Source organism: Miscanthus floridulus, chromosome 6 (assembly GCF_019320115.1).
Source record: "Miscanthus floridulus cultivar M001 chromosome 6, ASM1932011v1, whole genome shotgun sequence".
Lineage (NCBI taxonomy): Eukaryota > Viridiplantae > Streptophyta > Magnoliopsida > Poales > Poaceae > Miscanthus > Miscanthus floridulus.
Window position 1 is genome coordinate 26814369 of NC_089585.1, and position 72089 is coordinate 26886457.

The 72089-nt window shown below is 44.8% G+C and overlaps 3 protein-coding genes across 3 annotated transcripts in view; 1 reads left to right on the top strand and 2 right to left on the bottom strand.

The window, feature by feature from the left end:
- The window catches only part of LOC136461914 (uncharacterized), a 6659-nt gene extending 582 nt beyond the window's left edge, over positions 1-6077 (bottom strand). The window contains exons 1-3 of the mRNA XM_066461278.1: positions 5912-6077; positions 5024-5079; positions 1-3257 (exon numbers count right to left, since the gene is read on the bottom strand). The exon at positions 1-3257 is cut by the window's left edge and continues 582 nt beyond it. Of these exons, the coding sequence (XP_066317375.1) occupies positions 40-3099 (3060 nt within the window). The 5' untranslated portion in view covers positions 3100-3257; positions 5024-5079; positions 5912-6077 and the 3' untranslated portion in view covers positions 1-39. The remainder of the gene's footprint in view (positions 3258-5023; positions 5080-5911) is intronic.
- A 27987-nt stretch (positions 6078-34064) lies between these two features.
- LOC136460385 (anther-specific proline-rich protein APG-like) lies at positions 34065-34565 on the top strand. The gene has a single exon (XM_066460102.1). The coding sequence runs from the start codon at positions 34065-34067 to the stop codon at positions 34563-34565; it is 501 nt and encodes a 166-aa protein (XP_066316199.1).
- Positions 34566-37884: 3319 nt separating this feature from the next.
- LOC136457921 (uncharacterized) lies at positions 37885-46195 on the bottom strand. The gene is made up of 19 exons (XM_066457933.1): positions 45747-46195; positions 44084-44121; positions 43965-43987; positions 43355-43461; positions 43213-43264; positions 43059-43143; positions 42513-42603; positions 42239-42277; positions 42077-42144; positions 41911-41973; positions 41020-41075; positions 40842-40915; positions 40419-40511; positions 40249-40350; positions 39345-39425; positions 39155-39246; positions 39028-39043; positions 38400-38510; positions 37885-38320 (listed from the first exon to the last, which is right to left on the bottom strand). The coding sequence occupies exons 1-19, from the start codon at positions 45915-45917 to the stop codon at positions 38216-38218; spliced, it is 1467 nt and encodes a 488-aa protein (XP_066314030.1). The 5' UTR covers positions 45918-46195; the 3' UTR covers positions 37885-38215.
- Between the last annotated feature and the right edge of the window lie 25894 nt (positions 46196-72089).

The following is a 72089-nucleotide window of genomic DNA, read 5'->3' on the forward strand; positions in this document are numbered from 1 at the left end:
CTCCAGATTCGATGTTGATAAGGTTTATCTCAGATCGAATCAGTAGAGAAATCCCTCTGGAAGTGATAGGGGATCGAGCTCGAAATAGCCTTGAAGCTGGCCACCTTTTTCATGTGTCAAATGAAAGCAGGGAATCTGGTGAGAGAACTTGGGGTACTCATCCTTCCTTATTGTCTTCACAGAACCCTCAGCTCTGTGTGACATAAATACCATCTTATAACCATCCACCTTCCTCAGAAGCTGAACTTGTATGGAGGAATCCGTATGGCCAAGTATCTCCACCAGTTCATATTCACATTTTTCAAAATCCTGTGCAGTCCATCCAGCTCCCCAGTTTTTGTAAACCGCCCATATCTCACCAAGACGAGGAAGTATTTCATATTCGCCTTTTCTGCCAGTATATCTGGCCGCAACACGATGAGAAAAGGCATCTGTGCCAGTGTAAGTCATAATCTCGTGGACATTGGAAATCCTAAAGGTTCCAATGCCAATGGTCCGTTCTTCTTGGGACAATCTTTTCTCCACTTCTCCTTGAGGACAGACATCCAGCCATCTAACTTGTACTTTATCATTCCTGAGATCAACTTTCTGTATGAATGCATAGTAATTGGGAAATTTATCTACATCACTATAGAGAGCCCAGATCTGCCCAGGTGAAAACCTTTGGAGCAATCTTATTTCTGAAAAATCATAGAATTCTGATTCAGCGCATACATACTCTGTTTGGCAAATGTTATCATCATCGTCATCGACATCTGTAACTTCAGGCAGATGAGTGTTATGCTTGATTTTCTCTTCCTTTCGTGTCTTTGTAGGGATCCCTGCATTCACGGATTTTGTACGTTGCCCCTGCCCCACATTCATGGATCCTTTGCGATCTCTACTGGAAAAACCAGCATGTTTGGAGTCACGGTCCTGACTTCTTACAGAACTGCATTCTGCGTTAGCAGAAGGAAAAGCCTCTTCCAAGTTGAAGGGAAGCGCTGCAGGATCAAGTTCAAGAGATCCTTCTGGAATGCCTTGTTTTTCAGTTCCGCTCATCAAATGATGCAGGACACAATGAGAGAACCTTAGTGTGTCACCCTGAGGTATCACATATGGAGCTGCCTCTCCAGACTGCATAAATAAGCTAACATAGCCTTTTATCTTCACAAGCGGCATGACAATAATGCTAGTGCTCGTGGTGAGATCAGAGAGGACTTGAACAACATCATACTGATGGTTCAACTTTTTGTGATTGCCAGCGTCTGAGCTCCAACCAATATCCCATCCCTTAAAAAGGGCCCAAACTTCACCTTTTCTTGGATATATTTCATAGAAGTTGTTTGTCTTGCTTCTCCCAAATGATATAGTCCGGGAGAACATACCAGTTTCTTCCGTTGTCTCTGACTGTCCATGCTTAAAGTGTCCACAGGCAACAGGCAGACCCCTGTAAGACCATGCCTCCTCCGCTTTATTTGCAGGATTGAACTCCAGCCAAACAAAATGCAGCATAAACTTTGGAATCTTTTTTACCCTTGTGATTCGAGCATAAAATCTAGGCATACAACCTTGATCATCATAGACAGCCCAGACCTGGTTGTCTCTAAATTGACTTGCGTCTCGAAGTTTGTCAAAATCAAAAAATTCAGGATCTGGGAAAGTGAATTTATTGTCATGTGAAGCATCATCATTGTTTAGACCAAGACCATTGTTGCTGACAGAATGAAATAGCTCTTCTTTGCCATCACTATTTTCTCGAGCATGCATTGTTTCTCTCTTCATCTGCTCAACTCCATTAGAAGTTTTCTCTTCACATGGTGTACCACTATTCTTTGTATCTTTTATGTTACTGCAGTTACTCAGACCATTATGGCCAGCGGTGTCTTCATTCAGCTTTGCTGTTTTAGTACTGTGATCACCATGGAACAGGCCATTTCTTCTTAACCTCTTCAAAGCAGGAGAGCCAACAAAATCATCCTCAACCGTGTTATCATCATCTTCAACATCGTCATCATCACTATCCTCATTATACCTAACTTCTTGCTTCTGCCTGCTAGATCTGCGAGTTTGTTGAGCTGGCTCTGCACTATTTTCAGAAGGACCATGTTTTAGAACCTCTTCCTCACTGTCGCTGCTGGTTTCTGATATGCTAGACTCACTAGATTCAAATGCCGCCCTCCTGCCCCTTTTCAATCCAGCAGTTGAAGCTTTTGAAGGATTCCTGGTGGCCCGGGCAGATTTCATTTTGTTTTTCAGCCCACCTGCATTACCATCAGTTTCCCTCTTTGTATTTACATTAGCATGATGAGAACCGATATTAACATGAACTCCTGGAGTGGCAGACCAACCTTTCTGACCAGTGACATTTGATTGAGGGCCTGTAAAATTCTGTGGTGCGCCTGCATTTTTCCAAACCCCAGCAGATCGCTTATTTGCCCCAGAAGGAATAGCTTGGTCCTTCAAATCATGTGCGATAAATGGCTTCAAACAATTCTGACAGCGCAAAGCCTTCTTCAAGAGCGAGAGGTAGTACTGATATCTCATGCCACAAGCTGGACAAATAGTCCAAAATGTTGTTTGCGGCCCTGTAGGATTTGAGGCTTGATGCAGATGTTGCTGATGCATATTATGGAGATTCACAGGAGTAGAACTAGATCTAGCAGGTGCAGGTCTTTTTGGTGGCTGATGATTGGGTCTTGCTGTAACGCTCCTGAAGGTGTTTCTTTTCATGTCATGCACAGAACGTTTTGACCGGTCTGTAAGAGTTATGTTTGCTTCTCCAACTAATTTGAATGCTGCCTCCGCGCCTCCAAACTTGTTCTTGTCAGGGTGTAGCAATAGGGCAAGCTTACGATACTGCTTCTTTATCAGTGCGTCATCAGCATTTACAGGTACTTGCAGTATTCCATACCAATCAATCTCAGTATTCACCTTAGCTCCAGCAGCACAATGAACATCACAAACAGTTAACATTTTTGGAATGTCAACGTCATCCACTTCTTTGAGGAGTTGCTGCGCCTTGATAATCATCTTTTTTGCACCAACAAAATCCTTGTTCAGCATTTTTCTTTCTGCAAGTGCTTTCGCTCTAGCAGCCTCATCTCTGTTGCACTCCATGTAAACAAGAAGAGAAATTGGTATCGTTGCAGAAATGTTATACTATGTAGTGGCTAGCACAGTATATTAGTAACCACTGCAGTAGAGATGTGCAATGCAGGTTGCAGAGATCTTTGATTGCCCATGGTCATATGTGAACAAAATCCAACAGCACATTTCTGCAACAAAATAAACAATGCAATCAATAAAACAAACATGCCAGCATAACTTCTACCAGGTCAATTAAACTCCCTGGAAAAGAAAGGAGGGATATCGCCATTGTGATATTGTACCAAGCAATGAAAGACAACAGGCACAACGGCAAGCTATATTCTAAATCTAAACTGTAAAAGGGCAGTATAAAATGCCATTGGTGTAATGGTGTTCACTTGATTCAAATTGATAGTACCTAGATGCATTTGGCATTGGTGATCCAACGACAAAGGAGTAGATGTACATGAATTAAGGAGAAAGAATCATATATTCACCACTTGACATACTCCAATACCCTTTGTTTCAAACTAAAATGCATGACAGCATCTGTCCGTTAGCACTAACTTTAGTTTCAACAAGAGCATGAGGAAAGGTTTAAGAAATTGAATATTGTTATCTGACCAAAAGCATCATGCATAAAAGAAACCACCAATGGATTTAAGCATTAGATACAACGCAGAAAAGCAACACAATGACAAGCATAGCTTGCAATCAAGGTTCTTAAGGCAGTAAGGCAAGATGAGGCAAGCCACCCCCTTCCAATCGCCTAGGCGGTGATAAGGTGAGGAAATACGACGCCATAATAACTTTGCTTGCAATACACATTACAGTATTAGTTGCATCCAAAGCCAGGGGTGGATCAATATAGATCGTTGCGGGTGCAGCCACACCAAGGCCCAATCCAAAAATCAACTATAACTCTCAATTTTTCACCATATATTTCAAGTACCATCTATAGAGTTACATAGTGTCACCCCCCCACCCCCTCTATTTTGCTGTAGCTCCGCCCCTGTCAAAGTGATAACAATCTACAAATGTGCATCCAACAATTCAAACATGCAATCCCATACGACAATCCCCTGCTCTAGTCAAAGGCCCAAATGCACCTTTGTCATCTAGCATGAAGTGGAAAAAAACTCATGCAGCAACGCCAAATAAGCACATATAAAAGTCCATATTACGCTCCTCAAGTTTCCCAGTTTCTCTAATTTTGACCCTAACTCTAATAAGTTTAGTTTGAGTATCCCAACTTTTAATTCTGTTTAGCTTTGGCCCCTAAGCCTAGTAAAAGTAGTTTTGGGCTGACGCGGCAGTGGTTTTTGAATTCAAGTGAGGTAAACAAATACTCAAACACCTCCATTTTTTTTGGAAAAAACACTCTGAGATGTTTTGAGACACAAGGAACCCCACAAAAATAACTGGAGCTTAAGAAACATGTTATAGAAGCTCCAAATAAAACACAAGGAAGGTTAAAAACACAGAGTAGCTTTCAATAGGCCTACAAATTGGGGGGGGGGGGGGGGGGGGGGGGGGGGGGGGGGGGTTGTAGAAAATTCAAAAAAAAAAATTTGTCACCAATGATGAGAAATATCATCATCCGTGATGCCTATCCAGAAATTCACATTGTAGCTGAGGTGTGCATGCAACAGAAATCTCTTTTTTATTTTCGAGATTTTTGGATCATTTATTTAAAGTTTGTAGAACTTGTTTCCATATTTTTTGTGGGTTCCTTGCATCCCAAAACACCTCATTTTTTCCCCAGTTTTTTTTAGGCTTCTGATTACTTTTTCCCCCTCATTTAAATCTGAAAATCACTGCCTCATCAGTCATAAACAATTTTGAGCAGGTCCTGGTGCTAAAGTTTAACAGGATGGAAAGCAAAGTTGAGGTTCACAGACTACAAGATCATGCAAGCTTACTATAGCTGTAACATGGCAAAAAGAATACTTACCTGTTACCAACAATAATCATCAGTTCATAATTGCATGCAGAGCAGCAGAAGCTTGCCTGCATAAAAGTGCTCGTCAATATGTGTTCAAATTTCACTACATGGTAACAAAGTTTTTTCTACAACAAAAGAAATGCAAAACAATTCCAGATAGCCAGCATAATGTAAACATCAGATTCATTACTAAAAATTGATAGTGAAAAGATAGCAAAATTGTTGCCCTTTTGGGCCAAATATATGTAGCTCTTAGTACAATCGTTTTTTTTAATTTATCCAACTAAGTCTACGGTGGCAAGAGAGGAGGAAGGTTAAAAACACAGAGTAGCTTTCACTCAGTTGATATATATGGAGAGGACTTTAGGTCTTGACTAATGACTAGAAAGACTTCTTTCTGTCTGCATCAAAGGCGAAACATGTACAACAGCGGAAAAAAGCAATCCTTAGTTATCAAATATACATGGACATTCTTGCAATCAGCCACTAACAGTCTAACACACACAACTATTCAGCTACGAAATCACACAATAACGTCTGTGGCGCCAGAAGCACAGGCACCCTCCCATCTCCGAAGAGATGCATGTCTCCAGAAGGAGACCAGCACATATCTCAAAGCTTTATTGATTGAGTCCTGAAGGGTCTTAGAGAAACCTAACCAAACCAGAAATGGACTCGTGGCTACTAATTGGCAGCGCCATGGAGCAAAATGAAATCGAGGTTTGGAAGCACCCAAACACCTTCAACAACCAAAAGACCAGACATTGGTGACCAAACCCGCCCAAAATACACATGCAAACAAAATCACTCGCTACCATAGCCAAATAAATAGCTGTAGGTTAGGGTTTAATGCTCGGCTTCGCACAGCAGGAAGGGAATAGAGAAGGATGGGAATACCTGGTGGGTGCTCGTCACCGGCGAATAGGCCGACGAAAGCCTCGGCACCTGGCGTAGGGTGGCGCCGGCGCCGGCGGCTCACCAGTCGTCGCCTCGTCGGAGAGCGAGAGGGGCGAGGCACCAGTCGTCGGAGAGAGAGCGAAAGGAGTGCAAGAGCCGAGGGAGACAAACGCACGCTGGGTGAACGGAAGGGGAATGAGGCTTTTATGTGCGAGTCATTATAAAAGTTAGCAATTACGCAATTATGCGCAGGCTATTAAAAAAATTGAATTGTCATTGCGCTTAACTATTTTACTCCGCAGGCCACTTTTGTCAGATTTAGGTTGTGAAAGTTAAAAATACCCTCAGATTATTAATTTTTTTACCATCTTAACGATCTTAAATGAAAAAAAAACTCAAAACTAGAAAGTTATAGATCCTATCGAGATCTACGATATTTATATAAAAATTATCCTCAATTGATTTTGTAAAAAAAATGATTTTTCTAAGATATAATCATATCAAATCATATTTTTTTACAAATTAAATGAAAATAATTTTTATATAAAAATTATAGATATTGTCGAGATCTATAACTTTATAGATTTGAGTTTTTTTATTTGAGGTCACTAAGATGCTTAAAAAATAATTGCATATTCAGATATGAGGGTATTTTCGATTTTTCACACTACGGTTTGACACCGTTATGGCCAAATTTGACGAAAGTGACGTGAAGAGTAAAAGAGTTCAGAACAGTGGTAAATGTGAGATCTCAACTTTTTTAATAACTTATGTGTAATTATTGGCTTTTATAATGACACACGTAAAAGTCCGAGAGGAATGCGGTGGACGGCCGGCCCAGTCTAGGGATTTTCGGCCCGGGAAGAGCGTACACGGGCTTCTTCTGGGTTGTTACTTTTCACACGTTTCTTTTGCAATTTCTTGTTTTTTCTTTTCTTTTTTTTATTTTATATTCCTTAATTCAGCAAACATAGTCCAAAAGTCATCTTACACTGATAAGGTTAACCCAACCATATCATATTAGTAGGAGTAGCTAGAATTTATGTCATCTAATATCTAATAATAAGAAAAGAAAAATGACACATGAGTGAGTGGACAAAACTCATAAGAATTTACATGCTTTTGGAGCACTTGAATCGATTCACAGGTTCAAAAGTAGCGGCACCGTACAAAATAGCGCATGGTTTAGTCGGTTCTGTTAATCATTAGACTCCTCGCAGTCACGCGAGGCGGCTAGCTGAACCTCTGGCTCCTCATATGAAACTCCGGCCGTGTTTAGTTGGCTGAATTTAGAAATTTAGCTACTGTAGCATTTTTGTTTTTATTTAGCAATTAGTATTCAATCATGGACTAATTAGGTTCAAAACGTTCGTCTCACAATTTCCAATCAAACTGTGCAGTTAGTTTTTTTCATCTATATTTAATGCTCCATGCACGTATCACAAGATTCGATGTGATAACTACTGTAGCACTTTTTGATAAAACTTTTTGGAACTAAACAAGAACACCATATAGCTCATAGAATCCGCGCGCTCACGGACATCATGCCTACTGTTTAGGTACGGCTTTCCAATCCGCGTCTGCCACGTTGCCATGCCGTGCTCCTGGTTGCCGGTCTTCCCGTCGTGTGTGTGACCGGCTTCAGGAACGAGATCGTCTAACTTCACGTGAAATGACTGCATTCTGCAGTCACGCCATCTGTGCCGTCAACTCAGGATCGGACGTTTGCGCGCATTGGCCACCAATCTATGTGCTCACGCCCTGCTGGTCCGGCCCAACTACAGCCCACGCTCTCCATAGCTCGTCGAGTCCCGACCTTAGGTTCACTCGCCTGCTGCGCCGCCGGCGTCTAGCACCGCGCCACCGACGCGAGCATCCGTACGCCGCGGCACCACTTGTTACTGAGTGCTCGCTTCCGTGGTCCGCGCTGTTCTTCGCCTCCGACTGCTCGCGTGGAGGTACAAGATGCAGCACCACCAGCGCTACATCCTTCTCCACGTGCTTCTGGATTTCAAGGGAAGGGCAGCCGTGGTTCTACAGTTCTGCTCGTCAGGCTGTTCAGATGTTCAGACACAACAATGTAAATAGCAGAGCTGAAACTTTAGAACAGAGTTGTTAGATAGGATTGTGAGACTATAAAGTGATACTGTGACTAGAAATTTGAGAATGTGATCACTGAATTGCCCAAGTGAATGACTGAATGTACATATTGTTGGCATAATGATCATGTCTTGTTTGCAAAAGAGTTTCGATGCTGTCATTTCAGTTGGCCGCGCCGCCGACCATTCTCTGCACAGCCTGTTTGTAATCTCTAGAGCTATGCGAATGAGGATGAGGACTGCACGGCAAGGTCATCAAGAGCGTCGAAAGGTGCTGCAGCTCCCCCCGACGTCGTTGCTACATGTTAGGGGCATCAACTGTGGACTCGGCTGCAGCAGTTGCGACAGCGGCGAGCCAGACCAGCGTGTGGACGACGGGCAGCATCAGAGAACCAACATTGGAGGCGAACATGGCGGTCCTGATGCTCCTGCCCTGCCCCTGCCCGCCACCGCCCCATCCATCCTGCTGGACCTATGGCCCTATACGAACTCGGGGAGGCAGTGGAAGAGCAGCAGCACGAGCGCGGCGTCCGCTCCGAACATGAAGGCGACGGAGCTCGCGTCGCTCGACGTCGTCGACGAGGAAGGCGGCAGCTCAGGGTCGCTCGACGAGGATGACGGCGGCGGAGGGAAAGCAACCTGACTGAGTTTAGACGGGTGAAAGCTCTAGTTTGGTTTTGGTTAATTGATGAAACCCTAAGTGCTAACCAAGTTTATCAAGATGATTATGAGATAGGTAGCACTACTCCAAGTGATGAAGCAATGGCGAAGATCATGACAATGGTGATGGCATGTTGATGGTCAAATGCTTAAACTTGGAAAAGAAGAAAGAGAAAAACAAAAGGCTCAAGGCAAAGGTATAAAATATAGGAGCCATTTTATTTTAGTGATCAAGACACTTAGTGAGTGTGATCACATTTAGGATAGATAGCCGTACTATTAAGAGGAGTGAAACTCGTATCGGAATGCGGTTATCAAAGTGCCACTAGATGCTCTAACTCATTGCATATGCATTTAGGATCTAGTGGAGTGCTAACACCCTTGATAATATTTGTGAAAATATGCTAACACATGTGCACAAGGTGTTTGCAGGGTTGAGATGGGTTTCTATTGCGGGAAAATGAAATGTCTATTTTCTATTGCGCTGGATGCAAAATTCTTGGTAGTTGGCACATTTGAGTAAGGGTGAAGAAGTTAGAGTTGAAATGGAGTTAGTCAAAATGATGCTGGTGTCGGTCTACTGACCGGACGCTGGGTCACTCAGCGACCGGACGCTGAAAGGCTGCGTCCGGTCGAGCTGGCAGAGAGGTCGCCAGTTTCGGTGTTGCACCGGACGTTGGACCTGAGATGCACCAGACGTTGGTTTCTGCGTCCGGTCAAACTGATGGGTCTGCACAGTGGCTAAGGGTTGAGCACCGGACGCTGGCTGTGTCCGGTCAAGGTGGACCGGACGCGTCCGGTCGAAAAAACATGCCTCGGGGAGCTTACTGAAAACGACCGGACGCTGGGGCTTTAGCGTCCGGTCAGTTTTGACCGGAGCGTCCGGTCAGCTTCGTAGCCGTGGAAATCTGACGAACAGCGTTTGAAGCCAGTGACGCGTGGCGTCCATCGGGCGATCGGACGCTGAGGGCCAGCGTCCGGTCAGTATGACCGGAGCGTCCGGTCAGAGCGCGTTTTGCCCAGTGAAGGAGTATAACGGCTCTATTTGATGGGGGCTCTATTTATAGCCCCATGGCCGGCTCAAAGGACAACTCTTGCACATTTTCATTGACATAACAACCTTGTGAGCTTAGCCAAAGCCCTCCCACTCATCTCCATCATTGATCCATCATCATTGTGAGATTGGGAGAGAATCCAAGTGCATTGCTTGAGTGATTGCATCTAGAGGCACTTGGTATTCGTGTTGCACTGCGGATTTCGCTTGTTTCTCTTGGTGGTTGCCACCACCTAGACGGTTGGAGCAGCGGTGAAGGATCGGCACGAGTTGGTGATTGTTCGTGGCCGCCTTCGGTGATTGTGAGGGGAGTTGTACCTTCCCCGACGGAGCGCCGAAAGGTAACTCTAGTAAATTGCTCGTGTCATTGAGTTACCTCACTTGTGGGTCGGTTCTTGCGGTGTCCAATCGTGTGGACGAGGTTTGTGAAACACCTCTTAGCCGCCGAACCACCAAGTGTTGGTCGACACAACGGGGACGTAGCGTGTTGGCAAGCACGTGAACCTCGGGAGAAAATTGATTGTCTCTTGTCTTTGGCATTCTCCCGGTGATTGGCTATATATTCATCTTGTGATTGGTTCATCCCCTACACGTCGGTATAATCACTCTACTCACTTATTTACATTCTTGCAAACTAGTTGACACAAGCTCTTTAGTGTAATTAGAATTGAGAGCTTGCTTTATTATTTATATTCATCTAGTTGAGCTCTTTAGAGTAGCAAGGTTGAGAGCTCTTAGTGAGTAATTACATAGCATGTTTGTGTGCCTAAGTAATCATTGCAACTAGAATTGTTGGATAGGTGGCTTGCAACCCTTGTAGAGCTAGAGCAAGTTTGCATTACGCTATTTGTCATACTAATCAAATTGCTCTAGTTGATTTGTAGATTTTTAAATAGGCTATTCACCCCCCCTCTAGCTATATTAGGACCTTTCAACGGGTCGTTGGGCTAGATATCGTGTGGCCTACTACCTGAGTTTAGAAGCCATTGGATGCGAGCGGACGGTGGGATGCGCTGACTGGCGACTGCAGTTGATGAGGCCAACTGCAGGGGATCTGAATCCCTTCGACGGCCGTGGGCTAGCTCACCGTTTAAAAGCTCAGCTCCTTTTGGCCTTTTCTGGTTCTGCCCAATCGCGTGTAGGCGACGCGGTTGGCTGCCTCTCTCCATCCATCCTCGCCTCCTCCATCGCCTCGCCTCCTCCGCTCTCGGACTGCGCCACCCGCTAGCACCGTGCCCATATCGACCCGCTTCTACTGAAGACCTGGCGGCGGTCGGCTTCAGAGGCCCACGGCGGCAAAGTGGCTCGAACGACGAGGAGGCGGGCGCGTGTGCGTCACGGACCTCGAGGCCGAGGTCCACAACGATGAGGCATGCGTGGATGGCGCGCTCGGCCGCAGGCGCTCGTACCACGCGCTGGAGAGGTCACGGCGTCACGCACACCTGCTCTCAGCATTACGCCTCCTTATCTACACAGTAGCTGGCCTTCGAATTCCCGGCGACAAATTCTATAGTAGTGCTGATGGCCTCCAGTTAAACAAGTAAGCGACTTGCTCATGATGCACATCAACTGTTGTTTTTAGGGAACAGGAGGGGCCGCACCAACTGTTTGTTAAAATGCCTTTCCGAAATCTGTCATTGCTATCCCTATTTTTTAAGGGTCTCATAGATTTCGGCAGGGGCCATGTCAGTGCCATCAGGAATGTAGTATTCAGATTTTGTTAGGGCTATAGTCCTACTGAAGAATTTTGAAAACCAGACATGGCTCTTCCAATTCTGCATTTTAGGATGTCAGAAATTCGAAGAGGTTGAAAGGTCCTAAATGACTAAAGAGGAGATGAATAACTTATAAAATTTTCTACAAACACACTAGAGTAAGTGGTTACTAATCTAAAAGGCAAAATACAATTTTGTTCTAACTCTGCAAGGGTTACAAGCCACCTATTCAATAATTCTAGTTACTATTATCCCTATGCACAAACAATGGCTATATCACTAGTCACTAAGAGCTCTCAAACACGCTACACTAAAGAGCTCCACTAGGTGATACTAAGCTAGCAAGTAAAACAAGCTCTCAAAACTAATTACACTAAAGAGCTTATTACAACTACTTTGCAAGTAAATAAAGGAGTGAGTGGGACGCTTATACCACCGTGTAGAGGGATAAACCAATCACAATAAGATCACCAATACAATCACCGGGAGAATACCAATGGCAAGAGACAAGTGATTTTTCTTCCGAGGTTCACGTGCTTGCCGGCACGCTAGTCCCCGTTGTGTCGACCAACACTTGGTGGTTCGGTGGCTAAGAGGTGTTGCATGAACCTCGTCCACACAATTGGACACCACAAGAACCTACCCACAAGTGAGGTAGCTCAATGACATGAGTAATTTACTAGAGTTTCCTTTGGCGCTCTGGCAGGAAGGCACAAGACCCCTCACAAGCAACCGATCGAGGCCGGAGACAATCACCAACTCCGCTCGACGATCCTTCAATCACTGGGCCATCTAGGTGTCGGCAAACACCAAGAGTAACAAGCTCACAACCAGCCCAAATCACCCAACTAGTGCCACACGATGATGCAACTCAATGTAATGGACTAGAGGCTCTCCAATCTCACTCAAGATGATGAAATCAAGTGAACAAGTGAGTGGAGTGTGTTACTCAGCTTCCAAAGGGTGTGCACAAGTGTATGCGATGCCAAGAGAGTGGCCAAGGTCGGCCACACCCTCTATTTATAGCCACACAAGCAAATATAGCCGTTATACCCCTTGGAGCTGTTTCTGCGAGGTCACCGAACAGGGCGGTGCCTGGCACCGGACATAGCGGTGACCTACCCAACGGTCGAATTTTAATGGTCATAAACTAGCCATTGGGGCACCGGATAGGGTGGCGGTGGCACCGCCTTAGGGGTGGCGGTGACCATCTAGTCGTGCCCCAGAAACCCGAGTCTCTCTGGGAAAATAGGGCGGTGCACCGCCATCTCCATGGCGGTGACCTTGGCGGTGACCTCCCTCGCTTACGCCCATCTCTGGAGGAAAACAGCGGTGGCACCGGACAGCCCATGGCGGTGAACAGGCGGTGCACCGCCGCGTCCATGGCGGTGTACACCGGCGTGTCCGATGACCACCCCAAACCAACCGCTCTCGGCCCTTCTCTGTCGAGCCTCGGTGGGCACCGCCCTAGGGGTGGTAGTGCCACTGGATAGGGGGTGGCGGTGCCACCCAGGCACCTCCACTAGCTCACCGAGTTGCAAATTCTTTTGCGATTTGATCCACGTCAACTCGAGCTACTCCCCACAAGCGATGCTAACTCTCAAAGTGTTTTCCTAAAACATATTAGAGTCAAGTTATCATTTCTCAAAACATTTTCCATAAATATTTTTGCTTTATTCTTAAACTTGCTCAATTTTGTGCCTTTCTTCAATATGTAGCATTTACAACCAAAAACCCGAAAGTATGTAATGTTGGGTTTTCTTCTGTAGGATCTCTGGAACGCCTAGAGGGGGGTGAATAGGCCTATAAAAATTCAACTTAAATCGAAGTCAAATTCACCCACGGCACTGCCGCGCCTACAGGATAGTAGATCACAAATAGACAGCTGAAAGTGGTAGGAACACCACACACAAGTAGATCAGCCTCAAACTCTAGAAATCACCTCAATCAATAATATGTCATGCAAGTAATATAAATCAAGCACAAGTGACACAATGATTTATCCCATGGTTCGGCTCACCACCAAGGCTTACCAACCTCCACATTGTTGAGGTTAGCCACTAAGGCTTAGAACTTTCCAGCCCTTCCTCGTTCTCAAGTCAAGAGACAACTTCTGAGATGATGGGTGAGTTTACTAGCTTCAAGAGATGGTTACAAATCTCGCAGGGCTGCCACACAAGTTGGCAAGCTCCACGGACGATGCTCTAGCCGGCTAGGAGCCAAGCACCAAGAGTAACAAACACAACCGTTGGCTAAAACATAAATCAAGTGCTCTTTAAAGTTTGGGAATCAATAGAGCTGCTCTCTAATCAAATTTTGGACCCTTATCCCTCAAGGATTGATAGGGAAATCAATGGATTTGCTTAGGGGTTTGAGGTCAACAATGGAGTGAGAGAGAGCTCCTACTCTGTTTTGGGCGTGCTGAAGTGAGGAAGAAGAGAGCAGATTCGTTACCGTTGGGAAGGAAGGGAAAGGTATATATACCCCCCACCCTCCAATGGTCACTTGAATCATAGATAGCTATTGGGAAGGAAAGGAAAAGGTATATATACCCCTAGCCCACAACGGACACTGTACCCAAAAGTTCGGGCAAGACGAGGCCCGTGGCCTTGAGGTCGGACGAGACGAGGCCGCGACCAAAGGGTCGGGCAAGACGAAGCCTACGACCTTGGGGTCGAGCAAGATGGAGCCCGCGACCAAAGTGTTGGGCGAGCCAGAGCCCACAACCTTAGGGTCGGGCAAGTCAAAGCTCGCACCCAAGGGGACGAGCGAGTCGGACCTCGCACCCCACAAGACAGCAAGGGTAATAATGAAGTATAGACTATCTTGGCAGTGAACCTGATGATGCTTGTGGTTGTTTGAGCACTTGGTAGCACATATTAGCTTAAACATTGTGCCCCCTTTATAGTATGGCTTTTCCTATACTCAAATTCAATATATAAAAGAATTTAAACCTCCTTTGAGTTTGAAGCCATCTACATTTATAATTGGGGGTTTCTCCATTTCGTGTAGCATCCTTGAATATTAATTTCCTGCTTGTCATCTCGATAAATCTCATTAGTTCTCTAATTGTGTGGTCATTATCACCAAAACCCACAATTAAGGCTTGATTGCACTTTCATCTTCCATTCAAGAGCTCATATGGTGTCTTCTCCATCATGGGGTGACAATAGAGTCTGTTGCTATAGTAGCAAGCTGTGTTGATTGCGTCGGCCCAAAATGAATGACTAACATTGTTCTCACTTAGCATTGATCTTGCCATGTCAATCAAAGTTCTATTTTTCCTCTCAACAAGGCTATTTGATTGTGGAGTGTACTTGGCCGAGACTTGATGTATAATCCTAAACTAATCACACAAATCATCAACTCTTGTGTTCTTGAATTCACTTTCATTGTCACTTCTTACTTTTTTGATGGTTGTTTCAAACTCATTGTGAATTCTCTTGATAAATATCTTGAAGGTTGCAAACATATCATTCTTGTCAACAAGAAAGAACACCCATGTGTATCTAGTGAAATCATCCACAATTATAAATTCATATTTATTTCCACCAATGCTAATGTATGTGGTTGGTCCAAACAAGTCTATGTGCAAAAACTCAAATGCCTTAGATGTGCTCATCATGCTCTTCTTAGGATGTGTGTTACCAACTTGCTTTCTGGCTTGACATGCACTATAGAGTTTATCCTTCTCAAATGTGACATATTTCAAGCCTCTAACAAGATCATGCTTAATCAACTTGTTCAATTATTTTATTCCAATATGATCAAGCCTTCTATGCCATAACCAACACATGCTAGACTTAGTAAGGAAACATGTTGACAATTAAGCTTCTCTAGCATTGAAATCAATTAAGTATAGATTCTCGTATCTAAATCCTTTGAATATCAAGTTAGATCCATCTACACTTATGATCTCTACATCATCCACACCAAATATGCACTTCAAAACCAAGATCACAGAATTGGGCTACCGATAATAGGTTGAAGTTTAAGCTCTCTACTAGTAGCATATTAGAAATGCTCAAGTCATTGGATATTGCAATCTTACCAAAACCTTTGACCTTGCCTTTGTCATTGTCACCAAATGTGATACTATCAATCCCATTGCTCTCATTCTCATTGATTGAATTGAACAGTCTTAAGTCACCTGTCATGTGTTGTGTGCATCCATTATCAAGCACTCAATGTTTTTCTCTGGCTTTATAGTTTACCTACAAAAGAAAATTAATTCTTTTTAGGTACCCAAACTTGCTTGGGTCCTTAAAGGTTAGTTACTAAGGTCTTTGGTACCCAAATGACTTTCTTCTTTAAGCCCACAATTGGTATACCAATGAACTTAGCCTTCACACCATTCACACTATTGGTAAGCATGTAACAAGAATCAAAACAAATTGAGGATACATTAGCATTATTCTTGTTCTTGTTCTTCATGCAAGATTGCTCTAAGTGTTTTACTTGCTTGCATCTATTGCAAAACTGACCATTGCTCTTCACAAAGCTAGCTTTAGGAGTAGCAAAGGCCGCCTTGCCTTTCTTGGGGGTATAGCATAATCCCTCTTCGTTAAGAGGGAACCTTTGATTACCCAAGCACTTTAGCAAGCGGGCCTCACTGTCATAGGCCTTGCCTAGGGCGTGAGTGAGCTCATCCACCTCTCTCTTGAGAGTCTCATTCTCAACTATTAGTGAGGCATCACAAGTGAAACCATCACTAGTAGTAGAGGTAGAAGTGGTAGCAGTGGTGGATGATGAGCTACAAGAAAGGTTAGTGGAAGCAACAACAATAGGTTCATAAAATGATTCTTCAATAATGTCACATGTTATGCCCATATCACATGATACTATAACCCTTTCCTTTTCTTGTTCAAGAAGCAAGGAGTGAGCCTTTTCAAGCTTAGTGTGAGCTTTGCCAAGCTTTCCATTGGCTTCCACCAGCCTCTCATGAGTAGCATTGAACTCATCAAAGGATTGCTCAAGAGCATTAAGCATCTTTTGCATTTCTTTGCACTTCTTGCTTTTCTTGTTAATTATTGAGTCAGCTTGTTCTAGCATGTCCATTAGTTGTTCATTTGAGAATTCACCATCATCACTATCATTTTCACTTTCACTGTCGTTTTTTTCACTTTCATCATATTTTACCTTGGAGCCCTTGGCCATGAAGCATGATGGAGTGTTAAATAGTGAAGGCTTGTTGTTGATAGCAATGCTTGCTAGAGCTTTCTTCTTGGATGCCTTGTCATCATCACTTGAATCATCATCGATGGATGCATCACTATCCCATGTGACAACATATGATCAACCCTTCTTCTTCTTGAAGGTCATCATCTTCTTCTCCTCCTTTTATTTCTTGATCTTCTTCTCATTGTCCTCATTGTCACTATTGTATGGACATTCTGCTACAACATGATCAGGACTCTTGCACTTGTAGCACAATCTCACATACTCCTTGTTTTTGAAGTGATCTCTTCTCTTTCTTGCATCATAGCACTTCTTCTTCATCTTGCCAAACTTGCACAAAAAGAGAGCTAGTGCTTCATCATCACAATCATCATTGGAGCATTCTTCATCACATGATTCTTTCTTCTTAGCCTTGCCCTTGCTCTTGTTCTTGGAAGATGAAGTGTCGGCCTTGAATGCCACACTCTTCTTCTTCTTGTCTTCATCCTTCACAAGCTCTTCACCATCACTATTGTATTGGTCATCGGTCATCAAATCACCAAGCACCTCATTTGGAGTGACATCCTTCAATTCAACTCTAAAGATGATAGTTCTTAATGTCTTGAATCTCTTTGGCAAACACATCAAGAACTTGTGAGAGAAGTCCTCATCCTTCACCTTCTCACCCAAACTCTTGAAATCATTGATGATGACTTGTAGCCTATAGAACATCTCCAGAATGGACTCATCATCCTTCATCTTGAAGTTTGATAGCTTGTCTTTGAGCATGTAGAGCTTGGCACTTTTTACCGTTGAAGTGCCCTCTTATGTTTCTTTTAGTCTCACCCAAACTTCACTTGCCTTTTCAAGATCTTTGATTTATTTAAACACCTTTGAATCAATACCATTGTATATTATGTTGAGTGCCATGGTATTGCATTGTTTGTTGATCTTGTCATTGTCGGTGAGATTGGTAGGTGAAAGGATCAAGATGCCCAAGAGGGGGGGGGGTGAATTGGGCTAATTCTAAATTCTCTTGCAATAATCAAATCCTACGGATAGCCCAATTAACCCCTTGTGCCTAGAAAAGTGTTTATATCAAACTAATGCACAACAACCTCACAACCTAAGTTCCAAACTTACTCTAGCAAGCAATTCTATGGATGTAAAAACAAGTATTGAATTGCTCAAAGTAAATGCTCAAAGTAAGTGCTCAAAGTAAATAGAGAGAGAAAGGAACGCGGCGATGTTTTGCCGAGGTATTGGAGAGTCACCACTCCCCACTAGTCCTCGTTGGAGCACCCGCGCAAGGGTGTAGCTCCCCCTTGATCCGCGCAAGGATCAAGTGCTCTCTACGGGTTGATTCTTCGACACTCCATCGCGGCGAATCACCCAAAGCCGCTCACAACTTGAGTTGGGTCACCCACAAGCTCTGCCGGGTGAACACCAAACTCCCAATCACCACCAAGCCGTCTAGGTGATGGCGATCACCAAGAGTAACAAGCACAAACTCTCACTTGACCACGCGAAGCCTAATGAGAAGATGGATGCACACTTTGCTACTCTTGATTTGCTAGTGAGGCTACTCTCTTGGATTCTCAAATCACAAACACCTCACTAGGACTTTGCTCTTCTTGGCACTCACAAACGTGTTTCTCAGCTGTTGGAATGAGCAAAAGATACTCCACTCACGAGTGGAGCTTCTATTTATAAGCCAGCCTGAAAAATGAACCGTTATGAGCCTCTACGGGATGACCGGACGCTCCGATCGCTATGACCGGACGCTCCGGCCAGTTCAACCCGCGAACAGTTTTCAAGTGATGACCGGACGCTGTCAGGGTCCGGTCAGTACCGACCGGACGCGTCCGGTCGCTCTTGGATGCTTACTGTAAACGACTAGACGCTGGATACTCAGGGTCCGGTCACACTGACCAGACGCGTCCGGTCACTCTTTCCCAAATCTGGACCCTTACTGGAGTCGACCGGACGCTGGCCCTCAGCGTCCGGTCACATGACCTCCCAGCGTCCGGTCACACCAGACTTGATCCCCTTGGTCAAATGAACTGACCGGACCCTGCGGCCAGCGTCCGGTCGCACCGGAGCCAGCGTCCGATCAGTGTTTGACCCTCCATTCACTTCCAACTTCTGAACATATGTGAATGAAGTCTGCTCCAAAAGATCTTAGGCATTCATAGGAGCTACCTAGAGCTAGTTTTAACAAGTGTGCACCACACCTAACTCACTAGACTTAACTAGGTCAAGCTACCCGTTCATACCCTCCTTCATAGTACGGCCAAAGGAAAAACAAAGTCCTAAACTACTCTAAGTGTCTCTCCAACTCCAATTGACACTTAGAACTAGTTATCCTTAACCTTGTCGTCCATCCTTTGAAAACCAAAACGATTTCCATCGTAGGGGCATGACAACCTCGATTGCCCAATCGATCTCCATTACCATGACCTAACTTAATTGTCTCTGCAAAACACACGTTAGTCATAGTAATCTTGTATTGACATTAATCACCGAAATCCAACTAGGGGCCTAGATGCTTTCAATCTCCCCCTTTTTGGTGATTGATGACAATACCACCTCGAGTATGTTATGGAGTGAGGTTTTTGACGGGCTTGGTTCATATAAGCTTTTGTCAATAAGAACAAAAGAGTTAGTCACGCTTATATGACCCAAGCCAACACAATGTACTCAAAGAATATGAATTAAGCATGAGTACAAATAAATAAAGCTCATTTGCTTCGAAGTGTAAACGCGGAAGCAAAAATAAATGAGCATTACACAGGTGATATGACATATAGATAAAGTAAAGTAGAAGTCACACATGTCAAATATCACAACCACGTAGATAGCACTATCACATATATATAAAAGTATGCATGAAAGTAAACACATGAATGCATAAGTAATAGTGTATCACACAAATAAAACTCTAAATGTATATAATAAGCTAATACTAGATAACTAGCTCCCCCTAAAACTCGCTCCCCCTAAGTCTACATACTCAAACCCTCTCCCCCTTTGGCGTCAAACACCAAAACCTAGGGGTCAGACGGCGGGGCTGCAGCGGACGAGTCGGGCGCTGAAGTACGTGGAGCAAGATGGAACTAGGCGCCATCATCATCTGACCCTGAGCTCTGAACTGACTGACCCTCTGAAGCAGGAAGTGTTGCTGAAGCGGTCTGGGTCTGAGCTGGAGCTGGTGCTGCCTGTGAAGCCGCAAGTATGTCTGTCGTAGGATCTGACAAGGCGACAGATGAGGGGAGCCTCTGAGTAGTCATGATAGCTGGAGCTGCTGTAGACGGACCGGCAGAATGCATGTGAGGCGGAGTAGGCATGCCGGTCAACTCGCTGAATGATGCTCCAAGACTCCTGGAGACTGACGACTTAGGCACGAATAGTGAGGAAGTCTGCTCTAGTGAGAAACCCGTGTGATAAGGAGTGAACTACGGGGCTACACCAGGTGAGGCTAACCACTGGGACACCTATACAGGAGGTGAAGGAAACTGAGCTGGAGGCTGTCCCTGACTCTGAAGCCCGATGGGCTGTACTGCTAGAGTCGTCGAAGTGGTAGGAGGCTGTGCAAGCCGGGGCAAAGTTTGTGGCAGTGGAATCCCAATGGCTGTCACTATATGCTGCATGAATCCCATGAGCTGCTGCTGCATAAGTAACTGCTGGTGCTGAAGAAGCTGCTGCTGCCGCTGAAACTCGTCCTGACGAGCCTGAAACTGTGCGAAGTTGGCAGCTGTCTCCTGTGCCTGACGTGTCTGATCCTGCTGCATCTGCTCAAGAATAGCAATGAGAGCGGGGTCTGTCTATGGAGCAGGTGGAGCAAAACTGGAGCTACCTGCCTCTGCATCGTGTCTGCGTGGAGGCATCTGAGGTATAGGCTGGTAGTCGTCGTCGGAGCTGTCACTATACTCGCTCACCTCCTGCTGTGCCTCTAGCTCCTCCTCCTCAGTGGCTGCAATCCCTCTGATGATCTCATCCTGCTGAGCTGCAGACTCTGGCACTGTCGGGGCGACGGCTAGGCTGACTGGGTGCCTGAGGAGTGGCGTGTCTGATCCTCTGTGATAGGTTGTAAGCTGGGAACTCTATAGTGGCACCTGTATACTCATCCATCATGCCAGGGGGCTTATCAATCACAACTCTGCGGATGAGGAACATGATCCAGTGAGCATAGGGAAGCTACCTACGACCCTTGAATCCCTCAGCTATAGTATCCTCCATCTCAGAAAGAAGGAGGTCCCAGATGTCAAACACTGTCATCTGCATGATGGCATTGAGAAGCCAGAGCTGTAAGCGAGTCAGGCCCTCCCTGTATCCCAGCCTGGGAAGTAGTGTCCTCCTGATGATGGCCTCTAGTATCCTCGCTATAGGAGTCAAGTCACTGGGGTTCCTGCTCGACCCCTCACCAAAAGGCTCCTTGAAGCAATGCCGCACTAAATCTGTAGGGGGCACTTGCCCTCCATGAGGACGCCTGGGAGGCTCCTGATGTCCATAGCAAACCTCATGCATCTTTAAAGGCTACTCCTGTAGTCTTAGTATCTCTCTGACCCTGCTACTCATCACTCTATAGTCTTTGCCATTGAAAGCAAAGTGAATGAATCTGTGATGTGGATCGATGAAGAGTGAGGCATAAAACTGACGGACCCAAGAAGGTACATATATCCCTGTCTGTCCAATCAGATCTGACAGTCCTGGCAAATATGACAAGTATTGTCGAATGCCCTCTCCGGCTGCTGCCATAATGGACTCTACCTGACAGACCCTCTGTAATCTGAACACTGCCCCACTGTTAAGATATGCATTGTAGAAATCCTCCTACAGTGGCGTGTAGAACCCCTCAGCTGCTCTCTCATCCCTCCTCGGAGGAAACCAAACCTCAAACTCAACAAACCGCAGCTGCTGAACCTGCCTGGCTGTAGCGGCCCTCAAGTCGAGGTGAACCACTAGAGGCGGACCATGTGGTCGGGGCGGAGGGCGTGAACCCCTGCGCTGTGAAACTGGCCTCGGTGGAACTGCAGCACTGGTACGACTCGAGCGGCGTAGCTGAGGTGTCGGCTCGGTCTCCTGACTCTCCTGAGTCTCCTGGGCTGGCTGAGGCTCTGCTGGTGGGGGTTGCTGCTGTGCTGACAGACCCTCCTCAATGGCAACCCGTCGTCCTGCAAGCGTGGCAGTCCCGGCTGGACTACTGTGACGATGCTCAACCTCCTCAATTGTAGCTCTGACTGCGGGTGAAACTGGCTGATCTGCAATGACAACTCCGCTGCGGGTACCACCTCTCTTGGCACGCTCTGTGGCCTCTGCAACAGCTGCTGCTCTCGCTGTCTCTGCGTCAGGGTACTTCCGCTTCTTGGATGTTACCTGCTTAGTTGACTTGCCTTTAGATCCGGCTGGCTGGCGAGGCGGGGGCCTCCGATCATCATCACCTGGGCCACCACCAACATTCTTGGTGTGAGCCATCTGAACTGACAAGATGGTGAACTATCGCTGATGAAGATCAACTGTCAAACTGTCGCTTTCGAGGCTTGGCCTCGATCCTTACTCGCGAGCTTGGCTCTGAGTTGACTGCCAACTGCCAGACGAAACACAACGGAACCGACACACTGCACGATAGAATAGATGGATATACAAATAAATACCATATGTCTAATAGATGCGAAACCTTAATAGAGAAAGCAATGTAGATGCGAATGTGAATCGAGTGGCTTTCTACCTGACGATCAGCGATCCGAGAAGAGAAAAGATATCACGCGGGGGATCCTCAGAATCGGGCTAGGGTTAGGTCAAACGCCCTGAATGCAATGGGGAATCAGTGCGTTTAGAATTTGATCTAGGTCACAATTTGAGATCAAGAGTGAAGCACAAGACTTGCCTTACCAATCAATGGGAGGGTAGGGCAAGAGCACTTTGTCGTGAAGACCGGCAGCCTGGCAACGGCGGAGCGGCGAGCTGGGGCGCGACGAGGCTGGAGCACGACGCCGCTGTAGAGGCGCGGCAGGCGAGGGAGCCGAGCGCGGTGGCTTGTGAGACGGCGACGCGTGGCTGCGACTGGCCGGTGGTGGCGCAGGGTAGGGGCACAGAGGCGCGCGGTTGGGCAGGCGTGGGACTGCGGCTCGAGGCTGGCACGGGGGCCGAGCGCGGTGGCGCGAGGGACGGCGCGACGGACGGCGGCGACTCGGCTGGCGAGCGAGGCTACGGCGGCGCGGCGAGGCAGGAGGTGGCGGCTTGGCTGCGGGCTCACGACGGCGCTGGTTAGGTCAAGGCAGAGGACGTGGGTTAAGTAATCCCCCAAATCGTGACAGAAAAGAAAACGGGGAAAAGAGTCCTTAGGACGTGCGAGATCCACTGACCGGACGCTCCGGTGGTAGCGACCGGACGCTACCACCCAGCGTCCGGTCGATTCCAGAGAGGTCCAAATCCTCTGGAATCAGGATCGGACGCGTCCGGTGGTCCATGACCGGACGTAGGCAGGGTCCGGTCAGTACAACTTGATCTTCCTCCGATCGACCAGATGCTGAACCCTTTCTGACCGGATGCACAGACGCAGCGTCCGGTCACTCCTTCAACAGCAGTTCACCTCCTGTGAACTGACCGGACGCTGAACAGCAGCGTCCGGTGCAGCGTCTGGTGCACCTTTTCCAGCAAATCTTCAAACTTCCTTCGCGCTGCCTATTCCCAATCAAGTCCCAACTTGAATAAGATCCAAATAAACACCAATTGGGACTGATGTGAGTGACATCTCTCAAACCCTTATATTTTTCAAAATATTTTGCCTTAGGCTATAATTCTTTTTAAGAAAATAGGCAACAAGAGGGCAAATGGAACAAAACGACAAAAACAACATTCATGCACATGTAATACTTGTAAGTAAATCTAGTTGCTTGTCAAGTTTGATCCAAGGTTAAGCTTTTTCACACGCTTTTCGGCGGTTATCTTAACCATGTTAGATAAGCCCTATATGCATTGCCACAAATTAAACATGTTGTATATTACAATGAATGCAAGGGACAACACAAGCTCAATTTTTTGTGAAGTTACAAAAATCAAGTACATTGAGCTCGTTCCGCAATCTACAAAATGTAGCCTCATCTAGCGGTTTAGTGAAGATATCCGCTAATTGATCTTCGGATCTTACACCTTCTAGTGATATATCATTTTTAGCTACATGATCTCTTAGAAAGTGATGGCGGATATCTATATGCTTGGTGCGAGAGTGTTGAACCGGATTATTTGCAAGTTTTACCGCACTTTCATTGTCGCACAAGAGAGGTACTATCTCTAGAATTACTCCATAGTCTAGTAAAGTTTGTTTCATGTATAATATTTGTGCACAACAAGCACCCACGGTAATGTATTCCGCTTCGGCGGTGGACAAAGCCACACTATTTTGTTTCTTGGAGGACCAAGACACAAGTGATCTACCAAGCAAATGGCACCCTCCGGATGTGCTCTTTCTATCAACTTTGCATCCGGCGTAATCCGAATCGGAATAGCCAATTAATTCAAATAAAGCTCCTTTGGGATACCAAAGGCCAATGCTTGGTGTGTGCTTAAGATACCTAAGGATTCTTTTTACGGCAATTAAATGTGTTTCCTTAGGACTAGCTTGAAATCTAGCACACATACACACACTAAACATGATGTCGGGCCTAGATGCGGTTAAATATAACAAGCTACCAATCATAGAATGGTAGAGAGTTTGATCAACCGAGTTACCTCCCTCATCTAGGTCGAGATGTCCATTGGTAGGCATTGGGGTCTTGATTGGCTTACATTCATCCATCTTGAATCTCTTGAGAAGATCTTTTGTGTATTTCTCTTGAGAGATGAAGATCCCTTCTTTCATTTGCTTGACTTGAAAACCAAGAAAGAATGTAAGCTCACCAATCATTGACATCTCGAACTCCTTAGACATCAATTCACCAAATTCTTTGCATGAGTCTTTATTTGATGATCCAAAGATAATATCATCAACATATACTTGACAAATGAAGATATGCCCATCAAGCTTCTTGGTGAATAGTGTGGTGTCGACCTTCCCAATGGTAAAGCCCTTCTCAATAAGGAAATCCCGAAGGCGCTCATACCAAGCTCTTGGAGCTTGCTTAAGCCCATATAGTGCCTTGGACAACCTATAAACATGATTAGGATATCTAGGGTCTTCAAACCCGGGAGGTTGATCAACATAGACTAGTTCATTAATAAAGCCATTTAAGAATGCACTTTTCACATCCATTTGATATAGTTTTATTTTATGATGTGATGCATATGCAAGAAGGATACGGATGGCTTCTAATCTTGCAACCGGTGCAAAGGTTTCTCCAAAATCTAAACCTTCAACTTGAGAGAACCCCTTTGCAACTAGTCTTGCCTTGTTCCTCACAACAACACCTTGATCATCTTGCTTGTTGCGGAACATCCACTTTGTTCCAATGACTCTTGCACCTTTTGGTCGCTCTTCAAGATTCCAAACTTCATTGCGAGTGAAGTTGTTCAACTCTTCATGCATGGCATTGATCCAATCCGGATCTTTAAGAGCTTCTTCTACCTTGGTAGGCTCATAGCAAGAGACAAAAGAGTGATGAGCAATAAATGAGGTAAGTTTTTGAGATCGAGTCATCACCCCCTTTGTTGGACTCCCTATGATGAGGTCTTGTGGATGATCTTGTAGAAGAGGTGTATTTCTTCTATTGACCACTTGAGGAGGAGGTTGTGGAGCATCAACATCTTGTGCTTGTACCACCATTTGCTCATGGGAGATATGAGTATCTTCATTTTCTACTCTCCCAACTTTTTCACCATCTTATGGTACATTTGATGAAGAAGGTTGGTTAATGACTTGTGCATCATCTTCATCATCTTTTGGCTTGATGTCTCCCACCGGAATATTCTTCATAGCCTCCCTCAATGGTTCATCACCTACATCATCAAGATTCTCATGTGCTCCTTGGGAGCCGTTAGATTCATCAAATTCCACATCATATGTTTCTTCAACCAAGCCGGTGGCATGATTAAATACTCTATATGCTTTGGACTTCAATGAGTAACCAACAAGAAAACCTATATCACAACGCCTTTGAAACTTCCCTAGGTGTTGCCGCTTCTTGTAGATGTAGCACTTGCAACCAAACACCCTAAAGAAGGAGACATCCGACTTCTTCCCATTGAGCAACTCATATGGTGTCTTGACAAGGAACTTTTGAAGAAATAGGCGGTTGGATGCATAACATGCGGTGTTGATTGCTTCCGCCCATAGAGCTTCGGGGGTGTTGTACTCATCTAGCATTGTCCTTGCAAGAGTGATCAAAGTCCGGTTCTTCCTCTCAACTACACCATTTTGTTGAGGAGTATAGGTTGCGGAGACTTCATGTTTGATTCCAACTTCATCACAATAAGCTTCTATGTTTGTGTTGTCAAACTCTTTGCCATTGTCACTTCTTATCTTCTTGAGCTTCACTTCAAATTCATTTTGAGCTCTCTTGGCAAACTTCTTGAAACAAGATGCAACTTCGGATTTGTCATGAAGGAAGAACACCCATGTATATCTTGAATAGTCATCCACAATCATAAGACAATAGAGATTTCCTCCGAAACTCTTGTATGTTGTTGGTCCAAATAAATCCATGTGTAGGAGTTCTAGCACTCTTGTGGTTGACATGAAAGCTTTGGTTGGATGAGTGTTTGCAACTTGCTTGCCGGCTTGACATGCACTACAAAGCTTGTCCTTCTCAAACTTCACATCCTTCAATCCTCTCACCAAATCATTCTTCATAAGCTTCTTGAGTGAGCTCATCCCAACATGAGCAAGCCTTCTATGCCATAGCCACCCAAGTGTTGTTTTGGTGAATAGGCAAGTCTTCAAGTTTGCATCTTCGGAGGTAAAGTCAACTAGATATAAATTGTTGTATCTAAATCCATTAAATATCACTTGATTGTCATCTACCTTAGATACAACCACCTCCTTCTTGGTGAACAAGCATTGGAAGCCAAGATCGCACAATTGTCCAACGGATAGCAAGTTGAAACTCAATGAAGCAACATAGAGCACATTGGAGATGGAATGATCATTTGATATTGCCACTTTGCCCAATCCTTTGACCTTGCCCTTTGAATTATCTCCAAATGTTATTTTCTCTTGTCCATCTACCTCTTCATCTAGTGAGGTGAACATACGAGGATCACCGGTCATATGTTGAGTGCAACCACTATCAATAACCCAATGACTTCCACCGGTCTTGTAGTTCACCTACACATAAGAGATTCAAGCTTTAGGGATCCAAGCTTGTTGAGGGCCCTTCACCTTCTCAACAAGTGACTTAGCCACCCAAATTTTCTTAGGCCTACTCTTGTTGGGGGGCCTAAGAACATGACTTTCATTTTTCCACTCGAATCTTTTCTAAGCATGTAGTGAGCATTGAAAGCAAAGGGTCTAGCATGCTTGGGCAAGGGTTGTGGTGGTGGAGTTTGACACTCATGAGCAAAATGGCCTTCTTGTCCACATTCAAAACATTTCTTTGGCTTTGGCTTTGGCTTTGATTGTTGGTGTTGAGCTTGAGCCTTCTTCTTCTCTACACTTGCCATATATCCAATACCACTTCTATCCATCTTCATGATGGTATTCATGAGTAGCTCACTTTGGAGATGCTTGCCTCTAGCAAACTTGCTCAATCCCACCTTGAGATGCTCTTTCTCCATCTTGAGCTTCTTGTTCTCTTCCTTGAGAATATCATTGTTCTTCTCCTCCTTGAGTTTCTTGATTTCTTCTTTTAACTTCTCATTCTCAAGGATCACCTCTTTGTCATGATCAAGAGTTTCTAGCACAATGGTGTTGTGACTTTTCATCTCTTCAAGATCTTTCATGAGCTTCTCATTGTTACTCTTGAGCTTGACATACTCATTATAGTCATTGCATTCAACCACTTGCTTGCCCTTGCTACTAGATCCATGCTCAATGCTTTCATCAATTAAATCATCACATGAGGTAGCTATATCAATCTTAACAACATGGTTAGTAGCATCATGTGGCTCATTTGGTAAGAATTCTTGTGCAATAATAAGGGTATCATAATTGATCTTTAGAGTTGCATATTCATCTTTTAGCTTATTGTGACTAGTGATAAGCTCATTGTGTACCCACTCAAGTTTATCATTTTTATCTTTAAGCTCTTTCTTAGAAGATTTGAGCTCCTTGAGTTTGGATGATATAGAATCATTTGTTTCCTTTAGCTCATCATTAGCCTTTTCTAATGTATCACACTTAGCTAAGAGTGAATCATTTTTAGCATCAAGTTTTTCATTTGTAGCTCTACTTTTTCTAATGATCTTAGTATATTTTCTTAGTATTTTGACAAGATCATCATATGTAGGTGAGTCATCATCATCGCTATCACTATCATCATCACTAGCATGTTCATCATCACTACTATCATCACTCTTAGTTACCTTGCGTTCACCTTTGGCCATAAGGCATAGGTGTGTAGAGGATGATGGCGATGGTGGTGATGAAGATGCAAGATCAATAGCAATGGCGGCCACCTTTTCATCGTCACTATCATCATTGGATGATCCACTTGATGAATCAATGTTCGTGAGCCAATCACCGACAATATAGGCCTTGCCACTCTTCTTCTTCTTGTAGAACTCCCTCTTTTTGCCATCTCTCTTCTTGTATGGCTTGTTCTTCTTCTTTTCATCTTCATCACTTGAATTATCTTTCTTGCCCTTGTTCTTGAACTTGTCTTTCTTGGGCTTTGTGCATTGATGAGCTAGATGACCAAGTTTGCCACAATTGTAGCAATCCATCTCAAAGATTGGCTTTCTTCTTGAGCTAGTGAAGAACTTCTTCTTCTTGCCATCAAACTTGATGCCACTCTTGTTTAGCCTTTTTAGCATCTTGGTGGTCTTTTTCACCATGAGGGCAAGGCTTTCTTCATCATCTTCATCACTTGAGCTCTCATACTCAAGTCTTGCTTTGCCCTTGTCTTGGCTAGCTTTGAATGCTAAGTCCTTCTCTTTCTTCTTTGTAGAGGATGAGCCATCTTGTGGTGTGATGTGCATGTACATCTCATGAGCATTGATCTTTCCCAAGATTTTGTGTCGGTGTAGTGGCGGAAAGATCACCTTGATGTAGCACGGTCATAATGTGCCCATATTTGTCAATGGGGAGGACACTCAAGATTTTTCTCACAACGTCGGATGGTGACATTTGAGTGAGTCCAAGCCCATTGACTTCCTCTACAAGAACATTTAATCGAGAATACATCTCATTAGCACTTTCTTTGGGAAACATCTCAAAAGAATTTAGCTTTTTAATCACAAGATGATAGCGTTCCTCACGCTCACTCTTGGTTCCCTCATGGAGTGCACAAACGTCCAACCATAGTGCATGGGCGTCTTTGTGGTTCCTTACACGATTAAACACATCTTTGCAAAGGCCTCTAAAGATGGTGTTGCGAGCCTTTGCATTCCATTTTTCATAATTCACTTCATCGCCTTGAAGTTGTGCGGCATTCCTAGGTGCTGGGAACCCTTGAGAGGCGGCTTTAAGAATTCCAACATCTAGAGCTTCTAAGTAAGCCTCCATGCGGATTTTCCAATATGGAAAATCATCTCCCTCAAAGATAGGAGGAGGTCCATCCCCGTGAGACATCTTGCTCTAAGCGATTAAGCTTAAAAATGTGAGCATGAGGCTCTGATACCAATTGAAAGGATCAAGATGCCCAAGAGGGGGGGTGAATTAGGCTAATTCTAAATTCTCTTGCAATAATCAAATCCTACGGATAGCCCAATTAACCCCTTGTGCCTAAAAAAGTGTTTATATCAAACTAATGCACAACAACCTCGCAACCTAAGTTCCAAACTTACTCTAGCAAGCAATTCTATGGATGTAAAAACAAGTATTGAATTGCTCAAAGTAAATGCTCAAAGTAAGTGCTCAAAGTAAATAGAGAGAGAAAGGAACGCGGCGATGTTTTGCCGAGGTATCGGAGAGTCGCCACTCCCCACTAGTCCTCGTTGGAGCACCCGCGCAAGGGTGTAGCTCCCCCTTGATCCGCGCAAGGATCAAGTGCTCTCTACGGGTTGATTCTTCGACACTCCGTCGTGGCGAATCACCCAAAGCCGCTCACAACTTGAGTTGGGTCACCCACAAGCTCCACCGGGTGAACACCAAACTCCCAATCACCACCAAGCCGTCTAGGTGATGGCGATCACCAAGAGTAACAAGCACGCTTGACCACACGAAGCCTAATGAGAAGATGGATGCACACTTTGCTACTCTTGATTTGCTAGTGAGGCTACTCTCTTGGATTCTCAAATCACAAACACCTCACTAGGACCTTGCTCTTCTTGGCACTCACAAACATGTTTCTCAGCTATTGGAATGAGCAAAAGATACTCCACTCACGAGTGGAGCTTCTATTTATAAGCTAGCCTGAAAAACGAACCGTTATGAGCCTCTGCGGGACGACCGGACGCTCCGATCGCTATGACCGGACGCTCCGGTCAGTTCAACCCACGAACAGTTTTCAAGTGATGACCGGACGCTGTCAGGGTCTGGTCAGTACCGACCGGACGCGTCCGGTCGCTCTTGGATGCTTACTGTAAACGACCGGACGCTGGATACTCAGGGTCCGGTCACACTGACCGGACGCGTCCGGTCACTCTTTCCCAAATCTGGACCCTTACTAGAGTCGACCGGACGCTAGCCCTCAGCGTCCGGTCACATGACCTCCCAGCGTCCGGTCACACCAGACTTGATCCCCTTGGTCAAATGAACTGATCGAACCCTGCGGCCAGCGTCCGGTCGCACCAGAGCCAGCGTCCGGTCAGTGTTTGACCCTCCATTCACTTCCAACTTCCGAACATATGTGAATGAAGTTTGCTCCAAAAGATCTTAGGCATTCATAGGAGCTACCTAGAGCTAGTTTTAACAAGTGTGCACCACACCTAACTCACTAGACTTAACTAGGTCAAGCTACCCGTTCATACCCCCCTTCATAGTACGGCCAAAGGAAAAACAAAGTCCTAAACTACTCTAAGTGTCTCTCCAACTCCAATTGACACTTAGAACTAGTTATCCTTAACCTTGTCGTCCATCCTTTGAAAACCAAAACGATTTCCATCGTAGGGGCATGACAACCTCGATTGCCCAATCGATCTCCATTACCATGACCTAACTTAATTGTCTCTGCAAAACACACGTTAGTCATAGTAATCTTGTATTGACATTAATCATCGAAATCCAACTAGGGGCCTAGATGCTTTCAGTAGGGTCAAGAATTACAAACTCATTCTCTACCACATCCCATACCTTGTCATTGATTGAACCAAGGTACATCTTCATCTTTCTCTTCCAATAGTCAAAAGATATGCCATCAAAGAATGATGGTTTACCCCCAACATGGTTGAACATAATTTGAGCCATATTTTACACCGAAGGTTGTTAAGCCTTGAATCAAACGGTGACCACGGCTCCGATACCACTTGAAAGGTCCTAAATGGCTAGAGAGGGGGTGAATAGCCTATAAAATTTTCTACAAACATACTAGAACAAGTGGTTATTAACGTAAAAGGCAAAATGCAATTTTGCTCTATCTCTATAAGGGCTGTAAGCCACCTATTCAACAATTCTAGTTGCTATGATCACTGGGCACAAACAATGGCTATGTCACTACTCACTAAGAGCTCTCAAACACGCTACACTAAAGAGCTCCATTAGGTGATACTAAGCTAGCAAGTAAAACAAGCTCTCAAAACTAATTAAATTAAAGAGCTTGTTACAACTACTTTACAAGTAAGTAAAGGAGTGAATGGGACACTTATACCGCCGTGTAGAGGGATGAACCAATCACAATAAGATCACCAATACAATCACCGAGAGAATACGAATGGCAAGAGACAAGTGATTTTTCTTCCGAGGTTCACATGCTTGCCGGCACGCTAGTCCCCGTTGTGTCGACTAACACTTGGTGGTTCGGCGGCTAAGAGGTGTTGCATGAATCTCGTCCACACAATTGGACACCGCAAGAACCTACCCACAAGTGAGGTAGCTAAATAACATGAGTAAGTTACTAGAGTTTTCTTTGGCGCTCTGGCGGAAGGCACAAGACCCCTCACAAGCAACCGATCGAGGTCGGAGACAATCACCAACTCCGCTTAACAATCCTGCAATCACCGGGCCGTCTAGGTGTCGGCAAACACCAAGAGTAACAAGCTCACAACCAGCCCAAATCACCCAACTAGTGCCACACGATGATGCAACTCAATGCAATGGACTAGAGGCTCTCCAATCTCACTCAAGATAATGAAATCAAGTGAACAAATGAGTGAAGTGTGTTACTCAGCTTCCAAAGGGTGTGCACAAGTGTATGCAGTGCCAAGAGAGTGGCCAAGGTCGGCCATACCCTCTATTTATAGCCACACAAGCAAATATAGCCGTTATACCCCTTGGAGCTGTTTCTGCGAGGTCACCGGACATGGCGGTGACCTGCCCAACGGTCGAATTTTAATGGTCATAAATTAGCCATTGGGGCACCGGACAGGGTGGCGGTAGCACCGCCTTAGGGTTGGCGGTGACCACACAGCCGTGCCCTAGAAAACTGAGTCTCTCTAGAAAAATAGGGCGGTGCACCACCATCACTATGGCGGTGACCTCCCTCGCTTGCGCCCGTCTCTGGAGGAAAACGGCGGTGGCACCGAACAGCCCTTGGCGGTGACCAGGTGGTGCACCGCCGCGTCCATGGCGGTGTACACCGGCGTGTCCGGTGACCACCCCAAATCAGACGCTCTCGGTCCTTCTCTGCCGAGCCTAGGTGGGCACCACCCGAGGGGTGGCGGTGCCACCTAGGCATCCCCACTAGCTCACCGAGTTGCAAATTCTTTTGCGATTCGATCCACGTCAACTCGAGGTACTCCCCACAAGCGATGCTAACTCTCAAAGTGTTTTCCCAAAACATATTGGAGTCAAGTTAGCATTTCTCAAATTTTTTTCATAAATATTTTCGCTTGCTCTCCGATGTGTACTAGGTCTAAATGCAATGTATGAAGTCCAACACCTAGTGGCACTAAATGACCGAATTGTCTAGTTAAGAACCCCTCTTAATAGTACGGTCATCTACCCTAAATGTGATCACACTCTCTATAGTGTCTTGATCACGAAAACAAAATCCCTATTTATACCTTTGCCTTGATCTCCATAGGGTTTTGTTTTTCTCTTTCTTCTCTTCCAAGTTGAGCATTTGATCATCATCACATGTGGCCATCTTCATCATTTCATGTGATCAACATCACCATTTGAGTGCCACCATGCTCCTTACTAGGATTGCACCAACATAGATCATGTCATCACTCATGACAAAGCTTAGTGCATAGATTTTACCAATTATCCAAAACCAAACTAGGGCTTTCAGAAGTCCACAATCAGGTTTCAACACCTATCGATGTTTCTTCCATTGATGAATATTATAGATTGAATTCAGATTGCTACATAAGCACATGTAGGCCTCCGCATTTTTTTTGGACATTAGTCCTCTACCATTTAGTATGTCAAAACTATTGCGACCTGCTTTAGTTGATTTAGTGTCTACTGTAGTACTGTTTACAGACCTGACATGAAATCAAGTAAGCTAGCTTTTGGGAGGGGAATTTTTTGCCGTGCAATTCTTGTGACCAGTATTGGGATTGATTCATTCTAGCTTAGCAACCACCACATTAGTTATCTAGGGCATTCTACACCATATATATGCTGAGATCTCATTGAGCAGTCAGCACTATATGTGGATTCCAAGCAATTGAAAGAGGATCGCTATAAAGGGGCGTACCCAGTGCAGAGAGCTCCCGCTCTGTGCGGGGTCTGGGGAAGGGTGTCAGTGGCAAGTCTTACCCTTGCCTGTGCAATGCGAGGAGACCGCGACTCGAACCCGGGACCTTCCGGTCACAGGCGGTAAGACTCTACCGCTTGCACCAGACCCGCCCTTCTGAAAAAGGATCGCTATGATCAATATTATTTACTTTATTATTTTGGGTTGTTACTTTTTTCTTGCAGTTACTTGATATAGACCGCATCATCTATTTGGCTGTTTCAAGGTACTACAGGAGGATCAATATGGTAGCAATGCCTGCCGATCTCATACAGGCATTTCGAGCAACAGGGGGTAAGGCTCACCAATCTCTAAAGAGTAATATTCTATTGGGTTATTTGGATTCATACCATTATAATTTTCGATATTTGGAAAAACGCCATTACTATTCGCCTATTTTGAAATATGCCATTACAATTCTTCGGTTCCCACAAATATGCCACAGAATACATATGGACACGACCCTGGGCCCAGCTGCAGCGTATACGAAGACGTATACTTCATCGCAGCCTCTCTCCCCTGTCACTGACACGCGGGCCCCACATGTCATCTTCTTCTTCCTTCCCTCCTCATCTTCCCTTGTCGAGCGCGTCGATGGCGATGGCGAGCAGCAGCACACGGCCGAACAGCAGCAGCAGCACACGCCCGAGCGGAGCTCGTGGCCTGGGCGGCTCGCGCCTCGATGCCGGCGCGCCGCTCCTGCTCGTGAGCCCACCCGCCCACAGCAGCCGCTCACGCCTCTCCGCCGGTGCCGCTGCTCCCGCTCACAAGCTCGAACACCCGCTGCAGCAGCTCTCTCTCGCCCCTCCCTCCCCCTCCCCCTCCCCCTCCCCTCCGCCGAAGCCCCTACGGGATCCGGCGCACCCCGGTGGCTTCCCCACCACCCTGCGCTGCAGCCGACACCGGGAGATGCCGCCGCGACCTCCAACGCCTACAGCTACGGCTCCGAGGCCGCCGGGGTGTGATCCGGCGCTGCCGTGCCTCCGTGGCCCTACACGCCCGCGCCGCCGCCATCGGCCGGCTGCCAGGCGCCGGCAGTCCCCTCCTCCCCTTCCGGCGACCCTGGGTGCACCCATCCGCGCGAGCTGCTGCTAGGCGCAAGCTCCAGTGCCGCATCGGGCGCAGGCACGGAGCCCGCGCGGCCACTGTCTCCACCCGCGGGTCCCGCGCCTTCTACCATTGAGGCAAGGTCGGGTCAGTGTCATGTGGGGAGAGGCTGCGACAATGACATGTGGGGCCCGCATGTCAGTGACAGGGGAGAGAGGCTGCGATGAAGTATACGTCTTCGTATACGCTGCAGCTAGGCCTAGGCCGTGTTCATACGTATTCTGTGGCATATTCGTGGGAAACGAAGAATTATAATGGCGTGCTTCAAAATAGACGAATAGTAATGACGTTTCTTTGAACATCGAAAATTATAATGGCATGAATCAAATAACCCTATTCTTTTTTGCTATTAGGCATACCATGTGTTATGCTACCTTGTGATATAGAATATTTTGCATTTTTTATTTGAACCAGATTCCCTGTTATGTTACCTAGTGATATAAATAATTTCTCGGGGCTCAAATTGAGAGCTTCCAAGTTCCGACAGCTGGTGCCGTACTGTCTCCTGCACAAGCTACAGCACCCAAGAACCATTGTGCCTTGGGTGCTGCTGCTACCCACCAAGTTGTCCACGGGCAGATTCTCGGCCTCTGGTTGTGGCTATAACCAGACCTCTCCTCCATGAAGGTGAGCTCAAAAACTTTCGAAGTTTCTTCCGATTGCTTGCATTGATTACCTAAGGCAGAGCTGCTTGGTTGTGGGATGAAATCTGAATGTATTGTTCAGTTAGGTACCGATTTCTTTTACTGCAATATGAATCTTAATCCATCCATGGTTCTGCTTCTATGTTCTAACACATGGTGAGTGTGCACCTAACCAAATATCAGTTGGTTTGATGTGTAATTAATCTCATCTGAGTTTTAGACACTCTAACTGTTAGCTTTTGCCTACTGGTCGATCCACAAACTATGCCACTTTATGAACCACAGATAGCTCATGTTCAGAAAAAAACATCATTTTTCGGGTGCATAATCATATCGTGCTTGCCGAAAAAGCAGAACATTCCTATTTCAATTTCAAGGCTGGGTACAACGAGGTAATAATATGAACATTGCTAATTTCGCGGTTGGATGACTGTTGTTACTTATGAGTTCCCCAATTAGTCTCCTGGTTTTCTAATCAGGACTTCAGCTATAGATGCTAAGGAGATAAAAATGATAATTTGATGTTGTTTCTTCTATATTTTTTGTTCATATATAAAAGCTGTAAGACTATGTTGCCTTCAATCATCAGTACATGCTTGCTAGCACATACTGTGTAGATTTTCTGGTGCCATATTGAAGCCCCTAACAAGCCTTATATCTCCTCTCAGCGTCATTCCTCCTTCATCTTGCCTTCTTGAATTCAATCCCTAACACTAAACTTATTACAGATTATGAGCATTTCACTATGATAGGTACAATCCTGTTGGGTCTGCTAGATGTCACATGCATTTCCAGTTTTGCAAATAAAACTGCTAGAGACTCATGTTGTTCATATAATGCTATCATGGCGTGTTTAGAATATTAAGCTGCTTGAGTACTTGGTCATGGCCGTTTTCTTATTTCTAATATTGTGCTTAAATTGGCTTAAGTATGTAATTAGTTCAGTTAGCTCTTTAATTAAGCATATGCAAGTTTATCCATCCTTTTACTCATGCTATTTGATAATATTAATGTTTATTTAGTTGCCACAGTAGAGATTTTTCTAGAACCTTTTCCTTTTAGTTTGTTCTTCTATGTGATATATTTTCCTACCTACTTTTTAATATTTGTTGGTTAGATAGTAGAACAAAATTTTCAATATTTTTGGTTAGATCGGATTAAAATGTTGCATTATGAGGCTTCGAATTAAATAAGTTGTATTGCCTTTTGTTCATTGTTCTTGTGAGGGAGGTTGACTTCAGATGGCAATGCTCTTTTTCTTCTTCACCTAATCTATATTGGAGAGAGGTTGATGTTCCAACTGGTGCTTGCTGCGGGAACAAAAAATGGTTCCATTCTGCAGAAATAATTGGAATCCGGTTGAAACATTGATCTCTTCAGTTATAGGCATGTGTGGTTTTCTGCCTTCAGAGATAACAAGGCTATACAACACGCAATGTGAGCCACACCTCACTGCTTCTCTTGAAGCACTCCAAAAGATTGAGTCTATCTTTTTAGGTTGGTCAGTGTTTTATCTGGCTTCTTAATTCTTTGTGCTTACATATGCATCTTCTATACTTAAGTATGTTCACAAACAGATCTTTGGCATTCAGCCTTCAGCTGATCCACAGGTCCATGGTGAAGGTTCCTCCAGTGCAAAACCTACTAATAACACCAAAGAGGTCAGTATCTCTACTCACTAACTAGGCCTCTACATCTAAAAATTTGATATAGCTTTTCCATAGGTTAAGTAAATCATTAGAACATAAGTTTAAATAGTTGTAGTTTCGTGAATCTCGTGATCTGCCGGCTCAGTTCTTCGGAGGTGCTCATAGGGGTAGGGTTTGCGTACGTGTGTTTATAGGGGTGAGTGTGCGTGCATTGTGAGTGTCTGCGTTGTACTGCGTAATTCTCAAAAAAAAAAACTACACGTCATCTGTAAAAGAAAAATTACACTACCAACTTTGACCTTAGTACTGCAGGGTGGAGCCACGCAGCTTGGTTGTACTTGCATCCATTGCATGGATGAATCTTACTGACGTGTCTTCTCATTCTACCAAAAGCGAAGGACCGTATATTTTTCTTAAATAATGTATTATCATGTTGAGCACATTCATGTAAACAACAATTATGAGATGTTACTTCAAATTCTTTGTCAAAATAGCAGGTCAACTGTTGCTAATTGTTTACTTCTTCATTTGTATGGTCAGTTGCTGCAAATTGTTTCCTCCGGCATTTGTGTCTATTTATTGTTTAGCATATATAACAACTCTGATAGTGCTATATGCCAAATTCACCGTCTAAGTCATTATTCGTTTTTTTTCACAATATAATCTCCTAGCAACGGGTCTAAATTATGTCTAAAGTGAGACGGTTCCCTATTCAAAGCAACCAGAATTGCTCTCATATGCGTTAAAGAATCCAGGCGCGGCGAAGCGCGCCTACTGACCTAGTTGTCCATCTTCTTCCTCTTAATGGCCCACCTCTAAAAAATAATCTGGCCATGGATCCTAGTTAGCCATGGAGGAGAGCAGATCGGAGTCATGCGGCCATGGATCCAAGGAACGCTGGCCCGCCGCAACGCTAGCTGACTCGAGCAACCTTCGCCCTGCTCATCCACGTTTCGCAGCCGCAGCACACTGCCAACACGTTTATCACACCAGAACAAAATCAAAGAGAGAACCGTCGGTCGCTTAAAAAAGAGAGATGGTCCATAGAGCTAATCATGCATATTAAGTATTTAAAAATCCAACCACATCATAAAGTATTTGGCTAGCTATCCAATTCACGCACATGCAGCATCGTACCTCGTACGTCAACGTGAGTTTTTATACTTCGCAATGTTGTTTGTATCTTCACCTGTACACAAAATACCTACACCTTACCAGTGCAGACTACCATCTAAAACTAGTTAATTCTTGGATGCTTTATCTATAGAGCTTCTTGTTTGTCAACCTATTTTCCTGTGTCGTATTTGTATGCTATCTAAAGAGTGATTTGACAAAATCCAACTGCCTAGTTGGATCTAATCCTCTTTTTCTTGGGCGTCTCGTGCACCTGAGTCTTCTCTCCATACATTCTCATCTGGAGATTCTCAAAGGCTTCTGACACCACATCAACCTGGAACCAAGTATTTCATTAACATTCGGAAACTGCTGAACATGATGAAAACAGAGTAACTGACTTCGTGTTCACTAACCAACTCAGGCTTCTTGGCATAGACCCTCACAATTCTATCCTCATTGTACGCAGGTAGCAAGTGGCTGACCCTGTCATCTGTGATGGGGAACTTCTCATCGCATCCAAAATCCTGTTGCAACAAAATTTCTGCTTAGGCCAGAGAACCTGGAGATATCTACGTTCACAAATAGTAACTACAGGCATCTGTCAAGGGGCATTAATAGTGCACAAGTAAATTCGCAATCATGTTACTCATAAATACGACAGAAAGTAGGACAAAGAGCGCCCTTCAAGGTTCAAATTCAGTATTGAAAGGTATAGTTCAACCTTTTTCAGAAAAGTGGTGCTATCTTCCTAATAATAGGACTTCAAAGTAAATGATGTACACAGATTATGGCCAAATTACTTGCTACATTCTGTGAAAAACTACCAAAAAATAGTAGTGGTAAAATGGGTGAGAAGGCAATAGCAAAACTACCATGTAAACAATAACAAAGGTTGGCCTGTATTTGAGATTTAAAAATCACCAATGAAACATGACGGATAAGTTGACATATATTCATAGTTTTTGCAAGAAAATCATATTATAGTTACTGAAATAGCTATCAATCAAGACACATATAAGTTTACCAGAAGCAAGTAATTACCTTAAAGAACTTGATGCTGGTGATTGGTTGTTACATACACAAAGGAATGTGATCAGTTAGAATTTTGATATTTCAGACAAATCAATAATCAATAAGTGAGATAAAGTAGCATTCAAATATCAAAAACCTTTCAAGGGGGTTATCTTTTCCGCGAGTAAGATCTATCTTAACATTGCTTACTGCAACATCCTCTTCCTTCAGCAGCACCTCGGAAGATTTCTGAAGACAGTTATCTCAACATTAAAAAAAAGGTGTGAATTCTTCAGAGAGGCCAGATTATTTCAGCCACCCTTAATAAAATGTGGAAAAAGTGCAACCTGTGAACAAACTATGTCCTGTGCAGTAATATTTTTGAAATGCTCCAGTTTGTCCTTTGGAACAGAATACTGGTTGCAAAACTGCAACTCAAAGAAACAGAATAGCTTAATACTTTCACAAAAAGGAAGATTAGCTGAAGGAATAAGTACACCAATACATTACTGATGCTACATTATGCATCTATTGAACAGAAACATAGCTCAAGCATAAATTCTAGTAAGAGCGGAATAGATGTACTGCACCCTACAAGATGCATAACAAGGATGCTTCAGCTGTTATTTTTTCCATATATGTAATATAATACACATCTCTGAAGACAAAACAACCTTTCCTCCTGAGTATTCTTAAAAGCAGCATCTGATGACATAGGTTACTCGTTAGGACTATTTGGAAGAAATTTTGGTTTGTTCAAACACAAGCCAGGACTACCATATCTACACAGCACAAGCATCATACCAACCTAGCCAGGGACAAATGCGAGCTCAATGATGAAAGTTTTTCTTCGTATCCCCCCAACTCTAAGGAACAGAACGCTACAGTCCTTTTGAAACACGTAAATTCATAAAACTGTATAAAAGTTTCATAGAAATCAATTTATTTTCATAGATAAAATTTGAGTCTAAGGGTTCCTTTTTATGGAACTATTCTAGGTCAGGACTCAGGAGTATGACTCCAAAACACAGGTAGAGAAAGCAACCAAGCAAGTGGCCATCCAGATTCTCATGAAGCTGTGATATAATAGGTTACATGATTTCAATGTATTAGATTGTGAAGAGTAAATTAATTCACATGAATTCATGGACATGGGACCACTATATGTGTTAAAAAAAAACAGAATCTCCTATGTATACTAAGCATGTGTAATGGCATGACAAAATGACACATATATGAGCATCATACTACCTTGTAGAGTTCTCTTCGGCGAATACGTTGAATGATTTCTTTTGCTTTCTTCAGTTCATTGTTAGGAGCAGTCTCAATGGTTTTAATGATTGTGTCATCCAACTGTAATTTCAGGGGATGTAAGATAGACTGGAAAACTATGAATATAATAACAATAACAGACACCAAACCTTCCAAAATTCTTCTGGGTCATGTGCATGCAATGATATCCCCAAGTAATCATTAGCCTCAATGAGGGCATCCACGAGCATGAGTTCAACAGCCTAAGAATTGAGGAATGTCACATATGAACCAGATAATACCATAACAGGAATGACTCGGGTGCATAAAAAGTCAGCCACTAATAATTCAAAGGCAGCCATATGTGAAATTGCTATGAAAAAACTAATTTACCACAAGGCGCACAAGGTGTATTTGAATCAGTGGTTGTATTTGAATCCTGAATCTCTCAAAAGCTGACCCCCCCCCCCCCCCCCCCCCCCCCCCCCCCCCCCAAGGTGTTATTATATGATTTAAACGTGATTTCTTTTTCGTACATAAATAAAAAAGAGGTATGAAACAACAGAAGGTAAGGAAATATAAACCATCCATACCTTTACTTTGGCATGGGTATAGACCGTCCGGTGCAGATCAGCACGTGTTGAAAACAATTTATGGATGCTCAAGTCTGTAGTTATCAGAGAGACACAAGTCACATTTTGGTGCTCTTACAAGAATTTTGAAAAGAGAACAGATCAAATTTAAGCAGGTGAGGACTATATATAAACCTACAATCTTTGGCAGGGTAGCAAATTTCATCACCCATCACTCGCATGCCTTCCATCAACCTGCAGGGGACGCAATATAAACTTAGAAGATGTAACAATGACTGGCAGTACAGTAGAAGTAAAGAAAACATCGATGTGAGTCTTCCATACAAACACAGGATACACCACAAATTTAAATACCTAAATTTTTCAGCAATTATTTAGCTAAATCTTGCAAGGACAAAGGCATTTGATTGTAAAAGATACAAGGCCATGTGCCCATGTTTGAATTTTCAGCATGGGACTAACACTAGCTATCATATTACCTACTGAGAAACTAATTTAGATTCCTTTCTTTCTGTGTAGATACAAGTGTCATACACTTTAAATGTGGCTCAGTGAGATACCAAACAGAAACTAACAAAGCAAGAATGATGACAGAATAGGAAAAGGAAACTTATTTTCTAACACGTTTCCAGTTCATCTCCCTAAGAGTCTTTCATCCCGAAAACCACTTTTAACCAATAATCCATAATTTTCATGTGTTGCCGTGGGTTAGTCACCTGGGCTATTGTGTTATAGTTTTGTGGGTTTTGTGATGTGTGTGTCTGTAAGGTTTTCAGGCCTGGTTCCCTTATAAATTAGGTCAATTCTTACTTGAAAGGCAGAGCTCCTGCCATTACGTTCAAATAATAATAATAATTTTCATGGGGCGATATCAGCACTACAACCTGACCATATAAAATGAGAGGCGGAAAAAATAGTCAACACCTTGACAGAGAACCCCACAACATGAACAGTGATGTCAGAAATTTTGCGAAGGTAGGTAACATTTATTCTCACTCCTATTTTCAACAAGCAGGGCTGAAAAACAAGAATAATTTGACACAGGTAAAACAAGAGAAATCAATTATACCTCCAATACTGGAAATTACAGCCAAGACCACATGCTCTGCAGTCACGGCCAATGTAGTCAAACCTGCACACAGTTACTCAACCTTATATCATAGCCAGATCATAGCACGAACCACTGTGAGCATATAGAAGAATACGCCATAAGTTCAATTCAAAGAGGCCCTTACTTGTCAACATCTATACCATTGCGACCATTAGCAACAATGTCATAAAGAAAATGCTTCTCATTTGCACTCTGAAGAAATAAGTTACAGAATTCATCCAAAGTAAGCAATGTATTTTCAATACAGGTAGATAACCAGGCTGGAAATAGAGAAGAAGATACATACTTTTGTGCTGGCATGCTTAGAGCTGGCAGTTATCATGTCCTACAGAACATTTTAATGTTTAATTAAGGTTTAGGAACTTCTATAAACACTGTGATGTGCTATAACGAATTGTATGCAATTATTTTACGTTTCTGTCCATGTGATCCCAAACAACATATTAAACTGCATTCATCCATATTGCCAAGCTGAATCTTTAACGAAGGAGAGGGGGAGTTGGTTAAACGGTGGTCATTAGTGTGTGCCACACAAGGACTGGAAGCAAAATGATTCTTACCTTGACCATTTGGAGATAATCGTTTTCAATATCTATTGCATGTTTGTCAACAATACTGTCCAAAAGGAGCACTGACATATCTTCATGGGACCTGAATGAACAAGAGCATAAAAGTTAAGGCACCAAGCTCAACATAGATAAAGCATGGAAGCATGGGTAGATAAATGTAACAATGATCAAACTATATCTTTTTTTCGAGAACGTGGCTATGTGGCCGTTTTTCATTAAGAGGGAAGAATGATCAAACTATATCATGCTGCTAACATGCACAATGTATACCCATCCAGAATGTGGACAGAAACATCATGTGATTTAAAGGCATAAACCATAACAACTAAAGTAGCATAAAAACAAGATTCCTAATAAATAAAAGAGAAGGGAACATACAGCTGCCTATGCATAACAGCTATACAAGTAGAATAACCATAGGCTTGTGCTTGTCTTTTGAACCATGGGACCTAACCATAACTTAAGATATAGGACAGCACATGGAGATGTAATTAACAGCATAATGTATAAAAAGGAGACATGCCAGAAGAGAATCACCAGGATGAGCCAGGATCAACTCGAGGAAGAACCTCATGCTCAAACAAATGACTGAAGGGTCCATGTCCAATATCATGCAAGAGGCCTGAATAAGAGTTAAGCAAAGATCACAAAGATGTTTGATAATTAATGTACCCTGGATGTGTAGACCAACCTGCAAGCTTTACAGTCTGCATGTCGACATGATCAATGCCAAGCTCTTCTCCCTGTCAAAAGAAAAAAATTACTTTAACCTTAGCAATTTAGCTTTCCAGCATTTCAGTCAGCTTCAGAGTTCAGATTGATGCCACACACACCTGATATGTCTTAAGATTATTTATAGCCTCTCCAGCCAACGAATAGACACCTAATGAGTGTTCGAAGCGTGTGTGAACCGCTCCAGGATAGACGAGATATGTAAGACCTGAAAACCATAAAAAAAAATATGTTATTGCAACATCAAACAGTATAAAGTCTACCTAAATTGGATTTTACAAATAAAAGTGAGCGTTCTCATATATTATTTTGAAAAACTTGAAAACATAAGCATCCATGTAAATGATAAAAAGAGTAAAGTGTTGCATAAATGCAAATAGTTAACTAAGTGAATTCAGGGCTGACAAAGCTATGTATTTCAATCACTGCTTAATTTTCTGCGCAGATGTTGAATTGGTTGTAGTAATGTCAACCCAATAAGGAACAAATCATGAATCTTGAACATATAGTTATCATGTATAGCAATAACCATTATTAAGCCTTGTCAGTTTTGTCTGCTTCATTTTGTTCATAAAGGAAGTTTTTGTCTGCTAGAATGACAAATACATCTTAACTGGAATGCCAAACAACAAATAACAAGCAATGGAACTCCATTTAGTTTTCAAAATTTCTGTCAAAAATTCAACATACTGAGAGAGAAACTGAACTCACCAAGTTGTTTCAAGTCCCGCAACCTAAATAGCATGATGTATTGAAATCAAAATCATGATTAGGCCATCAAAGAAATTGAATAGATAAATGAGAAGATGTAATTAACTAAACTCAGTCACCTCTGAAACTCCTCGGTATCAACAAACTGCAGGGCCAACTGCAGAACAAAGACCGAAACAGTTATTATTTATATGGCAGTGCTATGAACAGCATAAGTTAAATGAATGACACCGCATCATAGCCAGTTCCTGAGATATACTATATATGAGACGCTAGTTTTAAGTTTTAAAACATCCAAATCCAGTTGTAGCCTTAATACAAGTGCAACTTGTTGGAAGTCAAAGTGGTTAACCAATTTGCCAGCAATGAGAAAACAGGGGTACCAGGCATGACTATCAGGGCTATGCAAACAGGGTCAAACAGGTTACAGATAGATGCATGAATGCAAACTTCACAAGCTGTCAAAGCATACTCATTTAGTATTTGTTGGACTATTAGCACCAACCTGTTTTTGAAAGGGCCTAGCGATCATTACATGAATAGAATAAATAAATTTCCTATTGACCCTTATGCAGAAGTCTACAAATGTTCAATGTTTCTAAAATGCGAATATATTGCTTATCAATAAAAATGGTTAGTTATACTATTTATTTAGATAACACTGGGTCCATGACTATTCAAGACTGAAATTAAGAGAGTACAAACATAGTGGTTATCTATGGTGTAAAGTAAAACAACAAGCATAATAAACACTTTATAAGATGTAAATGGTTATGAACAACAAGCATAATAGACTTGTCATGTACACCAAACGGTTGCTCTTTCACCACTGGAGTCAATGCTAGTAATGCACAGATGAAACTGCCTACCTACCCAAAAATAGAGAACTAAAATGCTGAAATGATTTAAAATGCACAGATGAAACTGCCTACCTACCCAAAAATAGAGAACTAAAATGCTGAAATGACTACCTACCCAAAATAGAGAACTAAAATGCTGAAATGATTTAAAATTTTATTTGCGGTATCACACCTGAGGTCAGGTTGAAGTCACATGTAACAGTCAAAGCAAATTAAACTAGCCACCGGAGACTTGTTTATGGGCTAATAAGTCAACAAAAAAATAATACCTCTCCCTCTAAAAGTAGCACTCGCATTATTGTCCAGTTACTCCTAGATTAGAATAAATAAACGTATCCCCGTTGAATTTATTAATTTGGAAAAACGAGACGCCACATGCACAGCTAATCATGCAAGGAGTCCAAGCGCCACACCAGCATCAACAATATGCAACACATGAACAGGACCAAATACCAAAACATAAAACAAAACGGCACCGCGCAACAACTAGAAACACATGAAGAGAGGGAATCTACTGTGTCCGGCTCATCAAGGCAGTTGGCACAAGGAATTGAAGGAGCGGGGCCGCGGAGCAAACCCTAAAAGGGTGGAGAACTATTGCCTTCACACAAGCAAAATAACATCGCGTCGCAAGAGTAAACTGCGGCCGCGGAAAACGTAGAATCAAACGAAATAGATGCATATCGGAAAACCCGGAAGGGCATTGCATAATCCTGCTCCGCCACTGGCCCGCAACAAGGCAACGCGAGAGGCAAGCCGAACTGATGAAAAACAGCAATGAACGAACATGCATCGTCTACCAATTCATCCACACCCGAGGAACAGGAACAGGAGGAGGACCGACACGATCAAGGATCATCAATCAATCCAGGAGCAATGAGGCGAGGAAGAGGCAGGGAAGTAAGGATGCAGCGGAGCTCACCGGGTCGAGCCAGATTCTCCCGTGGAGGTTGTCGAAGACCTGCTTCACGTAGCGGCGGTCGCAGCTCCCGTAGCTCGGCCTAACCGCCGTCTCCGGGGACGGGGAGGGGCGCGTCAAGGGCGCCGCCGCCAGCGCGGAGTCCCCCTGTGGGGAGGGGCAGTACTCTCCCATGTCTGCGCCGCGGTGCGGTGCGGTTCTCCTCCTCCCACCGTACCGCCGCCTCCGAGTTCCCGAACGCCCGGAGCGCGCGCTCGTGCGTCGTGGGGGCGCGTTGCGAGCGGGCGGTGGGGTTGTTGTGCTTTTCGGAGGTGGGGATGGGGTGGCCGGTTGCGGGATGCACAGCTGGAACAGGCGAAGCGGGGAGGACAAGAAAAGGTAATGGGTGGGAGGCAGACAAAGGAAAAGATTACGAGGAGGGGGATGCGCAACGGGAATGGCCAAGGATTTCGCCAATGGGGTTGCTCTTTTGCTTGTTCTTTTCCTCGCCGCGAGATAGGATATAGGAGAGCAGATTAGATTGATTTTGGATTTGGAGGATTCCATTACCTTCTTTATTTAACGGAAGATTTACTTCCCATTTTTATTAGTAGATGCCAGAGATGGTTTTGGAATGTGGAGGGTTACGTTACTTTTTTATTTTTAATTATTAATAACGGGAGATTTAATCCCCATTTTTATTAGGTGGCAGCGTGTGGGGCCGGGCCTCCAACTCCATCGGTTCGGTCGCTCCCTTTCGGCCTTCGCCTTGCCTTTTGCGTGCCAGGCAGACGCCGCTGGAACGTGCCGTGCGCCTGTGCCCGTAACTTCGGCAATCGCGTGGCGGCACTTCGCTCTTGTTGTGACCTAGATGCCATGTGGGTCCAATGTTTAGTGGGACCACCTGGCAGTCGCACGAAGGAGTGCAATGAGCCGTGACGTCTGGGAGTTGCCAGTGCCGCAGTGGCGCGGTGGGGCCTGGTGGAACAGAAGCGCGAGGAGGAACGTTAGGGGAAAGTATATATTCCATTCCTCGTGCTTGCCGCTTGCGGTACCCCCGTCCCACGGTTCCATGAATAACGGAGCCGCCATTTCCTCAACTCCTCATCCAACTGGTTGGTTGCCTTCTGTCTCATGTGTCGGACCGGATCAAATAGAAAAATCTGGTTTGTTTCGGCCTACAATCTATCAAGCTGTTTGGTTCAGCCAAATGTAACGCAATCCGATTGTGGACGGGACCGAAGAGCGATACGATCGTTTGGTTTGAACCCACACGTAATGAGGTACCTTGAAATCATATACCGCTCTATTCACCCTTGACACCGCACCTCGCGGAGTCCTATCCGATAACGCATCCGTCCCCGCTCGTGACTCACGCACGCCTCCCTCTCCCCCGCGGCGTTCCTCGTTGAACGCGCGCCGGCGGCCAAAGCAGCTCGTCGTCGGTGAGATCTCTGGCTCTCTCACGCTCCCCTCCCTCCTCTCTCTCCTTTCCTCTCTTTTTTTTTCCAAAAACGGAGCATAATTTCTCTTATAATCCTACCCTAGATCCTGTTCTTTCTCAGTTCAAGATCCTTGCACAAGGAGAAGGGGAGGAAAGCAGGAGGACGTGAGGAGAAGCAACAAGCTACTTCACCGCCGACGGCTGTTGCACTGTCTTGTCCTAGGTGTGATGTCGTGGTTATCTTCCCCGCTCTCCCATCTCTCTCAAATCGTCATCTCTCCCTACTGTTGCAGATAGACGTGCATCACTTTTAGAGATCCCTAATTAGATCTGGTAGTTGAGATGACAATTGCTTTTTGTATAGATCAGCAGTAAATAGATGGTGTATTAATCAGTTGTTTAGATCTGGTAGTTGAAATAGTCATCTCCTGGCCGGAGATTGCTGCTGCAGCTATAGCTATCGTGATTTCTAGTACAGTGAAGTCACCTCACCGGTGATTTCTAGTACAGTGAACTGCTAATCACCTCACCAGCAGATTGGCCTACGAGTACAGCCTGGATTTGCAATGAAAAGTCTACTTATATACACGTACTACAAAAGTCCACTTGATATCGTGAGCTGCTACTCCCTTTTTCCAGTAACCCATGGTTTCAGTTGTTTATGTTTCTATCAAGAAATATTTCTTGGGAGACTAGAAGCTAGAATTTTGTTGTTTCTTGCTTCCAGAGTAAAAAAACAGAAATGATTAATCACTTCTTAGTTTCCTGATTGCGACCACCTTGTAGAGTTTCTTGTGTTTCTAACAAGAAAAACAGGGGACAAAAGAAACTACCAAACATGGACTTAACTTGATAATCAGGTGTTGAAGTGCTGACTGCTGAGCTGCAGTGTGGTCTATTCCTGCAGTGCAGTGTGGTGTGCTGACTGCTTTCCAGTGTGCGTGTGACTGTAATTTAGAAAGTCAGAAGGGATTTGCTTTATTTCAATCTCACGCTCTCTGCTCACAATAATCTAACTTAATATTCTTGTTATGGTCCATGCCTTATTCAATTGCTTGACATTTGTTTTCCATCTTTATTTATTGAGGATTTATTTATGAATTTATTTTCTAAAGGATATAGCAGATTATTTTACTGGTCAGTGCTTTAATTAATGTTACTAATGTTGTGTCCAACATCAAGAACTCGAAGAAGAAACATGGCCCTTAGAAATATGTTGACTTCCATCGTCGTCATGTACTATTACATGTGGTTCTTTCTTGCATTGGCATATAGAAGAAGGTGTTTCAAGATAGAGAGAAGGATAATAAATGAAGAACTTAGAAATGAGAAGTTGTTCCAACTAATTCGTAGCAGCGACACTACCTGTATTAGTGAGGTTCGCATGGATAGGAGAACGTTCTACATCCTGTGTGAGATGCTTAGAGATGTTGGTGGGTTGAAGGCCACACATAATATGGAGCTAGAAGAGATAGTGGCACAATTCCTATACATACTAGCCCATCATTTGAAGAATCGGACGGTAAAAATACTTTCTTTCGAAGTGGCGAGACAGTTAGTAGGTAGTTCAATTTATGCCTGCTAGCTGTTCTAAAATTGCACCATTTACTACTTAAGACCCCAGAACCAATACCGAAGAATAGCACAAATAGTTACTGGAAATATTTCAAGGTAAATGACTTGTTAATAAAATTTTTTTAACAAAGAAAAATACATATTACAAAGTAAGCATGTGACGGTTCTTTTTCTATATGGATCTTGTTTGTAGAACTGTTTGGGAGCCTTGGATGGAACTCATATAAAGGTGACTGTTCCAACTCAGCTAAAAGGAAGTTATAGGTCTAGAAAAGCAGACATTGTGACAAATGTTCTAGGTGTTTGTGCACCTGATATGCAATTCATCTATGTACTACCTGGTTGGGAGGGCTCAACACATGACGGTCGTGTGCTGAGAGATGCCATTACCGGGCCAAATGGCTTGCGTATCCCCCAAGGTGAGTTTGGTTTTGTTAACTCGTGGTTTCTTGATAAATTATCTAGTGCAAATGTTAATTTTGTTTCTGTTTGCAATCTTAAAGGGTGTTACTATCTCATGGATGCTGGCTATGCAAATGCAAATGGCTTTTTAGCTCCATATCGAGGTCAAAGGTATCACTTGGGAGGTTGGACTGCACAAAATCCCCCACATAGTGCAGAGGAATATTTTAATATGAGGCATGCAAAAGCAAGAAATATTATTGAGAGGTGTTTTGGAAGGTTAAATGGTCGGTGGGGAATTTTGAGATCTCCATCTTATTTTCCTATAAAAACTCAATGCCGAATAATAGTGGCTTGTGCCCTTTTGAACAATTTGATTTTGCAAAATATGTCAAGAGATCCAATGAAATTTTTGGATGAATCGGTGGTACCTTCAATGGAAATTACTGAAGGAGAAGTTAGTGAGCCAGAATTTATCAGTGAGCCAGAATTTATCACTTGTGTGTCAACTTCTAATGAGTGGACTAATTTTTTAGATGTTCTTGCTCAAGGGCTATATAATAACTATAGGGCTTCTTCTAGTTCTAATTGAGGTCTGCTTTTCATATTCTTCTGGTTCTCAAGAAGAGGATAGGATGTCCAGAGAGACCCCTAGGTGGTCCGTTGACTCGGCATCATCTAGTTGCAAGAGAAGGAAGCGGCAAGGAGCGAAGAGCAAGGATAGTGGAACAAGTGATCCTTTTCTGGGCATGTTACATGAAGTCCAAGGTGATCTGAAGGGTGTGGCTAGTAATGTTGGAAAAAATGGCAGAAGCAATGGATCGTGAGGTTGCAATTCAAGAGAAGGCGATGAATGAAAATCCACAACAGATTTTAAGGGAGAAGGTTGTAGCAGAGTTGCGCAAGCTAGGGTTTACTGGGACAAAACAAATCAAAGCTGCTACTGTATTTATGAAATCGCCAGATCAAATGAGTATGTTGCTAACCCTTGACGAGTCTTTGAGGAGGGATTCATTCTAAACATGCTTAACGGTATGATTGTTAGCCAACACTCTTTATAAACCATGCATATACTCTGAACCGTTGTCATTGTGAGCTATGCACAAAATCTTTGGTGCTGTTTTTGTGATGCACATATACTTTGTACCATCTTCAACACTCCTGTCTTTCTAAAATCATTTTTTTGTAGAGGAGGAGACAAGGAAGCGGATAGGAGGAGGAAGATAAGATGTTTACATATTGTCGATAGAATATCATCGGTAGTCCTCTGAGGGGTATCCCATAAAGGTAGATTGATCGGCAGAGATACGTGTAATCGAGAATAAGAATGCAACAGAAACACATGAGTTAGACAGGTTCAGGCCGTCAGTATGATGTAATACCCTACTCCTGTGGTCTATTGGATTGTATTAGCTATCATATGATATTGCGTGAGTTTGGAGGGGGTCCCTGTCCGCCTTATATAGTCCGGGGGCAGGGTTACAAGTTGGTTAGATCTAGGAGATAATCGGAATGTAATAATAAATTACAGGAATCATGAGATTATACATATCCTAATAGATCTCATAATATCTTCAAGATATCTTCTCGGTGTCTTATGGGAGACGCTGAGCAGCGTCATGCCCCAAAAGGCTTCGTCTTATGGGCTGGGTTGCCCCTAGGGGCGCAGCCCATGTGGTCTGTCGTGGGTATCCGGGGTCATACCCCCCATAGTTAGTCCCCAAGAGCCTTGTATTCATTGTGCAACGCCTTCTTGAGCATGTCCGAGCAGGTGCAAACAAAGTCGAGCAGTCAAACTCATGGTCCGACCATCGTGATAAATTACCGAGCAGTTGTGAGCCGTCACCGAGCAGCGTGAACCATCGTCGAGCAGTGTGAACCATCGTTGAGCAGCATGAATCATCGCCGAGCAGCGTATTCCAAGTTAGGCTTGCCATAAGGATATAAGGAGCTTAAGTTCAAAATCGAAAATTTCCCGCAGTGGACCAAGTGTGTCCAGTTAGAGTTCGACCACGAGAAATGGAAATAGTCTTCTTCAGCTTCGGGAGGTGCAGAGTTTTCTAGATTAAAGCAAACACACTCACCACGAGGTGAAGTGTGCCCACTTAGTCCCTGGGCCTGACAGTAGGTGACGTAGTCACGTGGTGCCAGGGTCCAAAGTAGAAAAAAGCACAATACTAGCCGAGCAGGCAGCCAGTCCCCGTGTGTAGCCTCGAAATGAGAAAAGCACAATCACCGCAAGGTGAAGTGTGCCCACTTAGTCCCTGAGCCTAATAGTAGGTGACGTGGTCACGTGGTGCCAGGGTAAAAAATAGTCAATGGAAGAAAATCCCCAATACGGTGATGAACCAAGTCGTATTGATGATGCAGTCCCCGAGTCACAAGTGGAAATCTTGGAGAAAACAAATCGTAGAGAAAAAACTGGAGTAATGGTTATACAGTAGTAATTACTGAGCCGTAACAAATTGTGGCGATAAATGGGCGATATGGGCTACAGTTGCACGAAAGCTCAGGCAATGGCCCACCACGCCATTTCGGAGAGGCGCAAATCATGGAGCGGTTTCCCAAAAACCCTCAAATGCAAAAGGTGGGGGAGTGCTTTATAACTATGCCACCGCACCCTGCGCTCCCACCTTTGCCACTTTGCCATTTCATCTTTCTCCTCAGCCCTCGCACTTCTAGATTCATATTCTCACGCTTTCGCCGCCAATCCCAAACTAGATCTGAGAAATGGCGCCAAAGAGGGGAGCTAGAAACCCGAAGAAGGCGACCGTCGGAGCCAGCCACGACAATGAGTGGGTGCCATCAAACATGGGGGAGGCAGAGATCAATAGGATGGTGGAGGTGGGTGTACTTTTTGACCATGTCACCGCCGGATGGCGGCCAGCCAGTGGTGAGCCCTTCCCGATGCCACATACTGACTAAGTAGTTGTATTTGAGGATTATTTCTAGCGCGGGTTGGGATTCCCCATTCATCCTTTCTTGAGGGACCTATTGGAGTTCTAGAGAGTGAGTCTGTGCTTCTAGAGAGTGAGTTTGTGCAATCTCCACCCAAACACTATCTTGCACATTTCGATTTTTATCCACTTCTATGAGGCATATCTCAGAGTTCTTCCCCCCTTCAACCTCTTCTGTCATCTATTCTAGCTGAAGAAGAAGGGTGGTGGCGGTTCAAAGGTGGTTGACGGTGTTTATCTTCAACTCCATGATGGAATGGTGGGCGAGTACATCACTGTACCACTGAACACCTCGCTGAAGGGGTGGAACGCTAGGTGGTTCTATATGAAACAGAGTCATCCCGCCATCCGCTGCGACATCGACCATGTGCCAGAGAACTAGAGGAGCTAGCCAGAGAGGCCTAGTAGTGCTGACATGGAGCAGGTGAGGGAGCTCCTCGACCTAATTAAGGGCGTGAAGATGAATGATGGGTTGGTGGCGGCGAGCTTCGTAGTGTGCCACGTCTAGCCCTACAATGAGAGGGCCCACACGAGCTTTGACTTTAAGGGGGACACCAACGGTACCTGGGAGAGGTTGGAGAGGCTAACAAAGGATGATGTGCTAGAGCAGGCCATAGGGCTGTTTGCTCCAAATGCCTCGTTCAGCGTGTCAACACAGACGAGGGCCTTTAACTGCATGAACCCACCTCCTTAGGTAAAAGTCTCAATTGTTTATTCATGACCCTTTTTATCCTGTAGTGTTTCCGAGTAGTGTGCTAATTCACTTGTGGAAAGATCCATTCATAGGAATGAGCGGTGTACTTCTCGGGCATGCCGAGGGGCAATTGGCCGCAGGCAGTAGATGCCTAGCCACCAACTTAGCCTGAGGAGGTGCCGTCAGCGCCTTGTCAGAGTCTAGAGGCGCGGATGATGGTCAGACAGAGAGTCCTTCCCTGGTGTTGGATAAAGTCCGGCAGAAGAGGGCAGCGGCAGATGAGCTAGCCTGGAAGAAGAGTGAAGGGACCGTGGACGCCTAAGAGGGGGGGGTGAATTAGACGACTTATAAAAACTAACTCCAAAACTATGGCCTCTTTTTCTTCCTCTAGCAAAACCTATGCAAAAGATAATCTATCTAGATGTGCAACTATGGTTTTGCTAGTGTGTTGCTATCTCTACTGCAAATTATAATAATAAGATCAATGTAACTGTGGAAGCTTAAAGAGCAAGGTAGAGATATGCAAACTCCCGTCGACAACTCTGGTATTTTTACCAAGGTATCGAGAAGCGCGCAAGCTTCCCTCTAGTCCTCGTTGGAGCCCCTCGCAAGGAATCCCTCGCAAGGGCCAAGCTCCTGGTCGGGTAACTCCGTGGATAGCCTCGGGCCTTCCCCACGTGCAAGTGGGTCTCCGATGTGCCTTCCGGCAAGCCTCTCCCGGATGCTCCCTACCGTCTTCACTATCAAGCTTCCAGCCGAAACACCGCGGGCCTTGTTCCCTTCGGTACACGGTGGCAGCCGCACCACAAACGCGGTTGGTGCGATCTCGCAAGACTTCAAGCCCCTCCAATGTACAACTCTTGTGCTCGCAAGCACGGGGTGGCAAGAGGTATGCAAACCTCACTAAACACTAGGCATACACCTAGAGCAAGCGCATAAGCAGTGGTCTAATCAACCTAAGCACTTCGCAAAGCACTTATGCTAATCACCTAATAAAACACTAAGCACTATGCAAGTGGAGATCACTGAAATGGTGTATCAACACCCTTGGTATGTTTCCTCAGCTCCACACTGCTCAAATGGCTGGTTGAGGGTTGTATTTATAAGCCCCACTGAGAAAGTAGCCGTTGGGGTCGAATTCCCGCAAATCTGCTATTGACCGGACGCGTCCGGTCGTCCCGACTGTTGCAGCCACGAACTGCCGATCGGACGCTACCAGCGTCCGGTCGCTTGCCACCGGACGTGTTCGGTCATAGTTTCACGCACCTGGAACCTCTCTATACTCGATCGGACGCTGCGTTTCTACATCTAGTCGGTTACCGCCAGCGTCCGATCCTCGTGTCTGGTCGCCTATCTGCCGAGCCACCGGTCCAGCGTCCGGTCGCACTTCCAGCGTCCAGTCTAGCGTCCGGTCGCCTCTGCGAGCTCGTTTCTTCACGATCTTGTGTACGGCTTGGTTCCTATCTTCATGCTTGGACTTTGCTTGATATCTTGGGTCTTCACTTGTGCTTCTAAAGTCTTGCTTGAGGTGTTGATCATCGGATCATCACGTCACCTTCGTCCAAGTCACGTCTTGCACCCTATTGGACTACAAAACAAACACTTGCAAATTCATTAGTCCAATTTGGTTGTGTTGGTCATCAAACACCAAAATCCAAAGTAAATGGGCCAAGGGTCCATTTTTCTTACAATCTCCCCCTTTTTGGTGATTGATGACAACACGACCAAAGCAAGCAAATAATAAAAATTTTGAATTTAAAAACTATCTACTTGCTAGGATGCAATGCAAGGGGCAAGGTTATATGATTCTAAGAGATACTACTTGAAAGACTATGATACCAATTGAAGACCTAGCTTGCCCTTGCAAATTCCCCATGTGGCATTATGAATTAAAGTCTTGCTTCCTATAAATTCTTCTCATTACTTAGACTAATCCATAATCCAATATCCTCCCTTTCTCGGACTATTACCATTTGTAGACATTAACTTAATGCTTGCCTTTGGTCCTCCAAATCCTCCCCCTTTGGCATCAAACACCAAAAAGAAGATATTAGTAGCACAAGGGAGGGTCAAATTCCATGATCCTTTGTGTATAGAGTGAAATGGATCATAAAATTTGACTCTCACATTATATAGACTAAGCTCCCCCTAAAAGTATGCATACATATGGTAGAAAGCAAAGTATATGCATAATTAGCAATTTATTGCACAAGAGAGTTTAATCTATATAATGCATGCATATAAAAAGAAATGTAATCAACATGATGATGCCAATTGAAGAATGATGCTTAACTCCGGGGACACCAATTTCCTTACAATGAGACTACTACACAAGTGATAGATTTGAAAATATTGATACCATTTGAAAAAGTGTTAGTCTCAAAGCATCCAAGTTGTAGAAATACTCCCCCTAAATATGTGCACATAAATGTAGAATACTTTATAGAAATCATGCACATTGATTCAAAAATACCACTTGAAAGATGACATCTCATGAATGTGAGAATCATTTTCAAAGAGATATTCGGGAGAGATTATCTACAATTTGGACTTTGGCACATATTAGATGAACAAAAGTAAGATAAGCTATGTGCCGTGCTTCTAAGCAATTTTAAACCATGTAGGTTTGCTCCAAGGGTTGATAATGTAACCGAGCAAGCCTACCATATGATGTACCTATTGAATGCATGACAAAAGATTTAAGCAAGTAAATGCAAACATAGGTATTAAAGATAACTAGATGCTTTAAGAGAATATCAATTGAAGGACAAAACCAATTGAAATGAATACTAATTGAAAGTAATGACGTCTAGTTACCTAACATGGGAAAGGGAATTTGGGTCCATAGTATTCACTAACCTACTTGGCAATGACTTTGTCCATCAAGATGCACCCCATGAAATGCACCCATACTTTGCCAAGTCTCCAAATTCCCAAAAAGTCCGATGGACTTCTCACTTCCCTTTTGGGATCCAAACCTTCTTGGTGCTCTTCATGTTTGAAATGATTTTCTTTGGCACCCAAAAGCGTTTGACCCCATTGTTGCCTTGCTTGTTCACCTTGATGACCACCACCTTGTCATTTTTCTTCTTCAAGAGAGATAAGGTGTGGAGGCCTTCTTGTCCACCTTGTTGGTGTAGGTGTTGGAGAGCTTGCTTGTTTGCTTTTTCTCCTTCTTCTTTGCTCCTCCCCCATTCTTCACCTTGCACTTATAGGACTTGTGACCTTCCTTGTGGCACACATAACAAACCACAGTTTGTCCTTCATCAAGCTTCTTCACTCCCTTGATGGTGTTATCTTGATGAAGTTGGGTTTGCTTCGCCTTGCCTTTCACTTGAGTCAAGTCTTTGGTGAGGCGAACTACTTCTTGCTTGAGTTGCTTATTCTCCTTTGTAACCTCTTGTGTGCATGTATCTACAACAACTTTCTCAACACAAACTTGGTTGCACAGAGGTGAGTCTAAACATGAATCATTGCAAGAAGTAGAGGCATACTTTTTAATTATATCATTTCTTTTAGATGCCTTGGTGGGGGTATTTTTTATGGCCTCAAGATTAGCAACTTTATTTGTTAGCTCATCACAATGTTTGCCCATGATTTCCATTTTAGCAAGCAAACTTTGATAATCATTTTGTGAGCTAGCTAACTTTTCTTTTAATTTTTCATTTTTCTTTTCAAGTTGCTTATCTTTGATTGTGCATGCATTTGTTGTTGCACTAGCCTCAAGTTGCTCAATTTTAGTAGATAGTTCAACATTGAGATTTGCAAAGTTTTCATATTGTTCAAGCAAATTGTTGTATGCTTCTTGTGACCTACCTAGCTCTTCTTTTAAATTTTTGAGCTTCTTTTGTTGACTAGTGCAAACTTTAGCATATTTAAGATTTTGTTGCACAATTGTATTATAAGAAGGCAAATAATCATTACTATCGCTCTCACTAGAGGATGAGCTTTCATTACCTCATGCCATAAGGCACACACGAGAAGAGCTTGATGATGAGTGCTTGCGCCCTCGCCTCTTGTGATGATCTTCTTCACTTGAAGAATCATCCCATGACCTTATTGATGTGAGGGCTTTGTTCTTGCACGCCTTCTTCTTTGCCTTGGGTGTGGGCTTGTTTGGACAAACTTTCACAAAGTGCCCCAACTCGCCGCATGCATAGCATGCCCTCTTTCTTTGCTCGTTTCTTTGATTAGTGAAAACGAGGTCTTGAATTTGGATGGGCACACCCTTGACATTGAGCCTTACGATCATCGTCTCCACCTTTTTGATAAGTTTGATTGATTCTTCATCAAGGTCGGAGGTAGAGGAGGAAGATTGATCATCATCACTTGATTCTTGTTCATCATCATCATCATCCTCATCTTCTTCTTCTTCACTTGAGAAGCTTGACTCAATTTTCTTGCCCTTCATTTTTTTCTTCTCGCTACAAGCGAGAGCTTTGCCTTTGCTTGATGAAGATGCTTCTCCTTGACCCATCTTATGTGACATTTCAAATGCCACTAGCTTGCCAATGATAATGCCCAGGGTCATGTTGCTCAAGTTCTCCATGTTGTGAAAAATGGTGATGATACTTGCATATTTCTTTTGTGGTAGAACGGAGATGATCTTCCTCATGATGTTCGCATCATCTAGCTTTAATAATCCTATTGAATGGAGCTCATTGATAATTAGATTCAATTGAGAATACATATCATAAACAAGCTCATCATCATTCATAGCAAAGGAATCATAATTTTGCTTAGCTAGACAATGTTTTTGCTCACGGACATTACTTGTGCCGTCATGGAGCTCTTGGAGTTTTAACCAAATTTCATGAGCGGTATTTCAAGTAAACACTTGGTTAAAAACATCCATGCTAAAAGATTCAAACAAGCAATTCTTAGCTCTAGCATTAAAATGCATTTCTTTTTCGTCACTCTTCGTGGGCTTTTCGGGATTCTTAATGGGTTTCATCCCATCACGAGTGACTCTCTATACACCTAAATCAACCACCTCAAGGTGGCAAGCCATTCTAGCTTTATAGTATGGGAAGTTAGTGCCGTCAAAGTGCAGAGGCCTAGCGGTATCCATCCCAACCACTCTAAAATAGCGTCGGCTCAATGGCGGTTAAGCCAAAGATCCAAAATGAGCCAACCTGCTCCGATACCAATTGAAGGGACCGTGGACGCCTAAGAGGGGGGGTGAATTAGGCGACTTATAAAAACTAACTCCAAAACTATGGCCTCTTTTTCTTCCTCTAGCAAAACCTATGCAAAAGATAATCTATCTAGATGTGCAACTACGGTTTTATTAGTGTGTTGCTATCTCTACTACAAATGATAATAATAAGATCAATGTAACTGCGGAAGCTTAAAGAGCAAGGTAGAGATATGCAAACTCCCGTCGATGACTCTGGTATTTTTACCGAGGTATCGAGAAGCGCGCAAGCTTCCCCTTAGTCCTCGTTGGAGCCCCTCGCAAGGAATCCCTCGCAAGGGCCAAGCTCCTAGTTGGGTAACTCCGTGGATAGCCTCAGGCCTTCCCCACATGCAAGTGGGTCTCCAATGTGCCTTCTGGCAAGCCTCTCCCAGATGCTCCCTACCGTCTTCACTATCAAGCTTCCGGCCAAAACGCCGCGGGCCTTGTTCCCTTCGATACATGGTGGCGGCCGTAGCACAAACGTGGTTGGTGCGATCTTGCAAGACTTCAAGCCCCTCCAATGTACAACTCTTGTGCTCGCAAGCACGGGGTGGCAAGAGGTATGCAAACCTCACTAAACACTAGGCATACACCTAGAGCAAGCATATAAGCGGTGGTCTAATCAACCTAAGCACTTCGCAAAGCACTTATGCTAATCACCTAATAAAACACTAAGCACTATGCAAGTGGAGATCACTGAAATGGTGTATCAACACCCTTGGTATGTTTCCTCAGCTCCACACTGCTTAAATGGCCGGTTGGGGGTTGTATTTATAAGCCCCACTAAGAAAGTAGCCGTTGGGGTCGAATTCCCGCAAATCTGCTATTGACCGGACGCTGAATCGTCCTGACCAGACGCGTTCGGTCGTCCCGACCGTTGCAGCCGTGAACTGCCGATCGGATGCTTCCAGCGTCCGGTCGCCTGCCACCGGACGCGTTCGGTCATAGTTTCGCGCGCCTGGAACCTCTCTGTACTTGATCGGACACTGCGTTTCTATGTCCAGTTAGTTGCCGCCAGTGTTCGATCCTCGCGTCCGGTCGCCTGTCTGCCGAGCCACCGGTCCAGCGTCTGGTCACGCTTCCAGCGTCCGGTCGCCTCTGCGAGCTCGTTTCTTCACGATCTTGCATACGGCTTGGTTCCTATCTTCATGCTTGGACTTTGCTTGATATCTTGGGTCTTCACTTGTGCTTCTAAAGTCTTGCTTGTGGTGTTGATCATCGGATCATCACGTCGCCTTTGTCCAAGTTATGTCTTGCACCCTATTGGACTACAAAACAAACACTTGCAAATTCATTAGTCCAATTTGGTTGTGTTGGTCATCAAACACCAAAATCCAAAGTAAATGGGCCAAGGGTCCATTTTCCTTACAAAGAGGAAGACGGCGGGTGCTATCCCCCGCAAGCTAGGCGACATCTTGCTTGGCGGTGACCAATCCACTCGGACACAAAGTGCGGTGATGTCCGAGTGGTCGGATGACGATGGGGCTCCAGTCACTCTGCCTTCGAGCACTAAAGCGCCTCTGTGCAGCATGCACGTGGAGGAGTGATCAAAGGGAGGAGAGGGAGTCCTCGAGCAGCAGGCGAAGGGAGTCCCCGAGCAGCAGTCGAGGGGAGTCCTAGAGCAGCAAGCGAAGGAGAGGCCGACGGTGGAGACCATGAGACCTCCACCCTAGGGTGCGGGAGTCAACCCTAGGGCCATGCTTGGAGGCTCGGGTAGGCAGCACCGATTCAAAAAAGTGTACCGGCAGGCCGACACGTAAGTATCCTTGCCTTTTTGTTATTTTGTTGTCGTATCCTTATCTCTTTCGGCGATTGATGAGCTAATTTGATGTAGAGCGAGGCGTACAAAGGAATTGAATCCATCTGCCCAGACCGGCGAGCAGCCGAGGGCTGGTCCCGGCGTAGAGGCGACGCCGATAGATCCCGTCCTAGAGTCCCCGGGTGCTCGATAGCCTACGAAGGAGTCAAGCGCCCCTGCTGGTGGACTTGGGGGTGGTGAACGGTTGGAGCTGATGACAGACAGGTTGGTGGCAGAGCCCATGGCAACCACGGCAGTCACCGGGTCTTTAGAGGCGGATGCTGGAGTTGCCGACGCTGCACCGGAGTCTACAGCGGATAAGCTGGTGGTGCCCGAGGAGCAGACGATGCTCCCTCGGGTGTCGAAGGGCATGGTCAGACACACTATCTAGCCACTGAGCCCTTAGTGGTGCCACCAGCTGTGGAGGAGGAGGACGTCATGGAAGAGATCGAACGTGAGGAATCACGTCCCCAAGCTGTCCAAATCCTCCGCAAGCGAGGCGACGAAGTGGTGGTCGTTGAGGAGGAGGACACCACCAGGGAGCTCAGGAGGCTATAGTCTACCCTATCAATGGTGATGAAGCAAATCAAGGTTATCATTACATCATCAGTGTTCATCTTTAATGTTGGAGATTGGAGGTCTTCATAGTCTTGGTGCTTTTGCAGGGGATAGCTCAGGGTGCCGAATAATGGCTCTAGCTGATCAAGAGGATGGAGCCCCTTGCCAAAGAAAACACAAAGCTAAAAGAGGCGATGAAGCTTATGGAGAAAAACATCTAGAGGGCCCAGCACAAGCGGGATCTTACCGAGTCTCAAGCGTAGGATCTGGAATACTAGAAGGGGGCTCTATCCGAGCAGCTGGCGACTGTGTCCGAGCAGTTATGGGACAGGCCTGAGCAGCTGGCCACCATCTTCGAGCGGTTGATGAGTGTTTCTGAGCAGCTGGAGCGGAAGTCCGAGCAGCTCAGAAATGTCTCTGAGCAGAGAAAAGGTATGGTGTATCGGCAATTTTGCTTTGCATTGTTGAACAGTCATATTGTGGCTGACGACTGTTGTGCTTGTAGAGCAAGATGCGGAGCTCGGCCAGCTATGCCAAACTGTCGGGCAACTCCAGGGGGAGGAGAAGAAAGCGACTGGGCGAGTGGAGAAGCTGGCCAAGGAGCTAAAAGGTGAGTTCTTCGTGGTCAGAGTTACTGTTGGAGTAATTTCTTTTGTTTGATGGATCCTTATGATGTCTACAGACTATCGTTGGAGGACTAAGACGTAATTCGATGTGCTTGAGAAGGAGGCCAGGACCTAGAGGAACAAGCTCGACGCCGTAGTTACCAAAGTCAAGCCGATACTCGACTATGTCGACCTAGAGGTGGCTTCATAGCCCAATAACAGGTCACCGCGTCTAGACACCATCATCAACAGGTGCAAGGCGGTGTGGGAGAGCTTCAAAAGCTTCAACTATGATGCCACCGTCACTGCCATTACACACGCCCTAGCAGTGGTCCGATCCCACTACACTGCCATTGACCTTCAAATGATAGGGGCTAGATTCACCAGAGGGATGGGCGCGATGGAGCATCAGCGGCTAGAAGATGAGGTGGAAGACACAGCGAAGAAACTAGCCAGCGATGTCGACCTGTTCGACAAGATGGACGGCGATGGCGAAGCCTAATGATCTGCTCAAAGAATATTCTATAATAACTGGAGAGAGTAGTTAGAACGTGCAAGGGCGCAGACAGACATTTATATATGTATAAATGTTGTAAAGTGACATGTGCATGTTTATACAATTTGCCAGTATTTCAGTGAAAAAATCATTGTAGTGTTAACCCTAACGCAATTATACGTAGTATAAGTAGTGTCCGAGAAGTTAGTTCGTTACTAAACTCTTGGCCTTGGCTAGCCCATAGTCCATAATGTCGAGCGCGAAGCCCGTGCGCGTGTAGGAGGAATAGGCATGACCGAGGAACCGTAGCTGACCACCCATAACGGGGAGCGTAGAGCCCGTAGCACGTGTAGGGAGAGATCAGAGACTGGGTCTTCTCCATAGAGAATATAATAGAACATGTGCTGCTCTGCGGTTGGTGAAATAACTTAGAGATATACATAGTATAAGTGGCGTTCGAGCAGTTAGTTCTTTACTGGGCTCTTGGCCTTGGCTAGCCCATACTCGATAACATTGAGCGCGGAGCTCATGCACGTGTAGGAGGAACAGACGTGACCAAGGAACCGTAGCCAACTACCCATAACGCAGAGCACAGAGCCTATAGCATGTGTAGGGAGAGATGTGCATCCCTTCGGTTTTCTGCTTTCTGTGGAGAACGAGGTCGCCGACAGCAAATAAATGACCTTTGATGTTGTGGTTGTAGTATCTTCGCAAGCCTTCTAGGTATTTGGCTGTGCAAATATAAGTGATTAGGCGTTCTTCCTCAGCCCTATCGACGTCCTCTGTCCAAATAGCTGCAGCGTGCTCTTCATCATAATGTTTCACCCTAGGTGCTTAGAAGGCAATGTCTGCTAGAAGTATGGCTTCTGAGCCATAGACCAAGAGATATGGAGACATGCCGATGCGGTGACTAGCTTGAGTGCATAGTCCCCAGACCACAGCTGGTAGCTCTTTGAGCCATCTGCCAAGATGCTTTTCTTCTTTCTAATATAGCCTCTTTTTTAGGGCATCAAGGATCATACCGTTCGCCTGTTCGACCTGACCATTGGCTCTAGGATGAGCAACAAAGACGTATTTGATGGAGATGTATCGGTTTTCGCAGAAGTCCCAAAAATGATGACCGGTAAATGTAGTTCCGAGGTCGGTGATAATGCTGTTTGGGAGACTGAATATGTGGATGATATCTTTAAATAGCTTGACTGCCTTGTTTGTAGTAGCTGGAACAAGCGGTTTGTATTCGATCCACTTAGAGAACTTGTCGATGGCGATGTACACGTACCGAAAACCGCCTGGCACTGGCTTGAAAGGCCCGATCATGTCTAGTCCCCAGCATGCAAAAGGCTAAGAAGCTAGGATGGTCTGTAGTTCTTGTGCTGGCAAGTGTATTTGCTTGGCGTTTTTATGGAGAGGGCACAGTGTAACACCCCAGGTGTTTGCCTTCCACATTTGCACTTGCATTTCATGGACATGAGCATCATTCATTCATTCACAAGCTTATATCACATGAAACATGTCTTTGAAACATTGCAACATATCATTATGTTTCATGTGTGTTGTTTCTTTTATGAAATGTAAAGTGTGCAACACTTAAGTGCAACATGTGCCACTCACTTAGTGAAACAAAGTTAGTTAGTACTATGCAACAAGATTATGAAACAAGTGAAACATGATTATGAAACAGTTGTAACATTTCATGTGTTTTTCATTGTTTCAGTACATACCTTGCTTGATTCTTGTGTGACCAATGTATGGTGTGGCTAAAAACTCTTTTAAGTAACCTAGTTACACCTAGAATGTCATTTGGAACATTGTTCATGTTGATCACTTTGACTAATTAGGTTCCCAAGTCATGGTTTGACCAAATTTGACCCCTGAACCCTTTGGTTTGACTGTTTAAAAAGTGTAGCTTAGGATGTTTGCATGTCTGAGCAACCTAAAACAAAGTTGTAGAAAATTTTATAAGGAACAAACTTTGTTTAGAAGCCAAGTCATGAAAATGTGCACAACATGCTCAAAAAGGGTCCACAAGTCAGTTTTGGGGGTAGTTTGTGGACTTAGAAAATTTTCTAAGTCATTTCTGATTTTCTAGTTTCGACCACCTATGTTTGGAGCTTTGTATCTCCTTAACTAGGCCGAACCAGCTAGAGCTCCAATTGACAAAGTTGAAGTACTCACTTAGATCTCCAACTTTGTCAACTACACCTCTAGCCAGATCAGCACGGATTGGGAGATATAATCGCTTGAAATTGTCCTGTCAGTTGGTCGTTTGCTGCCGATTCAGAAAAGTTCAGACTCGGCCGTGGCTGACCGGCCATAGCTCACGACCGCTGCGTGGATGCCATGCGCCATGACCGGCATGGCGTCGCCACATGCTGGCAAGCCATGGAGGCATACCCGCCCGCCTCTTTCCCTCGCTCACTCGTTCACTCCCTTCCTTTTCTCGCTCTCTCGCGGCCGAGCACACCACTGCTAGCGCCACCGCGAGCTCTGCCTCCGTCCAGCTCCCTCGCCTCACCACCATTGTCTGATTGATCACGACCATAGCTCCACCGCCATCACCTCTACGATCTCCACCTCTTCACGCTCGTGTTGCCCCGTTTGGTAAGCCACATTTTACGATGCGCTCGAGCGGGAGGCCGGCTAGAGCGTCGCCGCTTGCACGGCCGTCGTGGCCCCATCTCCCTGTTCCCTCTCTCACTGAGTTCTCTACCATCATAGTACCCTCCTAGCTTGCTGGTGCTCGGGTAGGAGCAACGTTAGACGCTACCGTGTGTGCATGCTGGAACGGCCGGTCGCTCTCGCCACGGCTGCCATGGCCGCATACACGAGCTCACCGTCGCTGGCCATGCTTGGCTCATCTCCATTCTAGCTAGCATAAGCATGAGCTTCCCTGTTAGCTATAGTTTCTACCCTCTAGATGTAGTTTGGTGATTCGATGTATTCACACCGGGCCGCTGACCTCATCGGCGTACCCAGAGCGCCGCCGCTGGCCGGCGCACATGGCCAGGCACATGCACTGCACCTCGGAACCCTAGTTCGCCTAGGAAGCTTCACCGTGGTCTTGCAGAGCTCGTACCAAGCTCGAGCGGGACAATGGTGGGCCGCTGTCGTTGGAGTGCCGCCGTACCTTGCGCACCGCTACTGCTCTCGCCGCCGGCAAGGCTAGGGTTAGGAATAGGTCGTGTTCTTGGTACCAGTCGGTGCGGGTTGCTTAGAGGAGCACGTTGGTACACTTGGTTTCGCTGGAGGAGCCGCCGCCGGTGAGCCTCGCCATGTGCCGCGCCGTCGCGTGCGCCTCCTCTGTTTCGTCGCGCTGACCGGTGGGTCCAGCTAACAGCCGGGTCCCACTCGTCAATGACTGCTTGTTTCTAAGGATAGCTCAAAAATGCAGTTTTGAATGCTGATTTGATATTTTTGTATCTCCTGTTTTGTAGATCCAAATTGGATGGTTCCAATTTTGTTAGACTCACAGTTAGGTCTAGTATTTAAGAAAAATATGTCTTGAACACATTATGTAGAAATTTTGGATGAATTAAATAGGAACTTGAAAAGTGTTTTTGAATGCATGCAAATTTGTTTAAATCATATCTTGAGTTTCTATGATCCAAAAATTATGAAATTTTGTGGGTAAGCTAGTCTTGTATGGTAGAAGCTCTGGTTAAAATTCGAGAGTCATTGCATGTGTAGTTTTTGAGTTATAGATTTTCCTTTTATCATTGGTAGATACTTGGGTGAATTTTAGTAAATTATTTATGAATCCATTGACCATGAAATTTGTTGGAGTGTATCCTAGTACCCTAAGGATGCTAGGAAAAATATGAAATCTGTTGCTTGACATTTTTCACTAAGGTTTCCTAATTATGCCATTTTAAGCCATTCTACCTTACCATTTTTGTGTAGGTTGTTATACTTACTCAAATGATGTGAAATTTTTATGGTAGTCTACTTAGGGCATGTAGTGTCTACTGTAATTTTTGTAGATTTAATGGTGTAGTTTTCATATATGTTTACTATTTCCTCTAATTAATTAAATAAATTAAGAAAGGTATTAAAAGAAATGTTTTGGTGATGAAAACCCTACTTTCTGGTGTTCTTGTGATATGTGTGATATGTCAGTAAAGTTGGTTTTGTCCAATTAAGTGTTTATATCATAAGTTAATAATTAATTGTTTGCATTATGTCCCTCTGGGCAGATCTGGGGACTTTGGAAAGTTCCCCATGATATTTTGGTTTTCTATAAATGAGATGAATACAAGAGTTGTAGATAATTTAGGTAGCTAGCTCCTGTCAAAATTGAGGGCATTTGGCCTAGTAGTTTAGAAACTACAGCTGTTTAAAGTTAGGTTCCAGTTTTGCTTACTCTCTGCCTTGTAAGGACAGAGTTCTGTTGATTTATGAATTTGACTTGGTAAAGTGTTGAATCATGCTTTGAGATCTGAAAATGAATTGTATATAATTTCATAAGCTTTCCAGATTGCCTTGTTGCATGTCATTTGGAATTATAAATCTCCAGTTATGGTTAGTTTACTGCACCGTTACATAGTATTCATTTTGCTGAAATACAAATGCTTGAGTGTATGTTGTTGCAAGGTTCTTGTTGATTGTTAGGGGTTAGCGTAACTTGAGAATATGCTTAGGTGTAGGTGCTAGGTCATTAACTGAAGATAAGCAATTATACATTAGGTTGTATAAACTTGGTAAGTAAAGTGATTTGAATAGGGCTTAAGTTGGAATATGCAAACTACAGCAAACATGTGCATTCCCCGAGCATCCCTGACATTCGTCCATGTGCATCCATGATATTTATCTTGTGCATTCATGCAATAGGTGTGCCGGAGGGAGTGACGTTGCTGGAGTTCGAGGGAGCCAACCAGGAGGAGGAGCCCGAGGTGCAGGAAGCCGACGAAGCAGTCGCCGTGGAGGAATTGCCCGAGTGCCCTGACCACCAGCCTTCCTCATTCCTGAAAGGCAAGCCCCAGAGCATATTAAGCCTCCCATGTTTTTACAAATACATTGAGTATCTTTTATTGTTGATGATGCATTAAGTATAGGAATTGGTTGGAACCAATTGCTGCATTATATATCCTTCCTTGTCCAGATATCGCACTGGAATCCTATTTAAGTTCAGGAACGGGTTAAATGCTTAGCCATGCTTAGTGTGGTAGAAGTCAGGTGATTTCTTGTCACCTACGAGTTTTAGGATGAGGTGGATCACGGTTGGATATATTTGCTATCGTGGAAAAGAACCATATGAATAATGAATTAAGACCGGACGGGGTCTTGTGTAGGTTTGAACATAGTGACTTCGTCTGAGTCGTTTAAGGACCGATACGCTGTATGTCCTTATGTTATGTTGAATGCAGCCTAACACTTAGCTGGCCGGATAAGTCATTCCGACCATGAAGCCTAGTAGCTCGATTTAGGCCAGGAACACGAGCAGTGGCGGCACTCTAGAGGTAGTAAGGATGTGCGGAGAGCCATTGGCATAAGTCCAAGGCGGGTTAGAGTCCCGAATAACCTTGGCAGAGTGGTTCTCTGAGAATGCCGATCTGTTTGGACCCGCGACTCCTGAATTGTACCAAAGGTGACTTGTTGTGACCCTGATGGGGAAAGCAGGGTTTGTGTTTAGGAATACCCCTCTAGCTGGATAGGAATCGATTCGAATCGCCGTCTCTCCTGGATAGTGAGAACTTGACTGAGCAGCGGCAACATAGATTCAATTAATTTAACGATATGGTTAAATGGATGATGATGATAAGGTTGCCACAATGAATACCTGATATGGTTATTAATGTTTGCACCCTAATAAAATGATTGCTTAGTATAGGTGCTAACATAGATGACAGGATAATGACTAAAAAGTCACTGCTAGTCAGGATAAGAGTTGATCATACTATTTATGCTTTTCTGCAAAAAGAAAGTGTCAGACAGCTCCACTACATTAAGCTATGCATAATCCTTGGTGTCATTTGTTTGGTTTTCGACGGGTAAGTCTAGCTGAGTACATTCTCGTACTCAGGGTTTATTCCCTCTTATTGCAGATGACCTCCTATATCAGGGATTCTGCAAGTATTGTCTCCACCTGGCGGGTGATGAGGACTAGATCATGGGCATGATCTCCTTTCTCTTATCTGAATGCTTTTGCGGGCCGTGATTAGCAAACCAGTATGTGTATTTGAACTCGGTGTGTGAGTTAAACTATTTGCTTCCGCATATTTTACAAGACTTGTTTTGTAATAACGATGACTCTGTGATGATGTAATCTATTTACAAACGTCTATGAAATGTTGTAACGTACGATATGTTATGTTGAATTACTGTGATCTTGGTTGTATGCAAGTTGGTTTGAAATCCTTTGAGATTTCGGTTGACTACCGGGTTTATATGGGCTCAAGTTCGAGAATTTAATCATTTCGGTGATTGTCTTTGTACTTGTGCTCTTATAAATTGGTCGGTTCCATGACACACAAGCCTTCAAGGATCTTCTTGTACTTCTCGTCATAGTTGCACTTGGTGTGAAGTTCGTCAACGGTGGCGACAATGTGGTCTAGTCAGCGGTGGCGATATTGACCAGATCTAGATCCTTTCGGTCGATCACGGCCGCTATCCCTATGGTGACTGCGGTCATCATAGCAGCGGTCATTGTGGTGTCGGTCATCAGGTCGCTTGTCGTTGCGTCGAGTTGGGCGATGAGTGCCCGCGTCCTCGTTGAAGCGTACTTTGGCTTCTTTAGCGTTGGCGTACTGGTTGGCGGTCGTAATCATCTCGCCAATCCCCATGAGTGGCTTGCAGCTGAACTTGGAGCGAAGGTCGCGGTGATGGAGTCCTTAGATGAAGGTAGTGATGACCTCCACCTCCGTGATGTTGGGAATAGAATTCCTCATCTCGAAAAACGTTTGATGTAGCTACGAAGGGGCTCGAACGACTTCTTGTAGAAGCGATTCAGATCATGCTTGGTGCCCGACCGAGTACACATAGCCATGTAGTTGTCGGTGAAGACCTTCTTCAACTCTTCCCATGATCCAATTGAGCCTGGGGCGAGACTTGTGAACCAGTTCATTAAGGTTGACGTGAGCATGATAGGAAGATAGTTCACCATGACACTGGTATCTCCCCCAGCAGTGCACACAGTAGTAGCATAAGCTTGTAGCCACTGTGTGGGGTTCATCTGTCCCTCGTAGGGCTTGACCCCAGTGATTTTGAAACCATGGGGCCACTGAAGTGTTCGGAGTGCCCTCGTGAATGCTAGGGGACCTTCAGGATTATCACCGTCATGATATGCGGCATTGCCGACGTTGAGTTGCCGGAGGACTGAGTCCAGATCACCGAACTCTTGCTCATATTCTTGATGGTGGTGTACTTCTTCTTCATGGCGATCGAAATGATGCTCGTCGATACATCGTCGTGTGTCTCAAAGATTGTTGAGGTGCGCTCGGACGTTCTGGTCATGTTGGCGAGGGTGTTTGTTGTGGTTGCCCCTAGCTCCCCACTGAGGGGTTGTCCATCGTCGCGGTGCTGGTTGGCGAAATGACTTTGGCTAGGGCGGCATTGGATCTTGGTGTAGCCCTCTAGCTCATGCAGTATGTCATTGAGCTCGTGCAGTATGAAGGTCACTGATCCTGGCGGATGTTGTTGACCTGGTGAATGCTGGGGGGCCCTCAGGATTATGCGCTGCTTTAAGCATGGCAGCGACCCTAGCGACCTTTAGTGTCTGCGGGAGCTGGGCGAGCTCATTGGTGGCCACGACCAACTTGGCGCTTGGGGTCTTATAGACGTCGTGGCCATCAACGCAGACAAATTTGTCATTGAGGTTGTGTTGGAGTTAGCGTGGCCTTCCTTGCGAATCGAGCTGAGCTTTGACTAGCACAAGGGCAGCCTCATTTGCTCAGCGCTGAGCACGGTTGACGTTCCTATTGACACGAGTGCCGCGGTCCTCCTTGGTTTCCCCTTCTCACAGGGGGGCTATCGACGCTGATGTTGAAGATTATGCCCCCACGGAAGGGAGGAAAGGGAGCTTGCTCGGTGGTGGTTTCGGCGATAGTCTCCGTAGAGCCCTAGGACTCAGAGTCCAAATTCTCCTCTAGGATGGTTTGGTGGGATGCTCTAGGGTGTCGGCCAACGTGTAGCATGTTGACAGCCAGCGGGAGCTGGTCGGTGATCTGGTCGGCGGAAGGATGGACACCTCCAACTTGGTCGGTGAACTTGCCCCTTAGGGCATCTTGGTAGATAGTGGCGATGTTGGTGAGTCCAAAGGGTAGGGCCGTAACCATTGAAGTTTCCTCTGATAGATCTAAACCGGAGGGTGGTCGGCGCTGAACCAGAGTGGTCAGAGCCGATTCTGTGATGGAGAGGCAATCTGTGAGCTTCTAGCCAACCTGATCGATGGATGCGATCAGATCGTCGTTGTTGATTTGCCTCCTCTGGTAGCGGGGGAGCGGGCGGCGAATTGTTAGCGAAGACAACCTCAGAGACGGTTCTGAGATCAGATCTATAGTCGTAGGTGTTGGGGTGATCGGTGCAGTATTAATCCACACTGGCTCAATGAGCTCTCCAACTCTGTTAGCATTGATGATCCACGAGATCGATCCAACTGTGAAGATCTGGCCGGGCTATGGGAGGGATGAGGAGCCTGCAAAATGTACCATCTTGTTCGACATAGAAACAACATGCACACCCCTATCTGGCGTGCTAACTGTCGATAGAATATCGTCGGTAGTCCTCCGAGGGGTATCCCACAAAGGTAGATTGATCGATAGAGATGCATGTAATCGAGAACAAGAAGGCAACAAAGACACATGAGTTAGACAGATTTATGCCATCAGTATGACGTAATACTCTACTCCTATGGTTTGTTGGATTGTATTGGCTATCATATGATATTGCATGAGTTTGAAGGGGGTTCCTACCCGCCTTATATAGTCGGAGGGTAGGGTTACAAGTTGGTTAGATCTAGGAGATTACCGGAAAGTAATAACAGATTACAGGAATTATGGGATCATATGTATCCTAACAGATCTCGTAGTATCTTTAAGATATCTTCCCGGTGTCTTGCGGAAGACACCGAACAGCGTCATGCCTCGCAAGGCTTCGTCTTGTGGGTTGGGCCGCCCCTAGGGGCACAACCCATGTGATCTGCTATGGGTATCTGGGGTCATACCCCCCACACATATTGATTCAAGAGCCGAAGGTGGAAAAGGGACATTGATAGTGTTGCTGTTGGAGGTGGAAAAGGAATGTTGATAGTGCTTGTTGTCTTTGTGTTTGCATATGCATTGAAGACTTGAAGCTAGAAGAAGAGCATCGACAATGCTTGTTGTCTTTTATTTTACCCTCTCTCAGTTTTATTTATATATGGTTGAATCTCGGCCTTGCTCTAGTGCTATACTTGTTGGTTTGCAATATGGTTGAACTCCTCGATAAGTAATATGGTTAAACTCCTCCATAAGTAGTCATTTTTCTATCATGGCATGTCCGTTTCAATTGGGTTGAAATTGTTACTTTAATGACGATATGGTTGCCAATTTCAAATTTGTACATTTTTTTATGATCTTTAATTGTTATTATTCAAAAATATTCTTGCATTTGTGTTGCCTGGGATGTCTGTTTTTATTTGTGTTGATGATCTGACAAGCATGGATTATTGTATCGCATTGGACAGCCTATTAGATTATTGATCAGACTACTATACTAGTTTTCAAATTGGATTCCCATACTGTAGCAGCAAACCAAACACTCGTAATGGTATTGGATACCTTTACACTGTGCAACCAAACCTTTACACTGTGCAACCAAACAAAATAATAAAACAGTATTGCATTTCATTCCCTCCTGTAATCTGTTTCCATTTACGTTTCCCTTACCTGTGAGTGAACCAAGCAGCTTGTTAGTACCGGTGGATAGCAAAAGAGCAAATTTCATGAGAGGTGTAAAGTGGACTAAGTTGATAGTTGTCGGGTACCTTAGAACGAGGTACCCTAAGCAAACATCAAATGGGTCGGTAAAGTCCCATCTAAAAAATAAAGCTAGAAGGTAAGCCATGGGCCCCTCACCTGCCACGACCGAGCCCACTGGGTCCTCCTCCTCCTCGCCTCGAGCCTCGAGCAGGAGGTCTCGGCATCCTGACACAAACTCCGCCTTGTGCGAGGCTCCCCAGGAAAGGCCTCGGTAGGGAGTGCCATCTCCGCCTCGCCCGAGGCTCTCCACAGAAGGCCTCAGTAGGGGGTGCATTCTCCGTATCGCGCGAGGCGTCTCGCACGAGGCCTCGGCAAGGAGCCCGATCTCCATCTCGCGCGAGGCCTCATTCTCCATGTCGCTCGAGGCTGGGTCGTCCGCAGCCCATCACCCCCACCTTGACCGACCCTCCAGACAACGCGTCATGTCTCATTAATGCTTCAACCACTCCCGCAATCTCAGCCGGATGATGGCTCAACGCCATAGAATGGCCGACGCGACCCGAGGTCGCATCAGCGCCATACCGGCCGGGACAGGGCATGGCGGGGATTACCGGCCACTGTGTCCTAACGCTGTGTCCACGATCAGTGCCATACCGGCTGGGATAGGGTACGCGCGGGGATTACTGGCCACTGTGTCCTAACGCTGTGCCCATGATCAGCCGCCCACTCAAGGCCTCGGCACTGTACACCAAGGCCTCGGTGATCT

Excerpts from the sequence above, each read along its gene's own strand:
- LOC136457921 (XM_066457933.1), bottom strand. The coding sequence starts at position 45,917 with ATGGGAGAGTACTGCCCCTCCCCACAGGGGGACTCCGCGCTGGCGGCG. Across the intron at positions 42,278-42,512 it reads ATTATCTCCAAATGGTCAAG|GACATGATAACTGCCAGCTC; the intron begins GTAAGAATCATT and ends AATGTTCTGTAG. Across the intron at positions 38,321-38,399 it reads ATGCCAAGAAGCCTGAGTTG|GTTGATGTGGTGTCAGAAGC; the intron begins GTTAGTGAACAC and ends ACTTGGTTCCAG.
- LOC136460385 (XM_066460102.1), top strand. The coding sequence starts at position 34,065 with ATGGCGATGGCGAGCAGCAGCACACGGCCGAACAGCAGCAGCAGCACA.